Source organism: Brachyhypopomus gauderio, chromosome 3 (genome assembly GCF_052324685.1).
Source record: "Brachyhypopomus gauderio isolate BG-103 chromosome 3, BGAUD_0.2, whole genome shotgun sequence".
NCBI lineage: Eukaryota > Metazoa > Chordata > Actinopteri > Gymnotiformes > Hypopomidae > Brachyhypopomus > Brachyhypopomus gauderio.
This window is the reverse complement of record NC_135213.1, coordinates 2,108,323-2,180,411: the sequence shown is the minus strand read 5'-3', so window position 1 is coordinate 2,180,411 and position 72,089 is coordinate 2,108,323. Positions and strand designations below refer to the sequence as shown.

At 41.8% G+C, this 72,089-nt stretch overlaps 1 protein-coding gene and 1 pseudogene across 3 annotated transcripts; one reads left to right on the top strand and one right to left on the bottom strand.

Moving 5' to 3' along the window:
• Nucleotides 1-30,142: 30,142 nt before the first annotated feature.
• LOC143509951 (uncharacterized) lies at nt 30,143-33,068 on the top strand (annotated as a pseudogene).
• A 254-nt stretch (nt 33,069-33,322) lies between these two features.
• Nucleotides 33,323-69,484, bottom strand: LOC143509958 (uncharacterized). Of its 3 annotated transcripts, XM_076998884.1 has the most exons (4): nt 68,494-69,484; nt 68,155-68,455; nt 40,641-40,700; nt 33,323-39,550 (listed from the first exon to the last, which is right to left on the bottom strand). In XM_076998884.1, the coding sequence occupies exon 4, from the start codon at nt 39,448-39,450 to the stop codon at nt 37,924-37,926; it is 1,527 nt and encodes a 508-aa protein (XP_076854999.1). In that variant the 5' UTR covers nt 39,451-39,550; nt 40,641-40,700; nt 68,155-68,455; nt 68,494-69,484; the 3' UTR covers nt 33,323-37,923. The 3 variants fall into 3 exon arrangements, with proteins under 3 accessions (XP_076854999.1, XP_076854998.1, XP_076854997.1); XM_076998883.1 differs by having other exon boundaries at nt 68,155-69,484; XM_076998882.1 differs by lacking the exons at nt 68,155-68,455; nt 68,494-69,484 and adding an exon at nt 53,480-53,722.
• Between the last annotated feature and the right edge of the window lie 2,605 nt (nt 69,485-72,089).

Here is a 72,089-nt window from a genome sequence, read left to right as displayed (position 1 = left end):
ATATGTATTCAAGAACATATGTATATATGCATAAAATGTAGATATATAATTACACACCCACATATCTATACATATACACATACACATATATATACATATATATATATATATATATATATATATATATATATATATACACACACACACACACACACACATATATATATATATACACATATACATACATATACCATCACATACACATTCACTACAAACCACTCCATTTGCCGATCACACAGCACCAAATACACTGACAACCCACATCAAACACTGGTTAAACTGAGCTTCCCGCACCGTATCTGCATTGAACATACAAAACTGACCAAAGTATACAAGTAGAATCGAACCGAATGTCAACAGGACCAATAGTTAATAAAATAAAACAACCACTCGTTTGGCAGAGGCTCTAGCTTGGCTTAACATGGCCAAATAGACTCATTTTATAGAAAATATTACTAACACAATACAAAAACTCACCACAGCTTAATCTAACCTTATTTACACATTTTCTCTGTTACACATATTTAATCTAAACACATTTATTATATTCAAACGTACAACTGCCGAAACAAGAGTTTTAATACAAAATGGCGATAGCCAAGCACATGGTTACTAGTTACTAGTGCTGCTGAAAAACGCGTGCGTGTAATGGTGGCAGCCAGGCACATAGCTAGGACATATATGACTAACCAGAGACTAACCAAAGTGAACACAATAGCGATGCGCACAGTTACTGCCGGGTGACTAATACTAATGAGAGGACGGGGGATAGTGACAAGCAGGCTAAAATTGTTAGCGCTAGCTAGCCTGAACGTCTGCCAACGCATGTGGCTATAGCGACTCATTCAACACAGTTTAATCTTTACACACATACACATATACTCGTCAAATCTTACTATACTACTTTGTACACTTTTATATCTGTACACTTTCACATTTTTACCTACCTGGGAAACAGGATCAACAAACGACACATGAGACAGTGTGTTCGGTTTGAGTTCTCAGATTCATCTGAAAACCATTTCCCGCTGCCCATCTAAGCCACAGTCTAGCGCCCGCCCCCTTGAGTCTAGCTCCCCCTACAGGGCTGGAAGCATTAAATAACAATACAATAACAAATATATACACCAGGGGTCACCAACGTGGTGCCCGCGAGGACGTCACGAGTCGCCCGCGGGCTTGTTTTAAAAATAGCTCACTATAGTGCCATGCACCAAAGCGCTGCATCGTTTATGTTTTTGCTACTATTATAGATTGTCCGCGGTTGCTAGCGGTCTTCCCGCTTAGCAATTGACACTCGCACACCACCCCCCCCCTCCCCGCTCAACAACTTTTCGTTAGATTGATGCGAATTCATCTGGTAGCCCTCCGCAATAATTGATCTCCAAGAAGTAGCTCCCAGTTTGAAAAAGGTTGGTGACCCCTGATATACACAAACCAAGAGAATATACAAATAAAATAGGAAATAAATAATTACTTTAATGTGACTACACATTCAGGGTGTCACACATTTTATATGTATTTCAAACACATTTCATGCTTACTTCTTCGCACTAAAGAATAAACGTTGTATTTGTAGTAGGCATACGTGTTGTGCCCATTTTATATGTGTTTCATACGTATTTTATGCAGTGATCGGCGCTTGAAACACATAAAATGGGCTGGTCATTGGCTGGTTTGCCTTGTGAATGACTAGAACCTTAAAATCTATTCTAAAGCTGACAGGTAACCAGTGCAGTGAGTGGAGTGCCGGTGTAATATGATCTCCCTTTCTCCTGCAGGTCAGAACCCTTGCAGCCGTGTTCTGAACTCGCTGTAGGTGTGAAATAGAGCTCTTTGGAAGAGCAGATAGAACAGCGTTACAATAATCTAGCCTTGATGTGATAAATGCATAGACAAGTTTTTCACTGTCAGCAGGAGAGAGCATATCTCGGACCTAAGCGATGTTTCGAAGGTGAAAGTAAGCTGTCTTGCATGTAGTCATGATGTGTGATTTGAAGCTGAGCTCATTATCAAAGGTGACGTCCAGGTTCTTAACACATTGTCTGGCATTCAGATTCATTTGATTTAAATAAGTCTGGACATCATTCCTTTGTGAATCACTGCCAAGAACAAGAACCTCTGTCTTCTGTTTATTTAACTGCAGAAAGTTGTCAGAAATTCATGTCTGTATATCATCTATGCAGTCAAACAGTGAGCAAATTGATTTTAGGGCTTTAGGTTCTAGCGAAATATAAAGTTGAGTGTCATCTGCATATGGATGATAACTAATACCATGTTTAATAATGATGTGTGGTAACGGAAGCATATATAGGTTGAATAGTAACGGCCCAAGAATTGATCCTTGGGGGACGCCACAAGTTATTTTTTGACGTGTGGAGGAAGAGGTACCTAATGCTACATAGTAATCACACCCGGTTAGGTATGATCTAAACCAGTCTAAGACTAAGCCACTAAGGCCTACCCAGCTCTGTAGTCGATCAAGAAGTATTTCATGATCAACAGTGTCAAAAGCGGCGCTTAAATCTAGCGGAAAAAGGACTGAGAGTTTGCCTGCATCCTTATTCAATCTCAAGTCATTTACTACCTTAACTAGGGCTGTTTCAGTGCTGTGGAGAGCTCTGAAACCAGATTGAAAAGTGTCATTTATTTGATTTACTTTGACATAGTCATTCAACTGGATTGACACTACTTTTCCAATTATTTTGCTAAGAAAGGAAAGGTTAGATATAGGTCGATAATTATTAAGAATTAAAAAAAAATTTTTTTGGGAATTCACCCAATTGCAGAGACTGATTAACAATCATTAGAACTTCATTTGCTAATGAGCTCAGAACCTGCTTGAAAAAGCATGTGGGTAAAGGGTCCAGTTCACAAGTAGAGAATTTTAGTGATGAGATCACATCAACAGGGTATCTGCACATTTTTAAATCTCAAATAAATGCAGATTTAAAGGGTTGGGGGTGCACGACCTCGCGCCAGTCGCGACGCGTCAAGTATAAACCAGGCTTGAAGCGGCTCAGGGATTTCGGCACATGCAGCGCCGTGCGCAGTGCCCTAGTGCCTGTACATTTAAATTGGAATGGTCCAATGAAGGTAATTTAAAAACCAGGACATTTCCTTACTTAAAAAAAAAACCCGGGACAGGACGTGAAATACATCCCGGGAAATATGAACGTTTGGTCGCACTACACAGTAGACAAATCATTTTTGGCACTTACAGTTAACCTGCAGTTAGCAGCTAATTACTTGATATGCATATTACTTTTACGAGTGCCATCATATCGCTTGTGTTTTTCAGATTTCATATGAGAATCCAGCGCTTTACAGCCCATTGTACTAAGTTTGAATGTTTTTCTACAAGTTCACATCGCGCCTCATACGAATCACTGGAAGGTTTCAGCCAGCCACAATATTTTTCATCCTCCAGCCACTTCATTGAATGGACATTTACCCATGTCTGCATCCTTGTATTATTGTTCCCGCCGCAGCCCTCAAATAAGAAAAGCAGCGTGCTGGCAGCTAAAGCATCGTCTGCTGTTTCCCCGTTAGGTGACGTACTACTGCCATTTAGCAGGTGGAGTATACGGCCGTTGCGGAAATGATAATTATTGTGGGATATACATCGGTAAAATAAAACAGAAAAACTGAGCAACACACTTACTTAATGCCTCCACTCCTAAAATTCCAGACATTTTAAGACATTTTTAGACCTTGAATATGTAAAACTAAATATAAGACTTTTTAAGGACCCGCAGGTACCCTGATCAAGTAGTGTTACCATGTCAACTTCTTGGAAATAAGATATATTAAAGTTAGGCTGAGTAACTGATGTAAGGGTTGATGGTCTATTAGTGCTTGTTGCTATGTTCTGCCTTATACTAGTAATCTTGTCCCTAAAAAATATAGCAAACTCCTCACATTTTTCAACTGAAACAGTCTCAGGGAAGACACAGGAGGTGAAGTTTACTAGCTGATCTATACTTCTGAACAAGACAGCTGAGTTATTATTGGATGAATTGATTAAGGTAGAGAAATAGTTTTTCCTTGCTGATTTCACTTCACTGTTGTAATTCTGCAATGTTGTTTTATAAATATCAAAATGTACTTGCAATTTAGACCTTCGCCAACGTCTCTCAGCCTGCCTACAATCTTGCCTAAATTTTACAATAGATGGGAGTGTTTCTCCAGGACATCTTAATTTTACCAGAGATAATTTTAGTTACCTTTGGTGCTACAGCATCAATACAGTTCCTAACTCTATGTGTGAATGTTTTAACTAGCTCATTCCCATTTTCTGAGAGAGGAGGGAGGGACTATCATGTCTGTGAAGGCCACGGCACTGCCAGCACTGAGATAACGCTTGGTTATTGTGCGCTTTTCACTGAGTGTTCTAGTAGATAATGACATATTGAAAAATACACCAAAATGGTCAGAGATTGCAACATCAGTAATTTCAGTATTATTAACCTCTATACGTTTAGAAATGATCAAATCTAAAATGTGGCCATGCTTATGAGTTGGGCCTGATACATGTTGTATGAGATCAAAAGAGTTAAGCATCCTCATGAATTCTGAAGTGATTGGATTTGTGGATATATCCATGTGAATATTAAAATCCCCAGCAATTAAAACAATCAAAATCAATTAAAATCCTTGAAAGCATTTCTTCAAAATCTTCAAGAAAATCTGCATGTAGTCTGGGAGGATGATAGATAACAATCAAAAGAACTGAATAAGTACTGTTGAGTTGTACTGCCAAATATTCAAATGTAGGATGTTCCCCTAATGAGATCTGCTTACAGCGGAATGCTTTATGGTAAAAACATGCTACACCACCACCTCTCTTATTTACTCTGGAGACATTAAAATAATTAAAGTCGGGAGGCGATGCTTCATTTAGCACTATTGCTCCATTGCTATGAAGCCAAGTCTCTGTTAGAAAAAGAAAGTCCAGACAATAATTTTCAATTAATTTAGCTATTATAAAAGACTTGTTTGTGAGTGAGCGGACGTTTAGTAAGGCGACTTTGAAGACTTGGTGTGTTTGATCAGCATCGCCTACATCACTTGTGCATTTCACTGGGATCAAATTTTGTTTGTTACAATGTTTTGTACCCTCATGTTTTCTTCTGATTACATTTTTTTTCGATTCTGAGAGCCATGCCACCGGCCATTTAAAAGAACTGGAATGTAACACTGACTAGGAGAATGGGTTCCAGTGTGTCAGACCTGAGACTTCACTGAGTGTGCAGGAGAAGTAGGTGAGTTCCTACAAGACTGCAGACTGTAGTGTTGCAAAACCTCTTCAATCTCCTTGAGTTTACCTCTGAGACTGTGGACAGATTCTCTGACAGGAGATGGTGGGCTCCTTTGACTGACATTACTGACGTTACTGCTGGCGGTTGGGTGCAGGTTCTGCATGTGAGTGATTCCATACATTAGATTATCCACAAGCATTTGAGTCCCAGCCCTGTCTGGGTGAAGCTGATCAGGTTTAAAAAGCTCAGGACGCCTCCAAAAGATGTTGAAATTGTCAATGAAGTTTACCTTCCGATGTGCACAGGCTGTAGTGAGCCAGCTGTTTAGAGCCAGCAGTCTGGTAAAGTGACCACTGCCCCGACGTGCAGTTGGTATCGGTCCAGAAATGAACACTTCAGACTGGGAAAACTCCAGAATGTCGAGCAGATGGTTAAAATCCTGTTTCAGAATCTCAGACTGTTGTTTGTACACATCGCTAGAGCCGACATGTACAGTCTTTCCGTAGCTGGATTATCATGCAATATGTGTGGAATCATGTGTATCACTTCACAGACAGTAACACAAGGAAAGCAAAAGGCCTTAATACTGTTGCTCCATACATCTCTGATGACTGAGTCTCCAATCAGCAGCGTTTTGGACTGCCTTTCACCGTTAATGCCTCGGTGGCTAACATGGTTAGCATCCCGATGGCCAACATGGTTAGCACCCCGATGGCCAACATGGTTAGCACCCCGATGGCCAACATGGTTAGCACCCCGATGGCCAACATGGTTAGCATCCCGATGGCTAACCCTATTAGCATGCTTATTAGTTAGCTGTCGATTGGCACGGATTGCAAGCTGGTTGTTGGGACGTCTCTTAGCATGCTTGTTAGCATGCTGCTGGCCAACACAGTTGGCAGCCTGGTGGTTGGTCCGTGAATAGCCAGAGTTATTTGCATGCTGTTGCTGTTGCTTAGCAGCCAGACTGGAGTCAGATCCCTGATGGGGGGGAACAGTTCTGTTCTGTATCACAGAGGGAACAGTTCTGTTCCCTCGCATCCTCCAAATTTGGCCTTTATAGATAGCCCAGGCTCTTTCCAAATGTTGTTTATGGCCACCACTCAGAGGGTCAACAAATCATCTTCTGTGGTTTACACTGAAGTGCATATCCTGCATTTTCAAGTGCCCCCATGTAAGCTCTGCACTGATCACTTATAATTGTTGATCCTCTACGTACATGCCTTCTGATTATAGGGAGCAAGTGACGTCGTGATCTTTTTTTCACCAGCCTGAGAATGGGCCTTCTCCTATCTTCTCTCACACCAAGTATTTCAAAAACCCACTTTCTTCTTTTCCAGGTGTGCCCAAATCTACCATGGCCATACTGTCAAAAAAAAAAAAATATATATATATATATAATATATATATATTACCGTTCAAAAGTTTGGGGTCACCTAGACAATTTTGTGTTTTCCCTGAAATCTCATACTTTTATTTATCAAATGAGTTGCAAAATGAATAGAAATATAGTCCAGACATTGACAAGGTAGAAATAATGTTTTTTTTTATTTGAAATAATTTTCTACTTTAAACTTTGCTTTCGTCAAAGAATGCTCCCTTACAGCATTACAGACCTTTGGCATTCTAGCTGTTAATTTGCTGAGGTAATCTGGAGAAATTTCACCCCATGCTTCCTAAGCCGCTCCCACAAGTACATACAGTCAAGCTGCTCCCACAACAGCTCAATGGGGTTGAGATCTGGTGCGCTGGCCACTCCATTACTGATAAAACACCAGCTGCTTGCTTCTTCTCTAAATAGTTTGTGCATAATTTGGAGGTGTGCTTTGGGTCATTGTCCTGTTGCAGGATGAAATTGGCTCCAATCAAGCGTTGTCCACAGGGTATGGCATGGTGTTGCAAAATGGAGTGATAGCCTTCCTTATTCAAAATCCCTTTTACCTTGTTCAAATCTCCCACTTTACCAGCACCAAAGCAACCCCAGACCATCACATTACCTCCAACATGTTTGACAGAGGGTGTCAGGCACTCTTCCAGCATCATTTCAGTTGTTCTGCATCTCACAAATGTTCGTCTGTGTGATCCAAACACCTCAAACTTTGATTCATCTGTCCATAACACTTTTTTCCAATCTTCCTCTGTCCCATGTCTGTGTTCTTTTGCCCATATTAATCTTTTTCTTTTATTAGCCAGATATGGCTTTTTCTTTGCCACTCTGCCTTGAAGGCCAGCATCCCGGAGTCGCCTCTTCACTGTAGACGTTGACACTGGCATTTTGCGGGTACTATTTAATGAAGCTGCCAGTTGAGGACCTGTGAGGCGTTGATTTCTCAAACTGGAGACTCTAATGTACTTGTCTTCTTGCTCAGTTGTGCAGCGGGGCCTTCCACTTCTCCTTCTACTCTGGTTAGAGCCTGTCTGTGCTCTCCTCTGAAGGGAGTAGTACACACCATTGTAGGAAATCTTCAGTTTCTTGGCAATGTCTCGCATGGAATAGACTTCATTTCTCAGAACAAGAATAGACTGTCGGGTTTCAATTGAAAGTTGTTTTTTTTCTGGCCATTTTGTGAGTTTAATCGAACCAACAATTGTAATGCTCCAGATTCTCAACTAGCTCAAAGGAAGGTCAGTATTCTACTGGTGTTATGATGCGCCGTGAGCGTTTACTGTTCCGTGTGATTGACAGCTGTTTCAAGACGCCGTGAGTGTGTCCATCGTCAAGCTCAATAAACGTAGCCTTTGAACGCACCTCGTCTTTGCATCCTCGACTCCCTCGCACCCGTTACTGACATATAGTAATAGTGAAAATAGTATAACTATTAATATAAATAGTATAACTGCTATACGAACAGGCTCCTCTATACCATCAAAACCGTTCATTTTAGCGGACTTTGAGAGTGAAAAACGAGATATATTTTAACAAAGTAGGCTACAAGAAATGCCGGGCGGCTCAACAGGTCGCGTTCTATGATGTTTACATACAGTATGTGGTGGTGCGCTGTGATTGGATGAGTGGAGATGTGGCGTTCTGCAGGAAATCAGGATTGGCGTTTGTTGCCATAGACAATATACATAGACGCCTCATCGAGCGGGGCAGCCCGCTGCTGCGATACGTAACAGCGTCCGCCATATTGGTGAGGGCATATGTGCCAGTAAGGCTAATGCAAGTGAATGGAGCGAACTTCAGAAAGTGCTCTTCTACAAAGTATTTTTAGCTAATGTTCGTCATCGACCCACTCACATATAAACGTTAATATATTTGGAAATTAAACAATCACCAAAGACAACATTTATGACTTTTCATTATATTTTAATTGTAATTTCTGAATAAAAAAATGTCAACCTATGATACAATTGATTCCGTTTTTATATTTACAGTAATTAACATTTATGAACATATGTACACACACATCATCAATATATGAAATAATAAATAAAATATCTATTTATTTATTTATCTATTTATCTATATAAATATATTTTTTCTGAGAATCAAAGTTTACATGCTTCTCCGTCACTCTGTTGGCAGCATGTAACTGCTCTTTAGATTGGACATGATTCAGATTAACAATGTAACTCCAGTTGATTTGGCCATTGTTGCTGGTAATTGGGCTGTAAGCCTGAAGCATATTTCTTGCAAGCTTCAACATGTGGCATGCATCCATCATCACAAAGACCCTCTCACCAGTCACTGGATGTGGGAAGAAAGTCTTTAGAGGCTCAGCCGGGTTTCCTTTTAGAAGACATCCAAGTAGGTTGCACATGCGGACATTTGAGGCATGCCCATCCATTGTCACACATGTCACTCTGATGCCACACCTATGCAGTTCCTCCACTGCATGAAGAAGAAGAACTTCCTGGGTGTCTGGTGACAGGCATTTGGTCAGGTAATAGGCAATTGGAGCTTTCCAATGGCCTTGTAGGCCCACCACCATAAAAACAAGAGCCTCTGTAGCAACATCGGTCTCATTTAAACCATCCCCCATATCCACAAGTCCTATCATCTGCTGAGTGTGGGGATTATACTGGACATGTTTTCTAATGGCCATGGCATCCAACATAAGACACACATGACCATATTTGGTTGGGTCTTGGTCCCGTTTTTGCTTCAACATGTTCAGCATGACCATGTTTAGCCCAGGCCTGCAATCCACAGAGCTCATCCACCTTGGCAAAAAAGAAAAGCCTTTACTGCAGGTGCCATGGACAAGATTTTCTTTTGGCTTTTCACTAGTCAGAGTTAGCAACTACTATTAATAATAAATGTGGAAATGTCCACCTTTAAATTTTTTCAGTAAAAACAAGATACAATAAAATGCACAGCTAAAATGGAAAAGATTTAAAATAAAAAAATACCTCTGCAATGTATGAGGATGTGGAAGGTTGAGGTTTAAAGTCTGTCTTAGATAGGTGTACGCCTTCGGACCATGCAAGTGCAGAGTGATGGCAAACTCTCTTTGGGTTTTTGTGTACTCATGGCCCTGTTTAGTTAGAAGTTGTATTGGAAGATCTGAAAGTCAATTAGCACAGGCAAATTAGTAAGTCACTGTTGGAGCGATTTGTGCTTTATTGCTTTATCAACTAGGATTTTGATAGTTTATTCTTAGTTTCCTTTATATTTTTTGCATCACTTAGAGTTTATTGGTAAATTAATATTTGTTGATTTTATTTATTCGTTTTTTTACTTATTCTTAAACACAACTACAAAATCAATCAATATCTAAAACAGTTAAAAATCCAGAAAAAATGTTTTGTTTATACCTGAGTATATATCGAGCTGCTCTTTCAAATCTTCATTAATCAGTTTCTTCATCCTGAGATCCTCCAAAAGACCACTCACAGTGTTCTTTGCCCTCTTCTCTCTGTCCTTTGCATTCCTCCTCTCCCTTTCCAGACTCTCCACCCTAGCCAAGGCTTCCCTGAGTCTGGCCCTCAGATCCTCATTGGATGAAGGCAGAGCATAGGAGTGATCCTATAACAGAGATGTGAATATTGTTAATATCTGTGTGTGTTTGAAGAATGCTCCATAACGACATGCTAAAACAACGAACGTAAAATGTTACCGGAGCGGAACTCGGAGCGGTCGTTTTCTGCATGGTCCTAGCGCTAGATTCGTCGCTATTTAAATATTTCTTTTTAACCGTTAAAACTACAGAGGACCAAAACTGACTTTTGAAAATTACGTCCGTGAGGTTAAATGTACTAAATGTTGGCTTACATTTCAAATATCATGTTTAGCTGAATAAACATATTATTAATGTACAGTATGTAGGCTTACAAATTCATGTTTAACTGAATAAACCGTTGAACACGAGTAGCCAACATTTTATTGAGCATGTTTTTTTTTCTTCAAGTATCAAAGTAGAACAGCTTCCTCAAGCAGTCATTGATGCATTTTGGAAACAGGAGATGAGCCCCTGGTCTAATGCACCCTCTGTATTAAGAAACCCTATCTCAAAAACTGACTTTTAGTCATTACTTGGTACTTGGGTAGCACGCATATGAGCCATTTTAATATAGATTATTCTAGATTAATTTTAAGATTTCAGTGAGATTAATCTAGATTTAAAAAATTAATCTATGCCCACCCCACCCCTAATATATATATAATATATATATATATAATATATAATATATATATATATATATATATATATATATATATATATATATATATATCATGCATCATGCTCAGTGTTGCTGGCTCGAGACCTCCTCCCCTATATACTGATTTCCACCATTTTCCCATTAGCAGGTACTATGTAGCTCAGTCACGCATTGTAAAGTATTGGTAAGAAAATTTTTTTAAGCATACCGAGTGTTCTTTTCTGTGCATTCTTTGTATGGTTTTATCTGGTTGGTCTCGTTTTTCTGTCTATTGGATTTTCCCTTTTGTATATATGCCTGGTTTTGTCTGATTTCTGGATATTACAGCTTGGACTGCCTGTGGTGACTCGTTTGAACCTCCCGTTTCTGTACTGCTGCTGATCTCCTGATTTTCATCCCTGCACTGTTTTACAGAATCACTCTAATTATTTAACTACTCTCATTTAGGTCTGCATGAATCTGTGTTCTGGTATGTTTCCAGCATTACAATTTCTGGTTATTAATTAGAACATCAACTATGATTCACATTATTAACACCAGAAACAACTGCAAGCTTACCCCTTAAACAGCACACTCACCTGAACACGTTACACACATTCCTGCTACATTTATTGAGTGCTCCTGTGACCTGGTCAGTTATGGTTTCCATCTTTTTTCCCTCCTCTGTGTTCAGTTTCTGTACATATAAGACATCACACATTACTTTCTAGCAAAATGGATGTTTTATTAAACCTAGTATAAATACATTTTTAATACCTTCCATGTAAATAGTAGGTTTCTAACAAGAACGGTGAGAAGTCTTTTTTCCATGTCCGACTCATCCTGTAGGAGGTGATCCACGAGAAGATAGAAAATCCATGTGCTTCTCCAGGAGAGTCTGAAAATACATTAATTTTGAGTTAACATCAGTTGCTTTTCCTTCATTAAACCGTTATCCATTCTGGCAGTGACATTTCACTATTGTAAAATATCTAAATGGATTATTGGAGTTTGGATAGGTGTTGAAGAAATATGAGTGTCTGAACCATAGAGCCTACCTGAGATCTGCACTTAGATTTGCTGCATTTTTACCATGTCCCGTCACCAAAGAATCTTCAGAAAGGATCAGGTCAGCAGTCATGGATAGAGACTTCACTCTCCTCAGCCATTCATGGCAGCTATCAAAGTCTTTTAACAAACTTTATTTTGTCGTCTGATTACTGAATTTGAAATGTTTTGCATTAAAGCAGTCACAGGTCAGGTTTTGTTTGGCTGTGCACATGCAGCTGACATCCCTGTATGTCAGTTCTCCTCGGGTTATGGTCACTGCCTGATGCATCCTCATGGTGGATGGTGTGATAGAGCTGCCCTCCACCACGATGTACACAATACAAATATGGACATTGGTTTCATGATATTCTAAGTTAATAACCAAATGAAGACACATATGATTTATTGGTTGGATTTCCCGCCAAAAATACAGGAAGTGACATCACACCACTCTGGGGTAGGACTATAAAAGGCCTGATGTGAATTGTTTGGGAAGAGAGGTTTTTTTTTTCTGGTGGCAGAGCAGGTAGGCCTAATGCTAAAAGTAGCAAGTATCTTGATGATTGAACTGACAATTGATTTGAGTCTTTTGTGAACTATCACATTTTGTTTTTTTTGTATGTCTTAGTTTGTTCCTGTAAATTCCTCTATATGGGGATTAAATAAACACCACTGCTTCTTTGCAAGCTACTTGAACCAGACCCTGGTTCAGACCAGCCTTGTCTGCCAGTCACTCACAGATGGAATTGGTGGAACATCATTGGGCATCTCCAAAACATTCTAAAATGTGGTTGTTGCTAGCTAACACCATTTTATTGACAATTGAAGTCTAGTTCTGCTTGACATTTCTGCCTTCAATGTTTGCAACACTATGCACAACATTTTCACATTCCAACAAATATACACACTTGCCCTATAGCCTCCCTTACACATTTTCTTGGACAGTTGATGTGTAACAGGGTTAAAAAATATATATATGTATATATATATATATATATATATATATATATATATATAGTGAGTTTCACCAAAATGGCTTCATTATTATAAAATGTTCATAATGGTTCTGGGAAGCTTTTCTCTTCTCGCTCTGACGTCACTGCAGACTGTGTCCCTTTGCTGTTACCGTACCTCCATCAGACGAGTGAGAGCTCTGGGATGGATGGTGTGTAGCTGCTGCAGTTTCTCATTAATATATTATAAAATTTAGTTAATACCTAGCTAAAAGCTCTAAAACACTTTTCGAATACATTTTATAAACATATTGTCCCTTTTTAGTGAGTAAATTTGATTAACAAAACTAAAAGTTGAGAAAGTTAACTTTGCTATATTGTCGACGCACGTGCTCCAGTTACCTGAGCCGTGTTTGATGGCTTCGTTGGCGAAAGTTGATTAAACGTATAATTTCTGATATTTTTATTACCCAGTTTGTGAAGTCTGCAGCCGTCTTATGCAGGAGAAGATAAACGCATGATAAAATGTGTTTCAGGTGTGTTAGTTTGTCAATTTTCCCTCCACAATTGTGTAGGTGTATTGTGTGTGTTACAACATGTTCATTTTGTGTGCATTAAGAAAATGCTTTTCATCTGTAATTTCGGTGTTTTTAGTAAGAACAATCTATACGATCACGTGCGTTTTGTACAGTTATACGGCATAAATTATCAGACGAGTGAGAGCTCTGGGATGGACGCTTGTGAAGTCTGCAGCCGTCTTATGCAAGAGAAGATAAACGCATAATAAAATCTGTTTCAGAATAAACAGTGGAAAGCAAGCCCCTGTGTCCGACTGCTTCAGTGACCGAACAGTGGTCGTTACAGATGCATTGTATAAACTGCACCTGGAAGTGGTTGGTTGTGGATGTCCAGCTTGTGCTGGTGATATCTGGGGACTGTGTGGAGGGGTGATGAGATGTTGTAGAGCATCTTTCATGTCCTTGATTCTATGATATGTTTCCCTCCACTTTTTGCGTTGTCTGCGCTTTCCTCTATCACTTAGGTTACTGATTATTTTCTTCCTGCCTGATTCTAGGTCTTCCCTGTATTTTTCTTGTTCCTTCTCTAAATATCTTTCTCTCCTCTCTGGGTCAACATCACGTTGAGCACGATAGCGTCGCTGCTTTTCTGCAGCACTTAGTGGTGGATTGGCACCCTGTAAGTATGGTATCCATATTGTGAAACTGAATCTTAACTAATTTCATGTAAAACCTTTAAAAAGGCTAAATAGTATTACATAATGTATGTAATATTCACAATAATAAATCAATAAACCAGAGGCCTCTACTCACTCCTGTTACAGGCACTCAGTCCTGTTACTCTTTATATGAGTAACAGGACTGAAAGTAACAGGACAGAGTTTTTAGCATAGAATTAGCAAAAACATGAAATATAGCTACATTGTGGCTATAGTAATAGCATGAGGACAGTGAGCACATCCTAGTGATTTTCCCAAAATGTGTATTTTAAAAATAAACAAATTACATCTAAGAATTAATTTAGGTAACAGGACATCACATTAAGATTGATCTCCTCAGTCATAGTTACAATATGATCAAATATACAGAAAAAGACAAGGAGAAAACTTACTTTTGGTCTTCCCATGACCTTCAAAAGATCCAACTGATGCAATTTCCTGTTGAACATGTGATGTGTGGAACTTTTCAAATTTTTCAGATGGGGTAATGTGATATGGTAACAGGACTGAGTGAAAACCTAGGGACACAACTAAAATGTGTATTTTAACTTAAATATTCTGTCCACAGCGGCTGTTGTTGTCGTTGTTTGGTGACGTCATGTGCGTCCCTCAGGTGGGCGGAGCCCGTGATCCGTCTCACCTGAGGGTCGTTTGTTTGTCTATATATGTCTTGTCTTTGTACCAGTTGACCGCTGGTCATTATATCCTTAATTTGGATCTATTGCACGGGTTTTAGGTTTGCACGCTTTCTAATAAACCATCCTTTTTCCCTGAGACTTGGCGTGATCGCTTCCTTTTGGTTCGCACACCCTGCCCGTCACAGAATGACCAGCCACCCTTCGGAAGCCGCCGAGTCTCTTTTACTTTCTCCTTCGTTCGTGGTCATGTCTCGTGGTAAGTGTTTGTCTGCGTGGTGTTTTGTGAAGAGTTCCGCCGTGCTTTTGTGTTGTGTTTGTGGCACGGCGAGGACCAGGGCTGTCTGCCCTGGGAAAACTCTTTGTGTCTGTTGTTTGTTAGTTTGTCTGAAGAGCTCCGCCGTGTCTGTGTTTGTGGCACGGCGAGGACCAGGGCGTCTTCCCTGGAAAGGCTCTTCGTGTTTTGTGTTGGTTGAAACGTGTGTTCATGTCGACGGATGTGTGGATCAGTGTGCGTGCTCGTTGTTTAATGTTACGTGTTTTGTGTGTGACGCGGTCGCCGCTCGTCACTGTCGCCTCGCTCCCCGTGTGTCTTGTGTTAAATGTGGGGAGTGACTGCGACTCTGAGCGGCGCGCGTCATTGTGTATGTCGAGCACGCATGTGTTGGTCCCGTCTGTCTGTTTGTGCACCGTTTTTGTTTGTTTAGTAATAGCGTGTGCGTTTTGTCCTAGCGTGTTGTCAATTGTTTGCGTGTAATTCCACGCATGCTCCTCCCCTTGAATGTGTGTTTGGGGGGGGACCGGCTGTGGTCCCGTGCCATGGGGTGTGGCACGGAGGGCGTCGCTCCCGAGGGAGGCTCTGAATAGGGTAGGGCGCTTTGGTGTGTGTGTGTGTTTTCTGTGCAGGTGCTTCTCCTTGGCAGTGTTCCTGGACCTTGTGGGGGTCTCCACCTGGCAGGAGCCCCCTTGTGTTGTGGGGTGACCGGAGCCCGGTCGTGAAGAGCCCCTCCCTAGAGGGCTGGGGCCCCCGGATGTTTGGGGACCATGGGGCTCCGGTCTGAAAAGCTCCTGTTGGGGATGGGAGATCCTCCCTCCTGCCCGGGGTGACCAGGAGGCCCTTGGGGCTGCTCCCTAGCCCGCGTCGGGGGTGCTCTGGGCCTCGGTCTCTGGCGCTCCTGGGTTGGGTGGAGGAGTCCACCTTGAGATGAGAGGCCCCGGGAGGGGTTGGCTCCCCAGGAGGCTGGGGTGACCCCTAGCAGAAGGCAGGGGTCAGCTCTGGGAGGAGGTAGGTCCAGGAGGTGAAGTAGCCACGCCTTGGAGAGGTAGCCTGCACACACACACATACACGAGGGACGAGAGGAGCCGTAGCCCCTCGTCCTCACACTTGTGGGGCTCACCGGCTGAAGGCCGATTAGGGCGTGAGGGCCCTGTGACCGACTGGGGCGTGGTTTTGTGGTGTTAACGGCCCGGTCGGTCCAGGGTCCCGCCCGGGGAGGTGAGCTGTTTAATGTTGTGTGTTTTTATGTTCCAGCTCCCGGACGGCAGGAGGTGTGTTCCTGCCTGTCTCTGCCTTCCTGCCCCTTCGTGTTTTGTGTGCAGCCGCTGTGTGCCACACACCCAGTGGAGGGGAGTGCGGCTTGGTGGGGGGGTCTGTCACGGTGAGGCAGCCCCCTACCGGCCGCCTCTGTCCACAGCGGCTGTTGTTTTCGTTGTTTGGTGACGTCATGTGCGTCCCTCAGGTGGGCGGAGCCCGTGATCCGTCTCACCTGAGGGTCGTTTGTTTGTCTATATATGTCTTGTCTTTGTATCAGTTGACCGCTGGTCATTATATCCTTAATTTGGATCTATTGCACGGGTTTTAGGTTTGCACACTTTCTATTAAACCATCCTTTTTCCCTGAGACTTGGCGTGATCGCTTCCTTTTGGTTCGCACACCCTGCCCGTCACAATTCAAGATTTCTTATGAAAAAAGTATTTTTAAAATATAGATGGGATATGGAGTCATACAACAATGCAAAAAAAAAAAAATCTCTGTAGAATTTTAATAATGATATTTCATGGTAAAGTGTAAAGTTAGAGAGTGGGGACATCTAACAAATGGTCTTTTTTCAGGTTCTATTTTGTTTTTATTAATGTTTTTAATTATATACCTTAAATTTGCCATTATGCCAATGTACAAGTCATTATGAATTATAATAAAATGTATTTTACAGTTATTGTTTGTGCCCATTTATACATGTAATAGCCTGGGGACAGAAATGGCACCGATTCGGCGGAATATACCTGTCACGTATGGCTACGCCCCCCTCTCCCCGCTGTCACTCCAATGTCTCTGTTATCGTGGTTCTGTCATTCCTTGCCCGTTTATCCCGCCCCGCTCGTTTGTCTTCGTGATTCCTTGTTTGTTACCACGCCCCGTGTTATCACAGTCACCTGTCCCTCGTTAAATGTCATTGTATTTAAGTCCCAGTATTCCCCTAGTCTAGTTATCCGTGGTTTTGTTTGTGCTTTGTGCTTTGGCTTCGTGCGTTGTATTCCCGTTGTGAGTATTTCTCGTCTGCTGCCCTGTATTACCTGTTTGTTCCGCCGTTCTGAGTTTACCCGTGTTTCGTTTCCCGGTGTTCAGTATGTCGCTCTATGTTTCATGTTCGGACTCCCTAGACGATCTGACCCATGCATTCCTCCTCGACCCTGAATTTGGTATTCCCTTTATTAAATCTCGCTCTCCTCAGCGTTTGTGTCCGTCTCCTCTCTCCGTTGCTTATGCAACGTTACAATACCACATACTAGTTTAATTAAAGATTTATTTGAAGGTGGTAAGACGCATGCAGAGATTTCGTGCACGTTGCAGCAAATGGGTATCCAGTGATGATAGTGGTCTGGTGTTAATATTTGTCGTTGTTTTATAGTGCTCGTTTACTTTAGTCTCTGCTGTGTTTTCTGTGCCTTGTATTATTTCAGCATTCATACTTATATAAACGTGTTTTCCTTTCATAATCGCTGTGGTCCTTTATATTCCTTTGTGAGTGTTTCTGTGAAGTGTGTTCTCAGTATGCCTCATAAGTCGCACACTCTCCGTGTGGGCGCGGTTCTTAGAGCTAGGGTGACCAGACGTCCTCTTTTTCCCGGACATGTCCTACTTTTGAGACCTAAAAAATGTCCGGGGGAATTTCAAAATCGTCTGGGATTTTGTTTGACTGCCTCAAACAGAATACATGTACAGTGCATAAGTGTTTACAAGCGAAAGCACGTGTGTCTGCCGGTTCTACGGCAAAGCCGAAACGAAAGTGTACGTTTACGGGGGAGTTTTTAAAGAGAAAAAAACGTTCGACACACACCATCCACCTAAATCATTTACCGATACACCGATGACCCCCACCCAGCACAAAAGGTGCCCTCCTTTTCAGAAACACAAATCTGGTCACCCTACTTAGAGGAGACTAGCTCCGTTAAAGTATGTGCCAGCTCTTTATTGCGATTGTGTCCAACCCTGACTCCCACCACGTTATACAGATATTGGTATATTATTTATTTCAGTAATTCCATTCAAAAGGTGAAACTTGTATATTATACTCATTCGTTGCACGCAGACTGATATATTTAAGAAAATTTGAATATTGTGAAAAGGTTCAATATTGAAGACAATATTAAATAGCTAATGAACTAAAACTGGTCTCTCAATCTAGTTCTGTATGCTACACAGTCATGGGGAAGAAAAACAAGTAGTTATATATTAAGTGCATCCTAAACAGCAACTCTTACATGGGTATTTGTACCTTGCACCAATTTGTAGTACTCAGTTGTATTGCAAGTTGTATTACACAAAGTGCATCCTAAATAACAACTATATAAAAGTTGTAGATTGTTATTTAGGATGGACTTTGTGTAATACAACTTCTTCGGTGGTCTTAGGATGGACCATTGAAAAGCTATTAAAATTATTGGAAAAAAAAAGTGTGCAGTGCTCTGGGGCCTTTACTACCGCCACTTGCGTCCGTGTTAACCGTGTTAATGTAAATTGTAGACAGTGCCTTAGATGTTGTAGCGGTCACAATAGTACATTTTAAATAAAATGTTGTCTACAACTTAAAATATGTATATTCCTGGCGTAAACAAAGTTGTAGGTATTTTGTTTCCCAGAAATGAGAATTTGCACATTTTGGCACTTATTATTGAAAAAAGAATTCTGAATTTGCGAACGTGAAACTAACTTTACCGCAGTCAAACAAAGACCACGAAGAATAAACAAATAAGTAACTTCCGGGGCACACAAATGGGTCGAGTTAAAAAATCAAAATCAAGTTCGGCTTCGAATCCGATTTTTTATTTAGCTATTTTTGTTTGGATCATCAAATAAAAAACTGAAAAATACAAGCCTGATTTGTTTTTTTGTTTTTATATTCAAAATGAAAAACAAAATAATGAATTGTTTTTTTTATTTTCCGATTTTGATTTTCAGTTGAATATCAAATGAACGAATGATACACGGATTTACACGGATTACTGAGCACACATGCTGGCTAAATGTTTGTGCTAAAATTCTAAGTAAACAATTTTGGTCCAAAGCTACATTTAAAAAATTTTTTTAGTAAGGTAGTCTCATTATGTGTGATGGTGGCATAAAACTGGGTATGATTTAAAACTCCTGGATTCTGGCATAGTTGGCCACATTCCTCTGCTAAATCTCCCCTTTCAACTCCGCAGTAATTCTTAGAGTTAGGTGTCTGGTCGGAGCAGAGAAATCTACAAACTGCGCTGGACTCTAGCCCTTAGTTCTCCAAACCAATTCAGTGTAACAACACTTCGTTACTATGGTGGCATTTTCTTCTGTCAGGGTAAACACAGTGTTATTGGTTGTTTTTCTGCTTTGATAACTTTGTTGACACCTACTGTTTTATTTGAACGTTGTCCTAATTGAACAGTTAACAGTAATGCATGTATGACATCCCACCTATTTTATTAAACAAAAAATGCAAATAAAGCTTTGCCTGTAGAAAGGTTAATTTTATCTTTGGCTCAAATCTGACCAAATCCAGAGTAAGCGGATGAGATGCTTGCCATCAGATCTCGGTGGAAATCTTCATAATTTGCAGTATTTTTAAAAATCTTTAGAGTTAAAAAGCATGTTGTGAATTGGGGAAGGTCACACATCCAGTGATGGGGGAAGGACATCCCAGCCAGTCCAGAATGACAGCAAACTCTTCAAAACCTCAGAGGACCCTGAAAAAGACCCCCACAAAAAGTATGAGCAACTATTGTCATGTTCTAGCATATCATATATAAATCTTAAAAAATAAGGTATAACATCAAATATGGCAAAATACCAGTTTCTATAAACTTCCGGTGAAAGCCTAGAACCCTGCACTGATCCTCCAGTGTAAGGATGTCTGTCAACATTATCACCTCGTAGCCAGATAATCTTGTCCAGAATCATTTAAGAATAAGCATTCTTAGACTTAGAGGCAGGATCTTAACTGCTTTTTAAAGGAAGAACACAGATGGGCAACTCTGCTGTTAATTGCTTGACTTACTTGAGGTGTTCTCTGTCTCAGTGGCCCTTGGGAATAAGATTGGCACAGTGTCTGGTCTAGAACTAAAAAGCTCTAAAACACCAGTGTCTTTAAGGCCTCTCTTAATTTGCTTTACTTGCTTGGTAGTCCTTCCAAGAACCTGTAAATGTATTACAAAATGTGAGACATGTTTCTGAAACTTAAAGTAATATGCATACATTAAACAAAACATAATAGCCATTTCTTCAGGGTTGTTTGAAAAAGGTACTATAAGTGTAAAATGACATCATTATTTGTTTTGTATCTACAGAAAGAAAATAAGCTTTGAGTAAGTTATTAATGTTTAGATTTCTTTTCCAGTTAGGAGCTGCATCATGTCACATCTTTACAGCATAAACACACATCTAAGTTATAGACAATATCTTATTTTCATTTAATGTCCTTTCACTGTATCAAGAACATAATTAAATATGTTAACATTCATTGTTGCATATTTTATTTTATGCAAACTAATATACACCCAAATTTAATTTTCTATCAAATCTAGAGGCAGAGTGAGATATGAGAATAAAAGAAAATCTTATGGCATAGAGAAGAATTTTCTCCCTAAGCCACCACCTGTTTTCTGAAGTAACACCAGGCAAGTCCCAGGGCAGGCTCACGGAGAGAACCATAGATTTCTGGTCCTCCTTCCAACTAATTAAAGACATCAGAAAGTTCAATGAAAACTCGAAACAGACTTTACAAATAATATATCTTTTGAAGAAAGTAGACATATATTAAAAATGGCTTTGGTAAATAAATTAATATAAAAATAAAAATTCCCAAACCAGGCCGATGACATCCCGAACATCCTGGTCCATGCAGTCATACGCTAATTGTTGCCGTCTCATGCTCCCCTCCAAAGAGTACATGCACTATGGCAGGGCTCAACCCAGCAAGATGTGGGCCATCATTAAATAAAACTGTCCCATTATGCATCCAGCTATCACGAAAATATCACTTTCCAAAAGTAGCTGAGATGTGGAAGGAACAAGATGGTCTTGCTCGCCTTCAAAGAGCAAAGTCCTACTCCTACTCCTTCTTTTTGAAACTGGGAGCTACTTCTTGGATACCAATTATTGCGGAGGGCTACCAGATTAATACGCATCAATCTCGAACAAAAAGTAGTTGGGGGGACGAAAGTTGTTGAGCCGGGGGGGGGGGGCTAGCAACCGCCGACAATCTATAATAGTAGCAAAAACATGCAAACGATGCACTGCTTTGGTGCATGGCACTATAGTGAGCTATTTTTAAAACAAGCCCGCGGGCGACATGGTTGGTGACCACGTTGGTGACCCCTCTTTTAACCTCTTTGACAATTTGCGCCCCCTAGCGATCCCCGCCAGACAAAATCTGTTTATCCACACAAAATAATATCACCGAAAATTCTTAAAACGCAAACACAACACACTGATTGTATTTTTTTTTTAACTAGTATAACATCCTGCATACCGATTTTCAGCCATCTACAAGCAACTGTTTTCAAGAAATCCCCTTCTGGACACACCGTGTTTACATGTGGTTTACACGTGCAACTTGACTCACCATTTAAATTGTCCTTTTAAAAAGTATAAGAAGTAAGATGACCATGTTTTGTCACCTAAAAATCGTGTACTAATAAGGCTTTAATTTAAGACCTTAACATCGTATATCCGTTGTGGATAAATACCTTAAAAAGCTTGCTCACTTCACTGCAAAATTTTGCGTAATCCACTTCCTGAATGAGATGCTCCGACAAATCTGCCCCCTAAGCGTCACCGAAGCATTTTGAAAGCTGATTTGTCCTCTTATTACAAAGCTGAAGGGGTTCTGCTTTGATTTGAGTGGTTTTTATTGGTCAGGAGGGGTGGTAGTGACTTTGAATGATAGATTTTACAACCTCTCCCCTGGCGAGTTGCGAAGGGGCGGGGGGGAGGGTGAACCTATAAGCCCACAGAGACAAGCTGGAGCCTTAGAAGTGATTGAAAGCTGTTCTAACCAATAGTTTACTTCCTTCTGAAGCTAACCAGCCCTCATTTGCCATGATTGGTCAATTATATTTTTACTAACCCTAACCCTAGCCCTCGGAAAGTCGCCGTTCATTTCCAATGTCGGTCCGCTAGCATAGCAACATAAGCTAACCTTTGCTAACCTAAGCTAAGCTCCCCAGAACACACTGTTTGGCGAAACTGAAGCAGCCGTGGATTATTTTGTTTGTTTTTATTCCGATTGCGGATACTTTCGAACATAAAAGGATTACTTTGTATGGAATATATGAGCAATTTTCGCCAACCCGGAAGTGAGACGGTACACCCGCATGTTAGCATGTTAGCTTGGTTGGCTAAGGGTGTGGCATATTTGGACAGGGTGTGGTGAACTTGACATTCCTTGGAACAAAGTGGAATAACTTTGCAATGCTTGCATAAATTTGCTTCATTTTTTCTGTGTTATTAGAAAAGACCATAGCGGAATATATTGCAAATTTATAGACCGTATTGAATAACTATGTGAATATACATGCTTGTGATGCTCAAGTTCAAGTGTGCATTTCTGACATTCCTGGCATATTTGCATGTGCGATAGAGGCTCAAAAATAAAACAAACCAGGGAATATGATATTGAAGTGTATCAATATGTTCCCCCAACTGTCTACTTCAGTTTGAGCCATGAATGATCATTTTCATATATGTACAACTTGAGATATCTAGTTTTATAGTGGACTATGTCGGGCATCTGAGGAATTTTAAAAATGGCCGCTGGAATGTAGCTGCACAAAGGGGTTAATAAATATTTAAAAATGATGTTTGCGCATTAACAATAGGCATCTTCCTTACTACACATTAATAAATCACACCCTGCAGTTGCACAATCCAAACAAGCGGAGCTGAACACGCCACAGAATACGCAGCATCTACCGAGATTAATGGCTACTAAAAAACTTCAAAAGTTTGAAAAAGATAAAGATGAATCAAACAAAGTAAAGTGCAAGTTATGTCATCAACGTCTTTCATTTCGCACGACAACAACTAACATGGCATACCATTTAAAACGTTTTAGAACCATTTTAGAACCTTTCCTTATATTTTTTGCTGTTGTGTGTCAATGTTTTTATATTTTCAGGCAGGCATATTTTATTTTAAATATTTTTGACATTTTAGTGTCTGACAGTTCGATATGTGCAATGCGCACTGACAGTTAATGTTCTCTAACGTTTCATTAAAAATAAATAAGTGAATAAATAAAAGCCGAATAAAGCCAACCTACCATATGTATTCATTTATCTGAGTGTTTTAGGTTTTTACTTTGAAGAGGAAAAAAGTCCTGAATGAGAACGGGATCCCGTTTAAGATGCTCTAAATAAAAAATAAAAATAAACCTGATTCGACTATTAGTCCACTAAAGGGAAAAGCTGACGAATCAGATTCGACTATGAAAATCCTTAGTTGAATACACCCCTACATGAAATGTCTTTGTTTTTGTTATATATGGACTTTTGTCAAATAAAAGCATCCTAATTTATGTTAATAAATATTTTAAATGACATGTGAGCATTAGCAATAGGCTTCTTCCTTACTACACATTAATAAATCACACCCTGCAGTTGCACAATCCAAATGAGCGGAGCTGAACACGCTACAGGATCTTCAGCATCTGCCGAGATTATAAGGCTACTAAAAAACTTGTGGGAGTGTTTTGAAGAAGATAAAGATGAATAAAACAAAGTAAAGTGCAAGTTATGTCATCAACGTCTTTCATTTCACACGACAACAACCAACATGGCATACCATTTAAAACAGGTAATGTAAAAAAAAAAAAAAAACAGTTCAGCCATTTGTCGTTTCGGTCGTGTCGTCGCGTCTCGGCAAGTAGGCATATATAAAAAAAATTTGTTGTTGTTTGCTTTTTAGACCCTGTTACTTGAACCTTTACTTATATATTTTTTGCTGTTGTGTGGCAAATTGTTTTTATATTTTCAGGTAGGCATATTTTATTTTAAATATTTTTTGACATTTTGCACAGTGCCTGTTCGATATGCGCACTGGCGGTGAATTTTCTTGTTAATGTTTTCTAACGTTTCATTAAAAAATAAATAAGTAAATAAATAAAAGCTGAATAAAGCTGTTCTGGAATAGTAAGGTGCATTGAAAAGACATTCATAGTACAGTTTTGTTAAATGACTGAAAATATAGTAAAAAAAAAAAAAACCTTGTTAGTTCTACATGTTTTTGTGTTTCTACTGTATAGTTGTATGTAAACGGATTGCTTATTGTTTAACATTGTGTAATGCTTTCAGATTGTAGCAATAAAGCATGTTGTACCTTAATAATTCTATCCAGTGCATTCAATAAAAAGCATTTAGTAATGTTTAATACATTAAAACGTTTGGAAGAGACAGAGAGGGATCCTCCTGCAAAAGCACAGTGCTCTTTATTTGGCAGATAGATACAACCAGAGAATGCGAGATGTTAATGCATAAACGGAGTTGATCTAATGCCGTTTGTTGGGAGTGGTCTATCCGGTCTGGGGTCGTAACGGGAAGGCACAGTCCGTACGGTACCTGAGGGCTGGGCAGGAGATGAGGTCGAGGGAACAGGCAGAGGTCGGTACACAGGAGAAACAGCAGAGTATGATAACGCTCGGTACGCAACATAGTTGGCAATACTTCGCGACGAGGTGTTGTGATGACGGTGTATATGAATGCCTGGAATGTGGGCGTGGTGATGAGGAACAGCTATCAGGTGACATTCCTAACAGTAGCGCCCTAGCCGAATACTATTGAACAGTATGTGGCGTTTACTACAATAAACGCGGACAGGGCCCCGGGTTCACTGTTATCAATACTTAGGTGGAGAGGTTTACACTAGTCACTTAAGTCAAACACCGTATATGACATCTATTAACACAGGAACAGTTGCTTATAACACAATAGACCCAATATAATAAATGTACACTATTTAATAATACAGTAACAAACACAAAATCACTGAGTATTTAGGGATTCTTCAGTATAAACTCAAGAGGTACAATTCTTAATGACACGAAATAAAAAAGGGCCCGCACACATACACACACTCACACCCCGTTGCAGGCCTGAAGCGTTGCTGGAGAGCGGAGTGGCCAATGGATGGTAAATCGGCCTCTTCACTCCGAAGAGCAATGGATGAAGTGAAAGTTAACTTTAAATAGCGTTTTGTCCCTTTCTGTCATTCTCTTTTCCCCGAAGCAATAGTTTCCACACACTCCTCTTCAACTCGCAGTCTCGCAGTGGAAATGGTGTAGACGGAGAGTCACCAGAGCCAGTGGAAACTGGGGCTTTTCCGGTCACCCCAGTCGCTAACTGGTCTGTCCCTGCAGCTGGATAGCGTGAACACACTATCGAAGTCCTCCCACAGTCTCAGTGACATAGGCTAACCGAGCTGGTCAACCTACACGGAGTACGTGGTCTGAATTATAGCATTAGTCTTAAGCTAACCAGATTAGCTAACAATACACGGACGTAACGGCAGCCCGAACTAGCCTGCCCAACTACGCGGTGAAATTCGTGAGGCACGGGAATATCCTCCCCTACCTCGGTTCTCGATCTGAAAACCCCCTTGCGAAATCCCACTCGGTAGGCTATTTCATCCACACGCCTCACTACTGCATTCACTATGCTTAATTCGGGTGAAAACCAAATCAGTCTATCTTTCTCTTCTTTCCGTATCCCCTTTCTCTATCGTCTCTCTTTGCGCTCGCCTCTCTGCCCCTCCCCCACTCTACCTTCATTTGCTCACAACCATTTCCCTCCCCACTCATAGTTTAAATCTAGAAAATTAACACTTCTTTTGAAGATATGGCATCACAGAAATGACAGAACACACTAACTCAATGAACAGTTAGAAACCCATGCCACTGGCATTTTCTACCCAGGCTACACATGGTTTAGTAATGTTTATTACATGTTAGTAATGCATTACTAAAACATTATGGGTTTTCACTTTACATCAAGTATATTTAATTCACTGAATAAGACCTAATAAATGTTTAGTAGCCTAATGTTTAATACATGTTAGTAATGCATTACTAAAACATTGGTTTTCACTTTACATCAGGTATATTTAATTCACTGAACAAGACCTAATAAATGTTTAGTAATGATTTATAGATGTTAGTAATGCATTACTAAAACATTACTAAAACAATTTAAGAACAAAGACAACAAGTGCTTTCTGTTGAGTTCATGCTCAACACACAGGTAAGTCTTCGGTCTACGTTTGAAGATGGCAAGAGACATGCCTGGAGCATGGAGTATCATAAAGCATACATAAAGCATAATGCATTACTTAGTCAACACCACTTACTCTGCACTTCATATAAACACAGCATTAACTAATGCAACTCTTACATGTTTAATTAACGTTACTTAATTTTTGTTAATGTGTTACTTCATGTGTTGTTCACGTTAACTAATGCATTAGTTAATGTTAGTAAGTAAAGGTTTAATGTAAATGTGACGCCGGAGGCGTCGGGACAGAAGCAGCCGGAGACGGGGGTTGAACAGAAGGATGTTTATTGTCCATGGCAACCAAACCAGTAAAGCTCTTAGCGCACACACTGCAAGTGATGCAAGGTAAAGCTCATAGCACACACCAGTAAAGCTCTTAGCACACACTATAAGTGATGCAAGGTAAAGCTCGTAGCGCACACTAGTAAGGCTCCTAAAGCACGCACTGCAAGTGATGCAAGGTAAAGCTCGTAGTGCGTGCAAGTAGGGAACGCAGTAATGGACATGCAGAGACCAGAGACACTCATGTAGCGGCAATGTGCAGCACTGGACCAGACGACCTGCGGGCTTAAGAAGAGCAAAGTAAACAAGAAACAGGTGCTCAGTATGATGGTGATTGCGACTGTGGGAGTGGTTGCGTGCGTGGGGTGTGTGCTGGGATCGGCTGCTGGCCGGGATGCGCGCCCTCTGGTGGCGACCCGGCCCCCTCACCGTGGAACTCGCACCGTGGAACTCGCACTTCTCGAGCTTGCAATACAAACGATTGCGCAAGAGTGTGCCCAGAACTGCCCGTACATCACGCACATGTTGGTCGTAGGAGGGAGAATAGATCAGGATGTCATCGATGTAAGCGACAACGCATCTATTCAGATACTCCCTTAAGACCTCGTTAATGAACGCCTGGAAAAACGACGGAGCAGAGGCCAAGCCATAAGGCAAGACGCGATACTCGTAGTGCCCCGTAGAGGTACTAAACGCCGTCTTCCATTCATCACCCTTGCGTACGCGAATAAGGTTGTAGACCCACTCCTCTTCCTGAGAAAGTGGATAGACTCGACCGCGCGGTGGCATAGTACCTGCCTTGAGGGTGATGTGACAGTCCCAGGGTCGGTGGGGTGGTAACTGGTTGGCCTTGGCAGCGCTGAACACCTCCGCTAGATCACGGTACGGAGCAGGAATGACTGGGGTGGAGCTGATGTTAGGGCTCTCAACGCTGTTGGATTGCGCGAACACACGGGAGGGAGACCGGGTGCCCTGTAGGGGCGCTACCCACTTTAGCAGCTTACTCGTGGACCAGTCGATGACAGGGTTGTGAAGCTTAAACCAAGGGAGACCTAACGTGATGGAATAACGTGTGGAAGGGATTACATAAAAACTGATCTGTTCCCTTCGGCCCTGAACGTGTATGGTGACTGGTGCAGTGCGGTGAGAAATAAAACCCCCGCCCACAGGTCGCCCGTCCAGTGCGTGCACGCGTCTCCGTCTCTCCAGCTGGATCAGGGGCACCCTCAGCTGCTCGGCAACGCTCCTCCGGATCAGGTTCCCAGAGGCTCCCGAGTCCACTAGGGCAAACACAGGTAGAGACACCGCCCCGTAAGACACCGACGCTTCACACGTTAACAGCCCACCCATCAAAGAGATACTTACCCTAGCCCGCCCTCTCCTTGGACCAGCGGTCCGAGTGAGAGGGGGGGCGGTAGTACCCAAATCCATGGGCTCGACTGTCGTGGTCTCACGGGCGGCGTGTGCACGGGAGCCTGCGGGGTGAGAAGAAGCGCCGCTCCTCTTTTTCGCACCTGCAGCAACCTGTCGATGGTTATTGCTCGGTGCACCACCTGGGTCAGGTCTTCTTCCTCGGGCCGACAGCTCAGTTCCGCCCTTAGGTCGGGTTTCAGCCCCACTATGAAGACGTCTGTCTGGGTGGCTTCATCCCAACCGGTCCTGGCGGCCAGGGTCCGGAACTCCAGGGCATAGTCAGCAGCGCTACGGTGACCCTGACGTAGCTGCAACAGGCTCTGACCACAAACCCTCCCGCGGCTAGGGTGGTTGAACACCGCGCGCAGTTCGTGAACGAACTGGTCGTAGCTGCGGGTACAGGGTTTCTCTGCGCTGACCTGGGCTGCTCCCCAGTCCAGTGCCTTACCCTGCAGTCGGTTCACCATAAAGGCGACTTTCTCCGCATCCACGAGGTGGGGCATGCTGGTGAAATATAGTTTGCACTGGACCAGGAAGCCCTCGCAGCGCTCCGGATCCTCGTTGTAAGGCTCGGGAGGAGGAATCGGTGTCCGCAGTCTCGGAGAGGGTGTGGACGTCTGCGCTGACAACGCCTGGATGCAGCTCATCAGAGCGGTTACCATAGCGCGGAGTTCCTGGAGCTCCTGCTGTTGTCTGCTCAGGGCGATGCCTTGGTGGGCCAGCACCTCTATAGCGGAGGTGTCCTCGCCTCCGGCTGCTCCAGGCTGCACATTCTGTGACGCCGGAGGCGTCGGGACAGAGGCAGCCGGAGACGGGGGTTGAACAGAAAGATGTTTATTGTCCATGGCAGCCAAACCAGTAAAGCTCTTAGCGCACACACTGCAAGTAATGCAAGGTAAAGCTCGTAGCGCACACCAGTAAAGCTCTTAGCGCACACACTATAAGTGATGCAAGGTAAAGCTCGTAGCGCACACTAGTAAGGCTCCTAAAGCACGCACTGCAAGTGATGCAAGGTAAAGCTCGTAGCGCGCACGCAGGTAGGGAACGCAGTGACGGACACGCAGAGACCAGAGACGCTCATGTAGCGGCAATGTGCAGCACTGGACCAGACGACCTGTGGGCTTAAGAAGAGCAAAGTAAACAAGAAACAGGTGCTCAGTATGATGGTGATTGCGACTGTGGGAGTGGTTGCGTGCGCGGGGGTGTGTGCTGGGATCGGCTGCCGGCCGGGATGCGCGCCCTCTGGTGGCGACCCGGCCCCCTCACCGTGACAGTAAAGTGTTACCCTATTGTATTTTAATGTTAGGAAATACAGAAATAAATACGGACAAGGAAATACATCAATAAATAAATAAAGAAATACATACAGACAAGGAAATACATCAATAAATAGATAAATTAATACGAATGGCAAAATAAATATTACATAAGGTTTTATTCATTGATATTTTAATTTCGAGGTGTAATTATAGGAGGACCCTAGAAGCTACGGAACAAAGAAAGGAATTATACCCCCAGGGGAACCCGAGAGGGGGGGAGGATGAGATCCCCAGCCGGACAGAATCAAGGTTAACGGACTACAGTATTGGACAAACATTGACGAGCAGAGAGTGCTTGTGCGGGAAGATTTGCAAGAATGAGAAGGGTCTACGGATCCATCAAAAGATGAAATGCAAGGAGCGTCTGCAAACACTACAATGCACAGATCAAGTATCTGGTGAGACAGAGGAGGAGCTGGGCCAGGAAGCACCCCACAGTACCCAGAGCCTCCGAGTGGTGCAAGCAGTCCCTCGGAGCAGGCAGTCTGAGATGAGACGGGTCAGATGGCCCCAAGCCTCTAAAACTGCAGAGTGGCAGAAATTCGATGAGGACGTCGACAAGATACTGGAAGTAACAGCTAAAGGGGATAGAGAGAGAAGGCTTCAAACTATGACAACCATCACAGTGAGCATGGCGGCTGAAAGGTTTGGTGTCGAGCAGGAGAAAGCAGCCAAGCAACCATACACTAAAAACCAGAGAGCAACCAAGATCCACAACATCAGGAAAGAGCTCAAGGCCTTGAAAAAGCAGCACAAGGCAGCTGACCAAGAAGAGCGTGTACCATTGGCACAGCTCCGTCTCATCCTCAGGAGAAAGCTCCTAGTGCTACGTAGAGCAGAACAGCACAGAAGGCGGCGAAGGGAGAGGACCAGGAAGCGGGCTGCCTTCATCAACAACCCATTCCACTTCATGAAGGGACTCCTTGGACAGAAGCGTAGTGGACGCCTGGCCTGCACTAAGGAGGAAGTCAACAAGCACCTCCACGACACTTTCAGCGACCCCATCCGAGACCAGGAGCTTGGGCAGTGTAAGGCCCTAATAACACCACCAGAGCCAGCAGAGGCCTTTGATCTGAGGGAGCCACTCCTGAAAGAAGTACAGGAAGTGGTACGGAAAGCTAGGGCCAGTTCAGCACCTGGACCGAGCGGAACATCTTACAAGGTCTACAAGCACTGTCCAAGGTTGCTGCATCGCCTCTGGAAAATCTTGAGGGTCATCTGGAGGAAGGGCAAAACAGCTCACCAGTGGCACTTTGCAGAAGGTGTATGGATACCAAAAGAGGAAGACTCCAAGAACATCAGCCAGTTCAGGATAATCTCGCTCCTTAGCGTTGAAGGAAAGATTTTCTTCAGTGTTGTTGCTAGGAGACTGGCTGCCTTCCTCTTGAAGAACAGGTACATCGACACCTCTGTGCAGAAAGGGGGCATACCTGGAGTACCAGGGTGCTTAGAACACACGGGAGTGGTCACTCAGTTCCTGAGGGAGGCCAGGGAGAACAAGGGCGATTTGGTGGTGTTATGGCTGGATCTGTCCAACGCATATGGCTCAATGCCACACAAGCTGGTTTTTGAGACTCTGGAGAGGCACCATGTTCCGGCCAGAGTGAGAGATATTATCCTGGAGTACTATGGAGACTTCAGCCTGAGGGTCTCCTCAGGGCCAGTTACATCAGAGTGGCACAGGCTGGAGAAAGGCATCATCACAGGCTGCACCATATCAGTGATCCTGTTTGCCCTGGCTATGAATATGCTTGTGAAAGCTGCAAAGCCAGAGTGCAGAGGTCCCAAGTCCAAGTCTGGAGTCCGCCAGCCACCAATTCGTGCCTTCATGGATGACCTGACAGTGACCACGGAGTCAGTGCCTGGAGGCAGGTGGCTCTTAGCAGGACTGGAGAGTTTGATGACATGGGCCAGGATGTCATTCAAACCGTCCAAATCAAGATCTGTGGTCTTGAAGAGTGGCAGAGAAGTTTCGCTTCTCTATCGCAGGAACCCCAATCCCGACCATCACTGAGAAGCCAATCAAGAGCTTGGGGAAGTTTTTTGACAGCAGCCTCAGAGATAGGGCCTCTATCAAGACCACCTGTGAAGAGCTAGATGGATGGTTGCTGAGTGTGGATAAGACGGGCCTTCCAGGGAAATTTAAGTCGTGGATTTATCAGCACGGGATTCTGCCAAGGATACTGTGGCCTCTGCTACCTATGAGTTTCCGATCACCACCATCTCAGAGCTGGAAAGGAGTATCAGTCGCTACCTGAGGAGATGGTTAGGATTGCCAAGGAGCCTGAACAGCATCACCCTCTATTGAAACACCTGCAAACTGACACTCCCCCTGAAATCCATCGAGGAGGAGTTTAAGGTTTTGCGTGCGAGGGAGGTTCTGCAACTTCGAGAGTCAGTAGATCCAAAGGTAGCTGGAGCAGGAGTATCAGTAAAGACTGGCAGGAAGTGGAGAGCAGTGACTGCAGTGGAGCAGGCTGAGTCTCGTCTGCGCCACAAAGTCCTGGTGGGAACAGTATCCAGAGGCAGGGCTGGACTAGGAACCACCCCTTTGGTCCGGTTTGACAAGGCTCAGGGGCCAGAGCAGAGGCAATTAGTCCAGGAGGAGGTGAGAGCAGCGGTGGAGGAGGAAAGATCCAGCAGGGCAGTGGGGATGAGAAAGCAAGGTGCTTGGACTAGATGGGAGCAAGTAGCGGAGAGGAAGATCTCGTGGGCAGAGCTATGGCAGGCAGAGCCACACCGTATCAAGTTCCTGGTTCAAGCGGTCTATGATGTACTCCCCAGTCCATCCAACCTGCACTGCTGGGGCCTGGTGGATTCTCCAGCTTGCCCCCTATGCCAAAGGAGAGGGACCCTCGAGCACATACTCAGTTGCTGCCCAAAAGCTCTAGGGGAAGGCAGATACCGATGGCGGCATGACCAGGTGCTCAAGACAATCGCAGAGAGCATCTGTAGTGCTATTACCATCTGCCGGAGGTCAAAGCCTGTGAAGGAAATCATCAACTTCATCAAAGCTGGAGAGAAGCCAGCAACAGCCAAGGAAACACCAGGGCTTCTCAACACCGCACAGGATTGGCAGCTATCAGTGGACTTGGGCAGCCAACTGAAGTTTCCCCAACATATTGCTCAGACCACCCTCAGACCTGACATTGTGCTGGTGTCAGAAGCAACGAAGGCCACCATTATGTTAGAGCTCACTGTGCCATGGGTAGAGCGCATGGAGGAGGCCTTTGAGCGGAAGAGGGGGAAGTACGACAGCCTGGTTAGTGACTGCCACAAAAAAGGCTGGAAGGCTAGATGCTTGCCTGTGGAGGTAGGGTGCAGGAGCTTTGCAGGGCAGTCTCTGTACAGAGCCTATACTGTACTCGGCATCACAGGAGGGAGAAGGAAGAGAGCCATCTTTAACAGCACAGAGGCAGCAGAAAAATCCTCTAGGTGGCTCTGGATAAGAAGAGGGGAGCCGTGGTCGAGTGCTGCTAGGGCAAAAGCCGAGACCTGATCAACCTCGGCTGGGTCGCCTGAGTGAGGGTGTATGATGTTTGAAAGACCCGAAACACCCGATTACCTCAGGTAACATCACTGATGATGTGCCCTAGCTATGCATCAGAAGATGTATCAGTACAAAAAATACATTTTTATATTTATATTCATTATTCTTTGCTAATTCGAATTCATTTATTTATTTCCTGACATATTTATTTATTTATTTTTCAATTTAGCAGACTCGGTCCCCCATAGCAGAGCAGCTAAGTGTGCCACGAACTATGGCGGTCGGGTGGTATACATTCGTTCAATGCATATTACTATATATTATTTAAAATAAAGAAAAACTAGACTAATTAAAAAATAAGTATAATATGACCTCAGTACATTCAACACTCCCACCTCAGTTCGTACACTGCCCAGAGCGCTGGAATCCACTGTAAACCCAGATTTTGACTCGACTCAAAGAGATTGAGTTCATATTACTTAAATCTGTGTAATTTATTGACATTACTAGCGAATTCTGATTAAGGTGAACTTTTTCAAGTCTATTCTTATAGTAATTGTGTTTTTTTAAGTCCAATCAATGTTTTTACTCAAACTGAGTTTGTTGTACTTAAACCTGTGTTATTTCTTTACATTAATTATGAATTCTGAGTAAACTGTACTTTAAAAAGCCTATTTTATTGCAATCATTGGTTTGAGCTCAGACAACTCAATATCATCAAGTTTTGCCTGTTACTAATAGTAATGCAATGATGTCACGATCCGCCAAAAATCCAGTTAACGCCAGTTTTGTCCAACGAACGTCCCGCAAAGTGTGCACAGTTTAGTGTGTTGTTGTATGAATATAGAGCCCGGAGTCAGAACAATTGAACTTCATCAGAACAATTTGAAGCGTCTGCTTTGGGCACACTCCTGCTGCTTCCAGACAGTGAACTTAACGTTCAGTTGAGACAGTCACACAGCTAGACACTGTTTAACAAACATCGTGGTAAGTTGACTAGCAGACTAGCTCACATAATTATTTAGGTTTATTTTCTTGATTTAGCTTGGTTAATTTGCAGTTAGTCCCACTCTTGGCTGTTATGCCTCTTTTTTTAACTGTTTTCATTTAGTTAATGCCATGTAGCTATTGTGTTTATTTGGTGAGTTAGGCTATTAGTTATAGTTATCTTCAGAAGCTTTACACTGTAAGCTAACTGTCGTTTTCCTTAGCTCATCTAACTCTAGCTAGCTGAAGATGGAGTGGAAGTTTAAATATTGTGCTTTTGTTAGCGAGAAAAGGGCGCAGCTATTCAAACACTACCGTTTTACCCCAAATGGAGCTCTCATCAAGCAGAAGATGGATTTGACATTCAATCTTAGACGGAATGAAGTTGTGAAGGACAAGCCTGCCATCAACCAGATATGTCAACGTTGGCCGGCTCTCTTTACTGAACAACAGGTAGGCCTATAGATTTGTCTCATATGCTGTATTCTATGGAACTCCTGTGGTGACATTAGATTTTTAAAAATTAAGGTGTGGCCACAAATCCATTATTGGTGTAATTTAGTTTATTGTTGAACTCATCAAAATGCACTCTGGGTTGTTACATAAAAAGCTCATATCAACTCATTTGAACATGTACATGTTGTATTTTTACATGTTTCAGGTGTGTCTGGAGTTCAGCAGGGTGGCTGGTAATAGCCTGAGACTGGAGTTCTATGAGGCCCTTGACCATCACAGTCCTAGGCTCATGGAAATCTTCAAGGCAAAGGGGGGGCTTACAGGGCAGATTTTGGCTGACCTGATGCAACAAAGGTTAGTAGAACATGTGTAAATAAATGTACTGACAATGTGAGCTATCCTGTTTGCAGATGCTTTCTTTTCCTTGATATTTAGTAGCCTATATGTAATGGAGTTGCCTAAACTAACTCCTCAGTCCTGTCAGAGTAATTAATTACCATCTATCACATTAGTTTGCCAGGTTTTGCTAGTTGATCTGTAGATGAGGTAGGCAAATAACTACCTGTATGCGTAATGTCAAGAACACTGTGAGTTACCAGGTGGGGTCCAGTATGTGCTTGTAACACAGGGTAACACATGGACCCTGTGTTAAGTGTGTGATGTCCTCTCTGCTCTCTCTCAATCCACCAGGCTTCGGATGTGACACAAGCCAGATGCCTTGTTCTGAGGGGTCTTCCTATCATTCTCGGTGATGATCCATGTGCCTTCAAGGCCTGCTTTGTTAGCAACTTTGATTCTTCTCTACCTCCTCTCCTCTATCCCCCCCTCCTTGCTTCCCCATCCTCTACCTCCACTGTTCTCTCCCTACTATCAGTTGTGGAGGACTCTCGCACCTGTCCTGAGTGATTTTCTATAGCAGTTGCTGCAGTGGGCAGACACTGGACACGGCTGACATGAGCTTTGTACCTATTGAGGCTATTTGTAGCACAATGTTGTCATGGTGATGTGATATTGTGCACTATTCTTTCTTGCAGGATGGTGAGGGGGGTTTGTACAGTGATGTTCCAGTGGGGATCCTCTGCCATGAACGGGAAAACATCACACACGCAGTCCCTTCACCACAATGCAACCTCAGTGGGAATCATCTTGGAGAGAAACATTGTGATGGCTGTTGAGAGCCTGCCCCAAGCCATGTACATTGTCTTCGGACTTACCTACGCACTTCATCTCAATTACCCAAAGTACATGAAGAACACTTGATTTTTTTCAGCAGATACTTCTGAACTTAGGTAAGACGGATCTGAAACTTCAAACACTCAAGAATCAGCTTGCAATGTAAGATCCAGCTTTTTCTGTTTGTTTTTTTTTTTCTTTTGTTTTTGAAAAAATGATATGTTCAATAAAATAAAAATTTGGATCAATGTAATGCTGCAGTTGTATGTATTTTACATGGCTCTGTTGATTGAAATACATATTTTGAGTTTCAGAAGCTAAAAAAGTTAAGTTTGTTCTGTTAGAGTACACCATTTAGTTGAATTAGTGATGTAGTAATACTAAACATGCTGAGTTAAATAAATGGGTGGGGAATGGTTGTATAAACTAAGTATCTTTAGTTACTGTAACTTGGTTATTAGTACATTCAACTTAAATGTTCTATTCCATTCCATTAGGAGCTTCAAGTACATTGAACATAGTCCAATTCACTTACTTAACTAATGCTTCATTACTTAAAAAATTTGAGGCAACGAGTTACCTCAGTTTTTTTAAGTAGAGTCTACTTATCTGGGTTTACAGTGCAAGTTCTCCTTATATAAAAATATAAAGATAACAGCAAGCCTGTTCCAAAAAGGCACACACCATATGCATGTCTGGACACTTTTTAAGGGTTGCTCAAGCACCCCTAAAATGAGATTGAAGTCCTTTTTTAACAGACGTTTGTCTCTAATAAGCTGAATAAATGAAAACATATGATTAAATATAGAGTTTAACAAAACAACCCCCCACTCCTTACAAAGAAACATGCAGTATGTTTTAGAAATAGTGATGTTCGGCATGTTACTCCAACTTCACCATATACAATTCTGATGCCTTCTGCACTATAGGAACAAATATTCCCAACTTTTCCACTGAGAAAGTAATTATATGTATCCAATTTGCAGTAAGCTTTCACTGCCTCTCTGGTGTAAACACACTGTTTCAGTAACATAGTGATACACATCTGGGTTTGTCACTTCAGATAAACATTTTAAACTGTGAAAATGCCTTAAATTCTTCATATCTGAGACTCAGTTTTGTTTTCTTTCATCTCTGTGATCTCCCATCACATTGTCTTCATATGGGACACTCAGCAAGACCCTGGAAGAGAGTGGACATACCTGTTCCTCTTTCCCCAACTGATATTTGTGTGATATAAGTGTGAGTGTGTCAGATTTGTTTGGGTATCTCAGCATTTTTTCCATCAGGTTTGCAGCATTATTTCCACTCAGAAAAGCAATAAAGTACATCATCCTGGTGTGCTGATAAGTACTCATCCAACATTTAAATAGATCAGTCAATGTAGGCTATTGGAGACATAGCCAGGGGAAGTATCATAATGCAATCACAATACAGTGTAATTCATACTGTATAAATGCAAAGTGGTATTTATTTTCAGTGTAGTAGTTGCTACCAAGTTACGTTTTGATTGTTATATGTTCAAGACATTCGAGTGTGATGCGAGTGTAACAAACTAAAGAAAAAACAAAACACTAAAATCACTAAAAACATGCTTTTAATCTGTCTCTAGAGCGTTTACTCAAAAAACACCACCATGGTTTCCATGGAGTCCCTGTTAAAACATTTATGCACATTTCACATTAGCTTTCATCACATATATATATAAAAAATTAAAATGATTGAAACACGTTGAAATTTCAGACCTAATATTTTTACAGGAATCCAAAACACATGGCATCTTGTATGTTCACTTTACAAGCAAGTGTAGTCCATGTTGTCTGTAGGTCAATGAATAGAGGTGATGCTGAGATTTTAAGGAGGGCGTCATGTCTAGCCCCGCCTCCCTGTCAATCATGTATCATTTTTTAGTCTGTTCAGTCACGCCCCATGTTACTTCCTCTTCAGCTGTGTCTCATTTTGTAATTTAGTTCTGGTATTTAATCCTTGGTGTTCAGTCTTTGTCGGTTAACAAAGCAGGGGCAGAGATGCATGTGAATACTCCAGTTACCGTGCTGGCCATGGAGAGTGAAAACATGAGTAAACTAAAATCATTCATGACTGATGAGGAAACGATCAAACGTCTGTGCTCAGTCTCTCCCACTACTGTTTACTGCAGATCACATGTAGTCTGTCCAGCCTGCTTCATTCTGTATAAATACTGTGCAGTATTAGTGCAATACAGAAAATGTACAGTTAGCTAGACCTATAGGTAGAAGCATCGGACTTCCCCACACTGAGCAGTGTTATGGCTTCTCTCCTGTGTGAATGCGCTGGTGCTGTTGAAGATGACTCAGTCTAGTAAAACTCTTCTCACACTCTGAACAGTGATATGGCTTCTCTCCTGTGTGAATGCGCTGGTGCACTTGAAGATGACCCTGTTGAGTAAAACTCTTCCCACACTCTGAGCAGTGATATGGCTTCACTCCTGTGTGAATGCGCTGGTGCACTTGAAGACTTCTCTGTGTAGTAAAACTCTTCCCACATTCTGAGCAGTGATATGGCTTCTCTCCTGTGTGAATGCGATGGTGCTGTTGAAGATGACTCGGTGTAGTAAAACTCTTCCCACACTCTGAGCAGTGATATGGCTTCTCTCCTGTGTGAAAGCGCTGGTGCACTTGAAGATGACCCTGTTGAGTAAAACTCTTCCCACACTCTGAGCAGTGATATGGCTTCTCTCCTGTGTGAATGCGCTGGTGCAGTTGAAGACTTCTCTGTGTAGTAAAACTCTTCCCACACTCTGAGCAGTGATATGGCTTCTCTTCTGTGTGAATGTGCTGGTGCTGTTGAAGATGAATCAGTCTAGTAAAACTCTTCCCACACTCCGAGCAGTGATATAGCTTCTCTCCTGTGTGAATGCGCTGATGTTCGCTGAGATAACTCTGTGTAGTAAAACTCTTCCCACACTCTGTGCAGTGATATGGCTTCTCTCCTGTGTGAATGTGCTGGTGCCGTTGAAGATGCTTCAGTGTAGTAAAACTCTTCCCACACTCCGAGCAGTGATATGGCTTCTCTCCTGTGTGAATGCGCTGATGTTCGTTGAGATAACACTGTGTATTAAAACTCTTCCCACACTCTGTGCAGTGATATGGCTTCTCTCCTGTGTGAATACGCTGGTGCCGATGAAGATGACTCTGTTGAGTAAAACTCTTCCCACACTCTAAGCAGTGATATGGCTTCTCTCCTGTGTGAATGCGCTGATGTTCATTGAGATAACACTGTGTATTAAAACTCTTCCCACACTCTAAGCAGTGATACGGCTTCTCTCCTGTGTGAATGCGCTGGTGTTTTTTGAGACTACTCTCTTCAGTAAAACTCTTTCCACACTCTAAGCAGTGATATGGCTTCTCTCCTGTGTGAATGCGCTGGTGTTTTTTGAGACGACTCTCTTCAGTAAAACTCTTTCCACACTCTAAGCAGTGATATGGCTTCTCTCCTGTGTGAATATGCTGGTGCAGTTGAAGATGACCCTGTTGAGTAAAACACTTCCCACACTCTGAGCAGTGATATGGCTTCTCTCCTGTGTGAATGCGCTGGTGCGCTTGAAGATGACTCTGTTCGGTAAAACTCTTCCCACACTCTGAGCAGTGATATGGCTTCACTCCTGTGTGAATGCGCTGGTGCCGTTGAAGACTTCTCTGTGTAGTAAAACTCTTCCCACACTCTGAGCAGTGATATGGCTTCACTCCTGTGTGAATGCACTGGTGCAGTTGAGGATTTCTCTGTTCAGTAAATCTCTTCCCATACTCCCCACAGCTTTTCTCCTTTTCCATGTTTACTGATTTCAGCAGTCTGACATACTCCTCATAGATAAATGTGTTTATGTAGGTAAAGTCTTAGGAAAAGTATTAAGAAATTGGACAGCACTAATTCCTAGAGGAAAAAGACATTGCAAATTCATTGTGAGATGAAGATGAAACAATCATCACAAAGAATTGTTTGGGCTCTGCATAATGCTAAAGACATTAATTATAAAGACATTCATGCTAAAGACCATCAGGAGACAGTGCTAGGCTTCATTACTTCACTAAAATGAAAACATTGGTCTATGTTGTTATATGTGTCTCTCTCTGTTTGGTTCAGTGCCACTGGGACTTTTATTTTGCAAGTTATTTTCTTTCCTTTCTCTCTCATGGTGATGCAGAGCTGCTTTGGTCTGTTGAAGCTCCTTATGAGTTCCAGCAGTGTGATTTGATCTTTTAAATTATTGTGCATCAGAGAATTAATCTATGGGCAGCACCAACATATAACAGAAAATTCACCTGTGCACAAGATTACTCAATGTGCCATGTTTCCAGGTAGATTGAAGGTAAAAGTGATGTTGGCCTCTTTAGAAAGTGCTCCTGCTAAAAGTGTGCAAAAACTCACATGATCCCCAAAGGAATTTTTTTGTATGTACATATTTGTACATACATAGTGTGATGCATTAGAAAGTTGCTATGCATTTGCTTGAAAGTGACATATGAATTTACAACTATTGCATTTTGTATTTTTGTGTCACGATTTTCATTTGATAATCACGCTGTGTTTGTATGCAACTAAAGTGTTTTGAATTTGTAAGTTGCGTTTTTCATTTGAAAATCACATTATGTTTGCTTGCAAATAGTATATTTGCGGAATATGTTCTGTTTGTTTACTATGTTTTGACAGCATTATAACTCCATAGTGGAGTTACTGACCTGTTCAGAAGGGTCTATAACCCAGCCGGTGTGTGTATAATGAGATTGGGAGATACTGTGTTAATACTGTGTAAAAGGATGTATAACCCAGCCTGTGTGTGTAGTGAGATTGGGAGCCTGTTCAAAGACCCAAAAACAAACAAGGCTGCATTATGTATCCAAATCCAAAAGGTACAATTGGGCCTACAGGCTACCTGTAGGCTGTGAGTGTGCTTTAAACTGTTGATTATTTATCTGGATTATACTGAGAAATGCATCAGTCACAGGTTTAAAATATAACTCACCTCTTCAGACGATCTCAAATGTCTCACCGTTAAGACAACTTCTTCAACATTTATGTTGGACTGAAAATGATCAGAATAAAATAATTTTACATTTCCTTTCCTTTTTTCCCCCTTTTTTTAATGACCCACCTCCACCCCCCATCTTTGGAGGACAACTTTGTTTTTATGTACAGATCATAAAAACATGTTTATGTTTTTTCTCCCTGCCCTTCTGTCTTTTCCCTTTTTATTCTTTCTCTCCACCTCTTTTCTTGGTCCACCTAATCCCAATAATTATCACTTTGCATATTGTTATCACTATATTATACAGATTTGTTATAATTGTCATTTGATCTGTACATAATTCTACATTTCCACACTTCACATTTCTTAAAAATGACATAAAAAGTAAAACATGCACATGTGATGTAGATCCAACACATCTACTTCATTCGAACTGTTCTTCAACATAGATCTCCATGCCACTTCTTATTAAATGCCTTGTCATTTGTACAGCATATCTGTAAAAGCTGTAAAAAGTGCTTGAGATCTACAATATAGGCGAGATCTACTGCCATCTTCTGGTGAAATATAAAATAGCTTTTTAGCACAAGAGCATTTTATACTGTGCTGGCAGGCCACATAAAGTCCCCCGGTTCGGATTTTGGACATGCATAAAGCATAGCTTCCTATAAACACCAACATAACGTTTTAGTAAAATGTCTATTTGATCTAATATTGGCGGTCACTGATAAATAACAATGTATAAACAACTGGACAAGATGACAGATGGGTTGAAAACTCAAATGCCTTATTCGCAGTTTCAGATTTGTTTGGTTACTTATTCACAGCTCCTTATTCGGTGGCTGAAGTTGGTTCCTTATTCAAAAAGGATTTGTTCACAATTCGTGTTTGCTGCGCATTTTGTTTAAAAGAGATAGATTAAACTAGGGGTGACCTGCAATAGTCGCTGATTTGACTATAGTCGACTATACCCCCAGTCGACTATGAAGTCATAGTCAAATGTACCATTCTAACTGCATGGGGGTGCCCAAGGATGCTGCTAAGAATTAGTTGTTACATGAAATGTCTTTGTTTTAGTTATATATAGCCTTTTGTCAAATAAAATCTGTCAAATCTAATTTCTATTAATAAATATTTTTAAATGATGTGTGCACATTAACAATAGGCATCTTCCTTACTACAAATCAATAAATCACACCCTGCAGTTGCACAATCCAAATGAGCGGACCTGAACATGCTAGGATCAGCATCTGCCGAGATTATAATGGCTACTAAAAAAACTTTAAAAGTATTTTGAAAAAGACCAAGATTAATCAAACAAAGTAAAGTGCAAGTTATGTCATCAACGTCTTTTATTTCGCACGACCAACATGGGGAAAAAAAAACAGTTCAGCAGTTTGTCGTTTCGGTCATGTCGTCTCGTCGCGATGCGTCTCGGCAAGTAGGCCTATAAACATTTTTTGTTGTTGTTTGCTTTTTAAACCCCGTTACTTGAACCTTTACTTATAATTTTTTTGCAGTTGTGTGGCAATTTTTTTTTATATTTTCAGGCAGGCATATTTTTTTTATATATTTTTGACATTTTGGACAGTGCCTGTCTGACGATATGCGCACTGACGGTTAATGTTCTCTAACCTTTCATTAAAAACAGATAAGTAAATAAATAAAAGCTGAATAAAGCCAACCTACCATGTTTATTCATTTATCTGAGTGTTTTAGGTTTTTACTTTGAAGTGGAAAAAATGTCCTCCATGAGAACGGGATCCTGTTTAAGGCACTCTAGATTAAAAAAAAACCCGATTCGACTATTAGTCGACTAAAGAGAAAATCTGACCAATCAGATTCGACTATGAAAATCCTTAGTTGAATACACCTCTAGATTAAACAAACGAGCATAGGAGCATACATATAAGAGGTTATTGTTTCCCATACTGATTTTGTGAATGTAGAAAAAAAATTATATTTAATGAAAGCATTCCTTTTGAAAAATGATTTCTATTTGAAGTCGTTCCAATTGTACGCGATTTGTACATGATGATTGAATTCGTCAGCATTTCTAACGTAAGTAAACATTCTTAGATTTGAAAACTAAAACACAGAAATGCTGTTCTAGAACACAAATGAATTGGAAGAAGAAGAAATACCAGCACACAACATGGTATATAGAGCAGTGGGCATATAGGTGAACGAATTTAAAGGGGCAGTTTCAGAGGCTTATTGAAGGCCTTGATGGTGGGCCAGAGAAATAACAAATGCATCATGAAGAATAGGTCGCTCCCTAAGAGAAGAACCTGATTTTAGCCTGTCCCAACATCATTTAATAACTCAAATCTAACTGGAAACACGGCATATTGAGTAGTTAAGCACAGAAAGTGCACTGAAATGATTCAGAGGGGCAAGTTCAGAGGCCTGCTGTATGCCGATAAGGCGTCAGGCCAGACAAGCAACACATGCATCATACGTAAACCGTTACTATCTGTAAGAGAAACTTCATTTTGGCCTGGCCCGACATCATTTTATGCCTCAAATCTAACTGGAAACATGCATATTGAGTAAAGCGCACAGGTTAAATGGTTCAGAGGGGCAATTTCAGAGGCCTGCTGTATGCCTGTAAGGTCTTGGGCCAATCAAAACTCAAATGCATCATACATAACTAGTTCCTATATGTAAGAGAAACCTGATTTTGGCCTGGCCCAGCATCATTTTATGCCTCGAATCTAACTGGAAACACGGCATATTGAGTTGTTAAGCGCACAGGTGAAATGGTTCAGAGGGGCAAGTTCAGATGCTTGCTGCATGCCTATGAGGTGTCGGCCAGACAAATAACACATGCATCATACATAACAAGTTACTTTCTGTAGGAAAAACCTGATTTTAGCCTGGCCCAACATCATTTTAAGCCTCAAATCTAACTGGAAACAAGGCATATTGAGCACAGGTAAAATGGTTCAGAGGGGCAATTTCAGAGGCTTGCTATATGCCTGTAGGGTCTTGGTCCAAGCAAAACTCAAATGCATCATACATAACTGGTTCGTTTATGTAGGAGAAACCTGATTTTGGCCTGACCTGACATCACTTTAGCCCTCAGATCTAACTGGCAATGTGGCATATTGTGTAATTTTGCACAAGTGAAACGATAGTTCAATTGCAGATGCTTGCTGCTATATGCCTCTAATGTCTCAGGCCAGGCAAAAGTCATATGCATCATACTTGACATGTGCCTATCTATTTGATAAACTAGACTTCAGTTTGTATAATAGTATTACTAATGCAATTAAAATATTATATAATGTTAATAGTGCAATCTATTAATATTGTATTTAGAGAAATGTCAACTACATACTTGTAGGCCTTATTCATTTAGTCACACAAATGAATACTCGGACATAGAGACCAGGTTTTTCCTTAAAAGAAAATCATTATAACTCCACCAAATTCAATTTCCATTGATATATGCAATGCCGTTTTCAGCTCTGGCCAGGAATAGCCCTCTCTTCTCAAGAATCAGATCTGTTTTAATTATCTTTGTAGGTCAAAGCACATTGTAATATTTTAAAATCTAAAAGACTGTTTAGGTATTCTCTTTAATAATAATAATAATAATAATAATAATAATAATAATAATAATAATAATAATAATAAAAGTTGTTTTAGACAGACAGGTGTATGTCAACCTATTCTTATGCAGCATTGGAAAATAACTGCCTGGTGGTTATGCATCTCTTTTTTTCTGGCCCTGTAAAATAAATACAGCTAGTGAACCACTCCCATTCACGGTGCCATGCATTTGCCCGTCAGCATGTCACCATGTGCTTTGTGTTTATGTTCCCCTTGTCGGCACGGCCCATTGGTAACATTCTTCGCTTCTCCGTTATCACTCTCTGTACATTTAGGTGTACTCCATTATCCCGTCTCTCCATTGGTTATTGCTGCTCTATGCTTGTGCCTGTTTTCGTGGCATTCAGTGTTCACCAAGTTTTCAAGTTTGCTCGTCAAAAGAGCTTAACGTACTTGTGACTCACGATTTTGTGTACTTCACTACAATCCTGAATATCTATATACAGTCATAAGTATAACTCGTTAACTTGGGGGAGTAGCCAACGTAAATTGTCACTGGGCGAGGAGCCAGAGCGAACTAGTAACTCATTGAATTATAGATATGGATCAGAGGTAAGTAAACTAAATTTTTTTTCCGGCGTGAGAAATCGGAAGTGTGGCGTGAGAGCGTGTGAAGACAGTCAAATGTGTGTGTTTCACGCTCAATGCGTGAGAGTTGGCAACCCTGGGAATGACAGCAGGCAGGTGTGAGTGCATCTGCATGCACTGTGAGGTGGAGACTCTTGGAGCAAGGCCTGGTCTCAAGGAGGGCAGCAAAGAAGCCACTTCTCTTCAGAAAAAACATCAGGGACAGACTGATATTCTGCTAAAGGTACAGGGAGTGGACTGGTGAGGACTGGGGTAAAGTCATTTTCTCTGATGAATCCCCTTTCCGATTGTTCCAAAAACACAGCCATGAATAAAGAATGGTACCAGAATGTCCTCAGAGAGCAACTTCTCCCAACCATCCAAGAGCAGTTTGGTGATCAACAATGCCTTTTCCAGCATGATGGAGCACCTTGCCATAAAGCAAAGTTGATAACTAAATGGCTCAGGGAACAAAACATAGAGATTTTGGGTCCATGGCCTGGAAACTCCCCAGATCTAAATCCCATTGAGAACTTGTGGTCAATCATCAAGAGACGGGTGGACAAACAAAAACCTACACAATCTGACAAAATGCAAGCATTGATTGTGCAAGAATGGACTGCTATCAATCAGGATTTGGTCCAGAAGTTGATTGAGAGCATGCCACGGAGAATTGCAGAGGTCCTGAAGAAGAAGGGTGAACACTGCAAATATTGATTGCAATTATATTTCTGTATGTGATAAAAACATCTGACAAACAGCAGGGCAGCAGATCATGTGAAAATATTATATTTATGTCATTCTCAAAACTTTTGGCCATGACTGGGTGCACGATATGACGATAGAAAATCGTGAATGGCGATAACGAGTGGAGAATCGCAGACAATCTAGCAAATTAGAGAAATCGTATAGATCGCCTTTGCCAATCAGCGCAATTACTTTTTTTTATGCTGGTTCCCGCCGATGCGGCCGAGTATGGCGTAGGACTGACCAATCACAGCGAACTGTGCGTCTTCCACGTCTCCATGTTGTGTTTGTAAAAACTAAAAGTGGACAACCATGGCTGAAAGCCAAACCGAAGAGCTGTTAACGAAGAGGAAATCCACCTCTGTAATATGGAATTTTCTTCCACTGACCAAGTCCAAATTTCAGCGACATGTAAGGTGTGCAAAGAACATGTGAAAATGTCCGATGCCAGTACAACAAATTTATTCAATCACTTGAGACGTAGGCATCCCAAGGAATATGCCGAAAGTGAAACAATAAGGGCAGCGGGGGCAGCCGCCTCACACGCTGCAGCCTCGGTGGTTTATACTTTCACGAGTGACTGTAGCGCGTGACTCCGCACACCTCACGCGAACCTGTGCGAACGGCGGAAGCGTTTATACAGGTACTTAAACTTCCTGCGTCGCTCCGTGTTCTTTGCAGTGTTCTCCGAAACGATATGTTGTAGTGTAAAGAAACACCCATCAAAAACAGGAAGGAACATTTACTTGACCATTTTTAATGTTGCTTTGTGTTTCAGGTTTGAAAAGTGCTGGAATTTAGGCTAAAGTACTTGAAAATGCTTGAAATTGTAATTACTTCGTTTCACAACAAATAGTTGTCTGACTGAACAGTTCTCTTGTATTACGTTAACAAATATGAGCCTCTTGTAATTCCAGGACGAAACATGAGAGAACGTGAAGACGTTCAGATTGGGTGTTTTTAAAATAAACAACCATTAAATAATGTGATGAAAAAGTGAATTATTTCGAATCATTTCAACTATATGTATAAATATTTAACTTAATTAAGTTTAACGTGCTGGGAAATATTGTATATTTAGTGCAATAGTTCACTTTATCAGTGTCACTCGTTAAAATCTGCTTAGAAAGAAAGCGTTGTAGCCCCCCCCCCCCCCCCCCCCCCCCTTTTTTTGGATAGAATATTGTGATAAAAAATCGAAATCGTGATTTTATGCAAAAAAATCGTGCTAACATTTTTTTCCCATATCGCCCACCCCTAATATATAATAAAATATTAAACTTTTGATACAAAAATCACTGGAACTTTCATGCAAAGTGCACAAAACAGGTTTATCTGACGTGCCATGAATCTTATGGAGAGGATTCAGTGCCAAATTGAAAAGTAAACCCTACTAGGCAAAAATGGAAATGCAATCCACAAAATGCATTGCTCTTCCATACAAACATGCAGAATACGTGCCAAAATGAAATGCAAAGCACTATTACATTACATTTCAATGCACTTTATTCCTTTATTGAAAAACAATACACAAGAATTTGCATTCAAAACCAAAATGCTGAATTTGTGCCAGAATTGAATATAATACAGCTCGAAATGTAATCATGGCACAGAGGTATTGCTTTTCACCGTACGGTATTTCAGACATAAATGTCTCCTTTAAATGTAATGATCACGAAATTGATTTAAACACTGATGTGATGAAAACATGCCGCAATGAAAAGTAAAAGCTCCAGTGTGTGTGGATTTGTATTTAAAGAAAGAAACGCTAAATTCGTGCCAGAAGCCACCTTGAAATGCAATCGACTGAACGTCACTGCATTCCACTGTGTGTGTCTGCGAATGTGCAAAAGCAAATCACAATGTGTAGGATTACATTCCATCTAGTGGCAGCGTCTCCATCTTCGTGCCAGAATGAAATCTAATCACTGTCCAATAGGAACGCTTGCCTGAATTTGGGGTGGGGCTTAGACTCCAGTCAGAACCAATTGCTCGTAGTTGGACTTGAAAGCAGCAGAAATGTCTTTTCACGCCAGAATAAAAGAGGAAATAAACACTAATTGGACAAATTGAGGCTGGTGCAGTTACAGACGACTATGAGCTTAACTTAAATCTGACAGTTTCTGTTTGCATGAACACTTAAGTTTATCTAATCTAGGTGTCTAAGTAAGTGACAGTAAAAACTGATGTTAGAAGACGAGCGGTTAGCTAAACAGAATACAGATGTATTAAATACTTATGTATGTTGTGTTCTTCATATTGGACATAAACTGTTAAATTAATGAGTGTTTGCTGTAGTTACTTATAATGTGTAATGGTTGTGCTGTTCGTTACCGCATGGACACGTCGAGGGGGACTGTTATTCAGTAGTGCGTGCATGTAACGGCCATGATCCTCATTAACCAGTTCACTGAAAAACTTCTCAACTAATATAATGCTATTTATATTTTTCCATCCATCTATAGATGCATTCAGTTGTGCAGTGCACTACATGTAGTAAATACCACTGTCTATTCTGCACACCTGAAGTGTACTGTCCTAACGAAAAAAGTATTTTTTATTAAAGGTAAAAAAAATGAAATAGTACATATTTAAGAAATGTACTGTACTTTATTATGTTGGCAATCACAGATCATTATTCCTGTCCACTCTTACGTTTTCTTGTAAACTTGGTCGGAAAACGTAAGTGGCACGTAAGAGGAGTTGGATTAGATGCAGCTCTGCCCGCCCCCTGGACCGACCAAAATAAACTATGGATGGTGGGAGGAGTTGGATCTAGATCCAGCTCCACCCCCTGGACTTTTGATTCTGCAGGGAGGGGTACTTGAAAACTGTCGCACATGAAATACTACAGGCACCAAGGGCGTATGGAGCAGGTTTGACATTGGGGGACACACATTTGCTATCAAATCAAAGCCCACCCTATCCTCTAAAATATTACTATACACTGATTCCACTGTAGGTAAGGTAGTTAATCACTGTATGTATGGTGACGTAGAACATTTGAGGAATTACAGTAAATTGCAAATAAATAAAATACAACATTTCTGTACTTATGTTTATTATTAGATAAATCCAAATTAAAGGACACCTTATAAACTAAACAAGACACTCAATAATACATGATACTGTTGTCCACAAACTTTAAATAAATTATGCATGCAATGTATGGATTATATTCAGATATAACCAAAAAAAGATTGTATGCTCTCTGTAGGTGCTGAGCTTTAAGCATTTAGACTCATGGTCTATGCTAGAAAACCAAATATTTTCTTCTCTTATCATTCACAGCTACAAATTACTTGCAGATTGTCTTTTTATCCAAGAAATCAAGCTTATTCTGATGGACATGACAGATAGCGACATGGTTATGTCTGTTTTGAGTCATTGTAGAGTGGAGCCACGTCTTGAGCCTGCGGAGGCTACTAAAACTTCCCTCTGCCTCAGAGAATGAAACGGACTACTAAAAGCAACCTGACCAGAGCTTCCACTTGACCAAATAATTTACGTACCTTTGAAGGCAAAGCATGGATGATCTCTGCAGCTTCTGCACTGTTACTCTACACTCTTTGTACCAGTACTCTACTAATAAGTGTCACGGTACGGCGGCCCCCTACTAGTCCCCCCCGTCTACAGCAGCAGCTTGTCCTGTGGGTGTGGTGTTGTGTTCGTCCCTCAGGTGGGCGGAGCCCGCGATCCGTCTCACCTGAGGGTCGTTTGTTCGTCTATATACGTCTTGTCTTTGTATCAGTTGACCGCTGGTTATTATATCCTTAATTCGGATCAGTTCACGGGTTTTGGTTTGCGCACTTTACATATTAAACCATCATTTTTCCCTGAGACTTGGCATGATCGCTTCCATTTATTTTCGCTCACCCTACCCGTCACAGAATAACCAGCCACCCTTCGGAAGCCACCAGTCTCCTTTGCTTTCTCCTTTGTTCGTGGTCATGTCTTGTGGTAAGTGTTTGTCTGCGTGGTGTTTTGTTTGAAGAGCTCCGCCGTGCTTATGTGTTGTGTGTGTGTGTGTGTGTAGCACGGCGAGGACCAGGGCAGTCTGCCCTGGGAAAGCTCTTCATGTCCGTTGTTTGTTTGTCTGAACAGGAGCCTCTATCAAGCCCGGTGTTCCCGGCCCTCACTTAAGCAAACACATGACCCGCTCATTCTTGAGGCACCTGAAATATGCATATAACGCCGAATTTTTTTCAAGAAACACTTGAGCATTCCAGTAATCGGTGATCGATTATGTTTGTATGGTCCAATATGCCACGCCCCAAATTCAGGCAAGCGTTCATATTGGACAGTGATTAGATTTCATTCTGGCATGAATACAGCGCTGCCTCTAGATGCAATGTAATCCTACACATTGTGATTTGCTTTAGCAAATTCGCAGACACACAGTGGAATACAATGACTTTTAGTCTATTGCATTTCAAGGTGGCTTGAAATTCAATCTGTTTCTTTCTTTAAATTAGCGGTGGGCATAGATTAATTTTTTTAATCTAGATTAATCTCACTGAAATCTTGAAATTAATCTAGATAAATCTAGAGTAATCTATATTAAAATGGCTCATATACGTGCTACCCAAGTAATGACAAAGTTTTTGAGATAGGGTTTCTTAATACAGAGGGTGCGTTAGACCAGGGGCTCATCTCCTGTTTCTAAAATGCATCAATGACTGCTTGAGAAAGCTGTTCTACTTTGATACTTGAAGAAAAAAAAAACATGCTCAATAAAATGTAGGCTACTCGTGTTCAACGGTTTATTCAGTTAAACATGAATTTGTAAGCCTACATACTGTACATTAAAAAGAGTTGATAATATGTTTATTCAGCTAAACATGATATTTGAAATGTAAGCCAACATTTAGTACATTAAACTTCACGGACGTAATTTGGGGGGGACTTTTTCAAAAGCCGGTTTTGGTCCTCTGCAGTTTTAACGGTTAAAAGGAAATATGTAAATAGCGACGAATCTAGCGCTAGGACCATGCAGAAAACGACCGCTCCGAGCTCCGCTCCGGTAACTTTTTACATTCCTAAAAATTAATTTTCCATGAAGCAAACCTGGCGACTTCGTGTCTGCATCCATGTAAACACACGTACGATTTGTAATTCACAGGTTTGAAAACTCGTTCTCGCCCCTACTGTGCAATTTGGTTAGGAATACAGTCGAGCTAAACTATCAAGTTGAAAGTCATTATGGTTTGCTTACCCATTTTGACTCAGTTCCCAACCCAACTTTAAGAATAGATTAACGGCGATAGTTTTTATATCGCCCGATAAGAGTATCAAATTAACGAACGCTGTTAACGCCTTTAACGTCCCACCACTACTTTAAATACAAATCCACACACACTGGAGCTTTTACTTTTCATTGTGGCAGTGTTAAAATAAATCTCGTGATCATTACATTTAAAGGAGACATTTATGTCTGAAATACCGTACGGTGAAAAGCAATACCTCTGTGCCGTGATTACATTTCGAGCTGTATTATATTCAATTCTGGCACAAATTCAGCATTTTGGTTTTGACTACAAATTCTTGTGTATTGTTTTTCAATAAAGGGATAAAGTGCATTGAAATGTAATGTAATAGTGCTTTTGCATTTCATTTTGGCACGTATTCTGCATGTTTGTATGGAAAAGCAATGCATTTTGTGGATTGAATTTCCATTTTTGCCTAGTAGGGTTTACTTTTCAATTTGGCACTGAATCCTCTCCATAGAATCTGGCCCACCATCAGTGTGCACTTACATATTGCCAGTTAAATATGTTGGGCCAGGCTAAAATCAGGTTTGTTGTACAGACAGGCACCTGTTTTGCATGATTCATATGAGATTTGTCTGGAGCAACACCTTAGAGACATACAGCAAGCCTCTGAATTTGACCTCCTGAATCATGTGACCTGGGCGCAACAATGTACAATATTCCATATTGCCAGTTAGATCTGAGGGCTAAAGTGATGTCAGGTCAGGCTCAAACCAGGGTTCTCTTACACACAGGAACCTGTTATGTATGATGCATACGTTATTTGCCAGGCCCGGCACCTTAAAGGTATACAGGAAGCCTCTGAAATCGACCTGAACAATGTGCGCACCTGCATGTGTCATGTTTCCAGTTATCTTTGAGGGCTAAAATGTTATTGGGCCAGGCCAAAATCAGGTTTCTCATACATAGAGTAACCTGTTATGTATGAAGCATTTGAGTTTGGCCTGGCCCACGACCCTACAGGCATATAGCAGGCTTCTGAAATTGCCCTTCTGAACCATTTCACCTGTGCTCAATATGCCTTGTTTCCAGTTAGATTTGAGGCTTAAAATGATGTCGGGCCAGGCTAAAATCAGGTTTTTCCTACAGAAAGTAACGTGTTCTTCATGATGCATTTCTTATTTCTCTGGCCCACCATCAATAAGGCCCATCGGCGCAGATGGAAATTCTGAAGTGAGGGGGACCAAGCTGTACAATATATACGTTTATGCTTGTAGATGCTAGATTTCGGATGGGGTCAATATAAATCTGGAGGGGACATGTCCCCCCCGTCCCCAGTGCCATCTGCGCCCCTGATAAGGCCTTCAATAAGCCTCTGAAACTGCCCCTTTAAATTCGTTCACCTATATGACCACTGCTCAATATACCATGTTGTGTGCTGGTATGTCTTCTTCCAATTCATTTGTATTCTAGAACAGCATTTCTGTGTTTTAGTTTTCAAATCTAAGAATATGTTTCCTTACGTTAGAAATGCCGACGAATTCAATCATCATGTACAAATCGCGTACAATTGGAACGACTTGAAATAGAAACCATTTTACAAAAGAAATGCTTTATATTTATATATTGTTCTCTACATTCACAAAATCAGTATGATAAACAATAACCTCTTATTTGAATAAGGAACCAATTTCAGCCGCCGAATAAGGAGATGAGAATAAGTAACCAAACGAATCTCAAACTGCGAATAAGTAATCAACTTCAGCGTCGTTACCAAGACTACATGCACTTAGGCTGACAACATTAACATGTAAGCTTTAAAAATGTAATTCCCGTAATTTATTTTGTTTGTTCTGAAACATAGATAAATTGTAAGAATTCTGGGGTGAGTTTCCCGAATCGTTCTTAGCGCTAAGTACTTCTTAACCTCATACGTTTCATACGAGGTTACGAAGTACTTAGCGCTACGAACGTTTCGGGAAACCCACCCCTGATTTGAAAAAGACAAGGGATCTTGCTGGGTGACTATTTACAAGACTCCTTCAGAGATCATTTTCTATCGTGCGATGGATATTTACAAAAAGAGAAACCGATTAACAATGGGAAAATAATTAGAAATCAAGGGCGTAAATCACATTTCAATGCAGGGGTGGGGAGACAATACACAGTAAACATTTTCAAAAGGAGTTCCTGAGGGGGCGTCAAAGCTTCTACAAAAATTTCACCCGTATATATCTATCTATAGATTATATAGATCTATCTATAGATTATATAGATTTATTTCACCTAAACGTAAACATACTTCAATGAATAACCAAACTAAATCAAATGTATGTAACATTACAATACATCCACTATAACAGCATGAAATCAATTAAATGGTACATTAAAGCTACTGTAATAAATTCGTACAATATAACTAGCATAAGCTTTTATCTTGGTAATAGGAACCACTGAGCTACTAAACAAAATAACCAAACAGAATTATATTAGTAGCAAATAAGTAGCTACGTTATCTGGCTGGGTTAGTTAGCGCTAGAACATCCATTATAAAAACAGTTTAACACGTTGAATTTTCCACCAACTTAGTCAAGACACGAGATTCAACCGTGAGGTAACGGAACGAACAAAATAGTCTGGTTAAGATTTGGTTAAAAGGTGTTAGTGTTTCGTATTACTAAGTTAAGTACTTACAGGTCAACCAGTAGTCCAACACTTCCAAACAGGAGACAATAGGCGCAACTCCACTAAACGCTCGATGCTGATATTGAGAATAAGGAAACCTGTGGTCTGTAATGTCCGATGGTGATGGTAGGTGTGCTGATAGATCCAAATATCGATACCAACGCTGGTATTGATTTTGAGCAATACTCGTGTAAAAAGATTAATACTCAGTCTTTTTAACTGTCCCGCACGCACCGACTGCTGCGTACGAGGATTCTTCAAAGTCTCTTTTCTGTCTGTAAGAGCAGCGCTGCCCACTCCTCAGTAAGGAAAGTCGCTATTGGCTGTCCTAAAAGTCAGAAAATTGCGTCATCGCCTAATTTGCATAATATAAGCTGTAAAAGAATAACGTTGTGGGAGAGAAAGAAATGAGTAAAGTTTTTTGAGCAATTATATTTTGTCAATTCTATAAGACCCCACTGCGTTAGTATCTCTCCCAGTGTTTTCTCTACGATAAACAGATTTTATAGAAGTTATCAAGTGTTATTTAAAGGGGTGTGTCGATAAGGTGATTGTTAATAGCTGCGTTGGTTGACATCTATTACCAGACGCTCAAATGTGAACGCGCTCAACAGCAAAACTCTATCAAAACTCTCTACAGCAAAACTCTCGACAGTAGTATTAAAACTGCATTCTCAGCAGTATTAAAACTGCATTGTCAGACTGCATTGTGTGGGACGGGGCTCACGGCAGCACCCGCTGCTCGCTGAGGACAGTAATTGAAGACCATGTTTGTTCATCTCAAAGTCTACAAAAAAAAGATTCGTTTTTAAAAAAGATTCGCTTAAAAAAAAGTGGGCCTGGCCCGCCCACTCAGCGCTGGAGAGAGACACCACTGGAGTATTAAAAAGTCTGAGAGGAAGAGATGCACCATTTGGCTTTATTTTATTGCAGAAAATGAAAATACAGCAAGCTGTATAGTTTGCAACAGGGCTGTTAAATACAGTGGAAACACAACAACTGTGTTAGTTGTAATCAATAGGGAGCAAACACAACAACTGTTTTAGTTGTAATTATTAGGGAGACTCGATAAGAGTTAATATGGAGATGGTTTCACCAGACCCTCTACCTGAAACTTTGATTTCTTGAAAAAAAGTTTGTGACATCCAAAAAATTCAGGTTGAAATTCAGTTAGGGAAAATATCCGGGGTACATAGAAAGAGCAAACAAACGTAGGACTAATCGAACTCGCATCTTGTCAATCATAAAACATCTCTGATGTCACTGGGAAGTGCGTCTTTCTGCCAAGTGCCAGCATAAAGTGGCCTCTGTGTCACCTATAAATGGCACCTTGTGACAGGTGACACATAATTGTGGCACTTAGCGTGTCCAGTGCTACTGACAACTGTGGCATCTGCTGTCCAGAAACGCCGCAGGCCTCCAATGACGGACATAAAGACTCTTTTGGGTGGAAAAGTTAGCCCTGTCTTGTCAAAGCACCAGTGATATCTCAGACATAGTCAGAATTCTGGATGTCAAAACATGCCTGTTTATAGTTTGAATTTAATGCGATAATGGTAAGGTGAAGTCAACTCTAGCTTTCTTATTCACAGCTTCAGGAATATGGTGTGACCATTTAAGGTGGAATTTTAGAGAATAAATTTGTGATTTTAGTCAAAATGGTTTTCTTATTGCTGTGAATTACTGTCTAACATCCTTTCCATTACATATGTTTGCAATAATAACATGAGATGTGGTAAATATACATGTACGTGTCCGTGTCTTCAATGTGATGCTTTATGAAACATCTTTCTGCTAAGATGCGTTTGTAAAACAGCCCTTGTTATTGAGCTGGTCATCAGGTGCAGAATTTAGGCACATGTTCAAGTTCTAATGCTGTTTTAAGCAGCAGAAACAATGTGGTTTACTGACAAGAGTTGACCAAAAAGCTTCACCTTATCGGCTGAAGTCTGAAAACTCCTGCAAGAACTGGTATGAACCAGGGGGGTGGTAAATAGTAATTAACATAAACGACTGCAACGCTTTGTTGGTTGTTAAATTTGATGTATTTGATACAGTGAGGATGAGATGTTCAAAAGAATTAAACTTGAAGCCGAATTTTTGAGAAATGCCTATATCAGAGTCCAGTGGGGAACCGTCAGGGCCCTCTACGCCCTCTCAGAGGGCCTAAAATATTCTTAAAACATTATATATATAATTATCCAATTTTATTTGATCTACTTACAGTTTTACAATCGACATCTAAACAATTACAAAAATATAAGCAAATAAATTATTCACCCGTGTCTATTCATTCTGTGTTGGAAGGTGAGGGGTTAAGTGGAAGCCTGTGAGCCTGTGTCTCCCCCTATCAGGACTGTGATGCCCGCTGTTCGTTTACAAAATGCCTGGCAGTTATAATTCAACGCAATACCAGTTTCAAATGACAGTAAAATTGACCAATCATATCTTCCCTCTTAGTGGGCGGGCTTAACTGTATGATAATTTCCGCCCGCTGTGGCGACGCTAGCTGTCGTTAGCCTACCGCCGCTAGCTAGTTTCGATTTGGCCCTTTGATGTCCTCATTTACATATTCCGCTTCCGAGAACCACGGAGCTGTGAAACCTTATTTTGTTTGGAAACTTATTTTGCTTAACAAGTTATCTAGTATAAATGTTATTTGAACGCCCTACATGCATTTCTAAAGCTATACTGTCGTCTCGGTTTTTTCTTTATTCTTTATTGCAGTTTATTAGGAGAGGAAAAAAATTATATCAGAGTCATATATAATGGCGACACCACCTCCTCGACCATTTGGACGGGGGTTATGGACATATCTATAGCCAGAGGGAGAAACTTTGTTTAGGGCCATATAGTTGCCTGGTCGAGTCCAGGTTTCCGTCAAGCAAGGCATGCATAGATTATGATCAGTAATCATTTCATTAACAAGCAATGCTTTAGGTGACAGGGATCTAATATTTAGCAGTCCTAGTTTCAGGATTAAACTACTCTCTGAGGGAGTGTAGTTGAATTTAACCTTGATTAAATTTTGTCTACTAACTTTGCAAAAATTATTTTAGAATTATAAAATTGCTCTGTTGTTTGCTATATCCTGACACTCTCCCCTTTCCAGATCTACAATACATGCAGAATTCAGATACAAGGGTTTTAATGGACACTGAACACTGAGATTGCCTGGGACTCACAGCTGTTTTATGGATTATTCATATATGTTATGGTTCCCTCTCTGGTATTACTGATGGATTATGGGTCATTCATACGTTGCATTCCCCTCTCTGAAATCACAGCTGGATTATAAATTATTAATATGTTATAGTTCCCTCTCTTGAGCCTAAATGGCCTTTGTTTTGTTCCAGTCTTTTCTCCAGTTTCACCAGTCAGACCGGTAAAGGTGAATCTTCATGATGCTGCTACTGTCCCCTGCAGTCAGACGTGTTCTGGTCTGGTCACATGGACTGTGCTCCATAAACCACATGACATTCTGGCTCAGTGTGACCAGACATCCTGTCAGTCAAAAGAGGGATTTCACATGTCCCATGATCAGTACCTGAAGGGAGATCTCTCCCTCACCATCACTGATATTGATTACACTAAGAGGGCCTGGTATACCTGCACTTGTAATAATAAAATGTTGTGTGATCAGACTCTTCAAGTCAATGGTAAGTAATTGTTGCTAAATGCTTATACACTAATGAAAGCAATATCAGAATATCACAGATGTCTACACTTCAGTAGTATGGAGACCTGTGGTGTGAGTATTCTGATCTAGTGTGTTGATACTGGATTAGACATGTTCTAATCTGTTTACACATGAACTCAGTCCATTTAGGCACATCAATTGTAATATTTGTTGTGTTTTTCTTGCTGCTTCTGCCCAGCTATAAATGTCCATATCTATCCTGGAAAATCTCTCAGCATGGATGTGGCTGTCTCAGAGCCAGTGGAGGTGACTCTGAACAGGACTGGAGACACCAAACCAATCACTGTCAGACTGTGTGAGATTAGAGGACGTGAAATCCAGTGTGTGTCTGAATATGATAAGAGAGTGATGTTCAGTTCCAGTCTGCAGCTGAAGGAGATGAAGGAGTCTGATAGTGGTGTTTACACCATACGGGACAACAGGAATGATGAAGTCATTGGCACATATAGAGTCAAAGTTGGTGGTAAGGTTCAATTTTACTGGGTCTTCAGCAAAAATATTGCTGCTAAATTCCTATTTATGAAATATACTAAATTTTGTATCACTAAAGAAAACGTAACCAGGTTAAAATTGCATAAAGCATATGTGCTCTGAGTATTATGGACTGGCCAAGAACACCAACATCACTGTACTCACATGGTAATTACAAAATTGCTTGGGTATTTGTGTTACAGAACAGAGAGGAGTCTTTGTGTAAAAGTGTAATTTGTATGATTGTAAATACTGTATATTACAAATATGATTGAAAACAGAACCCAAATGTAGTCAGTGTTCTGTTTCTGTGTGACGTGTTTGTATACAGTTCTGCCTCAAGGGTCACTGAATCCTACTTTAAGAGTGAATCTTCATGATGCTGATACCCTCTCCTGCAGTAACACGTGTTCTGGTCTGGTCACGTGGACTGTGTTCCATAAACCACGTGACATTCTAGCTCAGTGTAATCAGACATCCTGTCAGTCAAAGGAGGGATTTCACATGTCCCATGATCAGTACCTGAAGGGAGATCTCTCCCTCACCATCACTGATGTTGATCACACAAACAGGGCCTGGTACACCTGCAACTGTAATAATAAAACATTATGTGATTGGACTCTTCAAATCCATGGTAATACTTTACTGTGTGGCTGTGTTCATATTTCAGTTGGATCAGTAAGTTAGAACAGTCTGATTCTTTTATAAATTAAATACAGTGAATACTGTGAGGAGTGTTTCTGCATTATTGTGTAATAGTCAACCTCGGTTGACTTGGGATCCTTGGAGGCTTATTTTAAACCGATTATCACTGATCTTGGGTTTAAACTCGACAGTGATTTTAAATTGGACAGCCAAGTCAAAGCTGTGGTTAAGTCCAGTTTTTATTATTTGAGGCGATTGGCTCCAGTGAAAACTTTTCTCCCTAGGCACCACCTTGAAACAGTGATCCATGCTTTTACTTCAACCCGTCTGGATTACTGTAATTCTCTGTATTTGGGAGTTAACCAATCACTTCTCTCACGTCTGCAGCTGGTCCAAAATGCTGCTGCCCGATTTTTGACAGGAACAAAATAGAGAGAGAACATCACTCTCATCCTGGCATCACTTCACTGGCTGCCTGTATATTTTAGGGTTCATTTTAAAATTCTTATGTTCGTTTTTAAATCATTACATAACCTTGCACCGCCTTACCTCTCTGAGCTTTGTCACCCCTACATACCTTGCCGGTCTCTCAGATCAGCAGACCAGCTGCTACTGATAGTACCGAGATCTAAAAGGAAGCTCAGAGGGGACAGGGCCTTTTCTGTGGCTGCACCTAGATTATGGAATGATTTACCTTTGCAGGTTAGAGAGGCCCCTTCACTTTCCATTTTTAAAGTTCGGCTTAAAACCCACCTGTTTTCCCTGGCTTTCAAACCTAGCGAAACTTAGTGGTGAATCGTTAACGTTTGTCTATTTTTAGTTATTGTTATTGTGTTGCTTTCTTAATCGTTTTTAAATTGTCTTTTACTTATCTGTTTACTATTTCTATTTCTATAGCACTTTGTGTCAGCTGTTGTTGTTTAAAAGTGGTTTATAAATAAAGATGGTATTGTATGGTATGGTATGGTAATATTTACACACTATAAACAGAAATTCCAAAATGTTCTTCATATTTGTTTTTCTACATCCAGCTTTCAGTTCTAAAGTTCATATCCTTCCTGGAGAATCTCTCACCCTAGATGTGCCTGTCTCAGAACCAGGGGAGGTGGTTTTAATAAGACTGATAATGACCATCCAATCACTGTTAGTCTCTGTGAGGTTGACAGGCGTGAATTCAACTTTGAGTATGAGAAGAGTGTCATTCCGTTCCAGTCTGCAGCTGAAAGAGATGGAGTCTGATAGTGGTGTTTACACCATACGGGACACCAGGAATTAAGAAATTATTGCTACATATGCAGTCACTGTTGAGGGTAAGACTTGACTTCAATGTTCTGTCTCTTGTAAACATACTGTAACGGTTACAGCTACGCTGTACCTTTAAGGGAGAGATAACTCTTGTTCATAGGGGGTGTGTCTTTGGGGAGGATCCTGAAGAGAGAGAGTGAGATATAGTAGAAGTCCCGGGGAAGAAGACGGTATGCTTGTACAACGGCTTTAGTCCGTACCTTCCTATTCTGTATTAGTGGACTCTCTATTACTACAGTAACACTGTTGTGAGGCTCAACGCTGTTTCATCCTTTTATGTGTAATTGGGTAACAGCCGTGTGACCTGGCTTCGTATGGTCCGTGTAGCCAATAAACCCTCATGCTGCCCACCTCCGAGTGTATGGTGTCCTGAATGCTGACGGCTAATGCTACACCACACGACTTCCAGGCCTGGAGTTTCATGTTTTCCCCGCACTGAGGGTGAGAGTGTTACAATACCCAGGATAATATTTAAGAATATCCTATACTAGCAGATTTCCATTAAAATAGAAGGCCTGCTTGCATCTTCATTCCAACCAGCACAATGTGAGCTTTTCTCAGGGTCATCAGGTAGATTTCTCCCCTTGTTGGTGTGTCATAGAGTTAAGCCCAAAAAACTCCAGGAGGCTTAACAGTGAGGTCTGGTGTCCCAGCCTGGTGACAAAAACACACTTAACACACTACATAACACCATTGTGTTGAAGGCCAATGATGAAGGCCTTTTGCACAATGCATTTCTTGAATCTTTTTAAACCCTCATAACATTTTGTGTTCTATGTTTAGGCATGCAAGAGGAACCAGAGAAGCATGGTGTACTGGCCAGTTTGCTGATTTTGGCCTTACTGGTGTCTGTGATATTGATGCTGCTCCAAACGATCTTACAGAAAATTTGTTTATGGATAAACATGCAACCAAATGAACCTGATCACCATCCAGAGATGAGTGAGGTAGACCATCCAGAGATGTGTGAGGTAGACCACCCAGTGGGGGAGCAGATGGCATGAGGTCCATTTGTATGGTAGATAAGAAGAAATGTAGCTTTTAGAAAATGCTGGCGACCCGGATCTCATTTGTTCTACACAGCTCCAGAATGACGTAACCCACTGTCATGCTGTTAATGCAGTAGGCTTTTATTTCATATTAGGTTACATGACTTCAAGCTGCCTGTCTGTTTCACACCACGTTTTAGCTGCTATGCTTTTTGTGACTGCAATATGCAAAAGAAGTATTGTGATGGAAATTACTTAGAGATCATAGGTCAGAGACTTGTGTGTTCCCACCATGCAAATTTCCACTTTTTGAATTTGTGTTTTACTGCAGACAGGGAAATGGTGATTTGTGAAAATAGACATTTCCATTTTGCCTGATTTACTGCATCCAGGGCCTCAGAGCTGCTCTGTTCAGTTATCAATAACATCTGCTCTGTTCAGAGAACAATAACATCTGCTCTCTTCAGAGAACACAAACATCTGTTCAGAGAATCATAACATCTGCTCTGTTCAGAGAACACAAACATCTGTTCTGTTCAGAGAACCATAACATCTGCTCTGTTCAGAGATCACTAACATCTCCTCAGTACAGAGATCACTAACATCTGATGCTCTATTCAGAGAACACTAATATCTGCTCTGTTCTGAGAACACTAACATCTGCTGCTATATTCAGAAAACACTAACATCTGCTGCTCTGTTCAGAGACCACTAACATCTGTTCTGTTCAGAGAACCATAACATGGGCTCTGTTCAGAGAACACTAACATCTCCTGCTCTGTTCAGAGATCACTAATATCTCTGTTCAGATATCACTAACATCTGCTGCTCTGTTCAAAGATCACTAACATCTGCTCAGTTCAGAAAACACTAGCATCTGCTGCTCTATTCAGAGACCACTAACATCTACTCTGTTCAGAAAACACTAACATCTACTCTGTTCAGAGACCACCAACATTTGCTGCACTGTTCAGATATCACTAACATGTCGGTTCAGAGAATACTAAAATTCAAGGATTCAAGGAGACTTTATTGCCATTCACATCATATGTGGTACATGAGGTGGAACGAAATTTAGAACCCAGGGTCTCAGTTTTTACCCCAATAGCAGCAATATAATAAAAAAATAGAATAGAATAGAAAGAAAGAAATAAAATAAAAATAAAATAGAATAAGTAGAGTAAAAATAAATAAATCTGTAACAAATAAATTAATCTGAGTACTTTCAAGTTTTTTGTTTTTTAAAAGTGACTGTGGGTAAAGTGTCCTTGTGTAAAGTGCTGATTGTCAGAGAGACCAACTGAGTGCTGGTTCTCATTTAGAGTTTGTGAGTCTGACAGCTTCTGGAATTAAGCTGTTCCTCAGACGAGAAGTTCTGCACTTAATGCTCCGCAGCCTCCTGCCTGAGGGGAGCGGGACAAAAAGTGAGTGTGCTGGGTGGGTGGGGTCCTTCATGATGCAGGCGGCCCTCCTCCTGCATCTGGAGGTGTAGATGTCTGTGGTGGTGGGGAGGCTGACTTCAACAGTCCTCTGTGCAGCCTTCACCACCCTCTGCAGAGCTTCCGTGCCACACGTTGATATTAGAGCACAGTACGCTCTCCACCACACATCTATAGAATGAGAGGAGAACTGAGCTCCCGAGTCCAGCTCGTCTCAGCCGCCTGAGGGAATAAAGCCGCTGATGAGCTTTCCTGACCAGACTGGAGGTGTTGTTGCTCCAGGTGAGGTTGTCACCCAGGTGCACACCTAAGTACCTGTAGCTGGAAACCACTTCCACAGCACATTCTCCGTTGATGCAGAGGTTGTTCTTTCTGCACCAGCCCTCCAGGTGTTCCACCTCCTGCCTGTAGCCGGACTCATCATTGTTTGTGATGCGTCCGACCACTGCCGTGTCATCTGCAAACTTCACAATATGACAGCCAGGATGAATGGCTGAGCAGTCATTTGTGAGCAGTGTGAACAGGAGGGGGCTCAGCACACAGCCCTGAGGGGAGCCTGTGCTGAGGGTGATGGTGGAGGAGGAGATGTTGTGGATCCTCACAGACTGTGGCCTGTTGGTCAGGAAGTCCAGGACCCAGTTGCATAGTGAAGGGCTCAGTCCAAGTGTGAAGAGCTTGTTGACCAGGGTCTGGGGAATCATGGTGTTGAAGGCGGATGTGAAGTCCACAAAGAGCAAACGGACATAGAAATCCCTCTGCTCCAGGTGGGTGAGGGTGGTGTGGACCACAGAGGAGATGGCATCCTCTGTGGATCGGTTTGTCCTGTAGGCGTACTGGTGTGGGTCAGCAGTGATGTCAATGGTGGCTTTGATGTGGGTCATAACCAGTCTCTCAAAGCATTTGGATGACTATCGGCGTGAGGGCTACAGGCTAGTAGTTATTCAGACCTGTTGCTGGGGACCGGGATGATGGTGGCAGTCTTCAGACAGGTGGGGACCGAGTCTTGGATGAGGGAGGAGTTGAAGATGTCTGCCAGGACCGTTGATAGTTCACAGCCCTTCAGCACACGTCCGGGGATGTTGTCCAGGCCAGCAGCTTTCCGGGGGTTGATCCTTTTAAGGGTCCTCTTTACTTCTGCCAGGGTCACGCTGAAGTGCTCTTCTCCGGGTGATGTGGTGAGTCTGGTGCTGGGGGGTGTGTTGGGGTCCTCAAAGCGGGCATAGAATTTGTTTAGAGCCTCAGGCAGAGAGGGGTCTCTGGGGCCTTGTGCATCTCTTGTTTTGTAATCCGTGATGCACTTTATGCCCCTCCACATGTGCTGTGGATCTTGGGAGGAGAAATGTCCCTGGATCCTCTAAGCATATGTAGTTTTTGCCCTCCTAACACCTATGGTCAGCTCTCTTCTTGTCCTCCTGAGGACAAGAAGATCTGCTCTGTTCAGATATCACTAACATCTGCTGCTCTGTTCAGAGATCACTGACATTTGCTGCTCTATTCAGACCACTAACATCTGCTCTGTTCAGAGAACACCAAAAACTCCTGCTCAGAGAACACTAACATCTGCTCATTTCAGAAAACACTGACATCTGTTGCTCTATTCAGAGACCACTAACAACTGCTATGTTCAGAAAACACTAACATCTGCTCTGTTCAGAGAACACTAAAATCTGCTCTGTTCAGAAAACACTAAAATCTGCTCTGTTCAGAAAACACTAACATCTCCTGCTCAGTTCAGAGAACACCTACATCTACTGCTCTTTTCAGAGATCACTAACATCTGCTATGTTCAGAGATCACCAACGTGTCTGTTCAGAGAACACTAAAATCTGCTCTTTACAGAGAACACCAACATCTGCTCAGTTCAGAGAGTACTAACATCTGCTCTGTTCAGAGATCACTAACATTTGCTGCTCAGTTCAGAGATCACTGACATCTTGTCACGGTACAGCTCCCGACCCCTCTCCTTTGGGTGTGTGTTTATGTCGTCTACGTCTAGTCGTCTGCGTCTGTGTATCTTCGTGGGTGTGGTTGTATCCGAGTGTGATCATCAGTCTCACCTGTGGCTCGTCTCTCGTCATCACTCGGGGTTTATGTGGTTTGTCTCTTTATTGTGCGTTCTCGCAGTGTCCCGTGCTCGTCTTTGTCTGAGTGTCACACGTCAGTGTGTGTTGTGTTATATGTGTGCTATTCTGCGCCTTAATTGTTCTCAATAAAAGTGACGTTACTGTCTGCGAGCTTGATTTTGTGCCTCGTCCTTCCGCCCGCACACAGCGTAACACATCTGCTCTGTTCAGAGTTTACTAACATTTGCTGCTCTATTCAGAGAGCACTAACATCTGCTGCTCTGTTCAGAGATCACTAACATCTGCTGCTCTATTCAGAGATCACTAACATCTGCTGCTCTATTCAGGGATCACTAACATCTGCTCTCTTCAGAGAACAATAATGTCTGCTGGTCTATTCAGAGAACACATACATCTGCTGCTATTCAGAGATCACTAAAATCTATTTTCAGAGAACACTTAATATCTGTTCTGTTCAGAGAACACTGATATCTACTGCTCTATTTAGAGAACACATACATTTGCTGCTCTATTCAGAGATCACCAACATCTCTATTTGGAGAACACTAAATTCTGCTCTGTTCAGAGAACACTAACATCTGCTGCTATGTTCAGAGATCACTGACATCTGTTCTGCGAACAGTGACATCTTGGATCTTTTTCTTGTTTCAGGTGTTCTCACATTCTGAGTCTTGGATTTTATCGTATTTGTGAACGTATCAGTGAACTCAGATCTCTAAACAGATCCCTAAATAAACTAAACCTAGGCCACATCCCAAGGTGATTTCATTTCATTTTGTTTCTGGCTTGTTTGTGGCTTGCTTGTGGTTTGTATTGTCATACACTTGACACATGCACTGTAAAATCAACTGAACTGAACAGCTTCTTGTGAGCCAGCTCTAAGATTCTGTGTTTGCTCTGCATGATCGATACATTTCTGTTGCTACTCATTTCCTGTCTGACCTGGGGAGTATTCCACGAAGTGAGCTAACTCAGTAAGCCGGGCTTTTTAAGACAAGCCTGGCTCATTTTGCTCAAATTCGGTTCCACGAAAGAGGCTAGACTTAAACCTCGCTCAGTTACTACAGCAACATATATACTTTTGTACAAACCGGCTCGGTACCAGGCTAGAGTTGAGGCTTAGCTTAGCTGGAACGCTTCTATTGGCTGAACAGTCTCGCCATCCAGGAAACAAAGTTGAGGAACAAGGTTCTGCTGCAGTTCTATCCATTAAATTACTGTGGATGTAGCATATCACATCTTTATACTTTTAATTAAGTACTGTAATTAGTTTGGAATGCTTGCAGGTTATTATTAAAATAATTATATTTCCAAATGCAATTTATATTTCAATCTTCAGAGTACATATTCATTGTTAATCATTGAGGTTTCTGCACATTTCAATGTATTGGTTTAATCTTAAATTCAGGTCAGTGTAAAATGGAATACAGTGTCTAATAGCAGTTATGGTCCACAAACATACATTAGCATAAACTCTATATCACAAAAAATACAATTATTTGTACCTGAGTATTAATAATAACTGAGTAATTTAGGTGAAGATACCTTTAGATATATATTTATCCCCATACTTCTTCTTTTGTGTTCAAATTACAAGCAAATCATATGACTCCGCAATTCACATATGTTCAGTATAAATAATGTAAATGTGTGGATAACTTAATGGTGCAAAAAGGAAATGGACACAGACAACTACCTTACCAAGATTTTCATACAGGTGATACAAATAATCCAAAATGTAGGCTATAAAAGAGCAGCTAACAGTGAAGGCTGAAGGCTGATTGACCATGGCATGCCCATTTGTAGAAAATCCAGTAGATGAGGGAGCGTGTGTAGTGCGCAGAGCATTCATGCTACCAGCTCCAAGGTCATTCCAAGACAGGACAGATCCACTGGGCTTTCCAGATGACTACTTATTTGAGCACTACAGGTTCAGAAGACACAGTATTATATATCTCTGTAAATTATTGGGGCCATATATTAAGACCACTAGACATAGTAATGCTCTTACCAAACCCCAAACGGTCTGTATCGCTTTGCACTTCTTTGCCAATGGCGCATTTCTGTACAGTGTTGGGGATGCAGAACATCTTGGTAAGGCAACAGTCTGCCGCGAAATTCGAAAGGTTTGCCTTGTGCTTGAGCGCTTCCTCAATATATTAATCAAATTCAAGTTCAAGTAGTTTTACTGTCAATTCTGCATATGCACAGGGCATACGGATAATCGAAATTACGTTACTCTCCTTCCCAAGTTTCAGCACAAAACAACACGAAAGTACACTGAAGTAAAAATAAAATTATAAAATAGCTTTACAGAGTAGACAGTAGTGCAATACAAGTGTAGTGAAGTGGTAAAAACATGTAGCAACATGTATGAACTCCACAATGATGGGGCATCTGCTGTTTTGCTCTAAAGCAAGGTCTTCTGCAGGAGTGAGGGCTGCTACAGGAGGCCCACTACCAGTAGCAGTTTTCTTTCTGGTTGCTAAAATATTTTATGCAGTTATTTAATGTGGTGTTTTACCTTTTCCTGCACATTAGACTAATCAACTGTACTTACCATTCTGGTGTATAATTTTATATTTCACCTTGACCTGCTGCCACATTCTCTTCACCCTGCTCATGATTAATTAACATTATTAATTTACTATAACACTTTTAAAATGCCAATGAGTGGATTAAATTATATGCTCACGCATTTAATCTGTCTGCAATATTCTGCCAGACAGCTTCTCTGACTATAAATACAGGACATGTTGCCTTTCTTCGTAATAATGTATTTATATTCCTCATACAGACGTACAAGTAGCTCCTGTTCAGCAGAATAAGAAAAAAAGCTGCTAATTTCTTCAGCTCTTTCGACATTTTCTTGCCTTTTCAAATATCGATTAGTCAGGCTGTGTAAATACTGTGTGCACGCGCATGATCGCCGATTACAAAAGCCTGGCTTGAATTAGCGGGAACAGGTTGCGTCTGGATTTCGTTAGTGGAACAGAACAGAAATGTTTGGCTAACTCAAGCGAGGCTCACTCTAATAAGCGCCGCTTTCATAAGCTCGCTTCGTGGAATAGCCCCCTGGTATATTGTTTGCTCACCTGACTTTCTGCTTGGCCCTTATAATAAACAATAAACACTGTTGACAATTCAGTCCACGTTCACAGTGTTCATTACTGTAGTGCTTGCACAGTGATTTGAATGCGAAATTCAAAATGTAGTCTAACAAATTTCCCCGTTGCGGGACTAATAAAGCATTATCTTATCTTAATTGAACACATCTATCTGATCTCCTCCTCATTTCTTTGGCTATTGACTATTAGGTATTGTTGGGCTGAACACTTCTTTGAACCACTTTAGCTTTAGCCCAGCACATTCATTGATGCAGAGGGAGATACCAGGAACAACAGACCAAATTTATAGCAATATCAAAAGTCCTTTATTAAAACTAAGATATATCTCAGGAGATCTCACACACACAAAACATGTACACCAGAGAGATCTGAAAGTTACTAGTAACAAGTAGGTTTTATATGCTACTGCTCCACCCCTTCAGTCTTTTTCCATGGTCCAAGTGTGCCTGATAAGGTGTCCGTACAGGCAATTGTTGCAAGTCACCTTCTGTGGAGCTTATCAGTGTAGATCAGGGGTGCCCACAGTTTTCAGCTTGCGAGCTACTTATAAGATGACCAAGTCAGAAAGATCTACCGGGGTGGCGGCGAACGTAATTTGTTGACCGGCGGTGGGGGGGGGGGGGGGGGGGGGGTGGCGAACCTGACCCCCCTCCGGTCACAAGACCAGTTCCCTAACCACCAGGCCATGAATGCCCTTCACCCGCCATGGTCACCCATACTTTTAATGTTGCATAACAGTTCTCTTTAAAACATTTTCCACTTCATAGGATTCTCTTCCATTGTGTGAATTACTTTACAAGTCATAGTCATTTGTTCCTCTAAAGTTTTCCACTCCCATAAACCAACACCCCAGTTTAGATCAAACTGCTTATGTACATTTTGCATTTCTCACCAGCCATGTTGATAAAAAACTTGATACTCACCCGAAGGAGACTTCAACCTTAGTTTTTAGATTGAGAGGTGTTCTGTTGGCACCGAAGGGTTTCCCACCCTCAATCAATTCTGGTTCTTTGTCCGAATATTGGGGATTCGGGGATTCCTCAGGGCTCCGGGCCTTCCACCCAGCTGTTGACACGGGACGGCACCGGTCATCCGTCACCTCGTCAGATGAACGGAAGGATTTGCCACATCCAGGAGAACAAAAAAAATCACTTGTCAGTACAAATATACTTTACGCGATTTACCTTATTTTATTCCTTATTCCTTTGAAACCATATATTTTACCTTCATTTCCTTGTTTACCTTTAAACCATATATTTTACCTTTATTTCCTTGTTTACCTTTATCCCATATATTTTACCTTTATTTCCTTGTTTACCTTTATACCAAATATTTTACCTTTTAAACCAAACAAAAAAAAAGAAAAATTTAAAGTTGCTGTTTAATTTAGCATCGACCAAACACCATTAGTTCATCACAATTTAGTTTTTTTTTTATTTTTTTTTTATGGCAACCTAAAAGTGCAACATAGGATAGATGTATGGAATGTACTTACCAGCAAGGGTGGATAGCTGCGACAACACTCCCCCAGAGGCCAGAGGTGAGCAGAGAAAGACCCGGGAATCCCACCCGCCCACGGCCCCCCAAGGAGCGGTGGAGTACCAGAGCCGCACTTCCCAGAAACCCTCACATGCCCGCCCCCGCAGGTGGGAGAGAGAGACCCCGGACAGCGCCCCACCAGTCAAGGAGCGCAGGTCCAGGGGAACCGGAGGGAACAGATGTGGGCAAAGCACCGGGCCACTGGGCAGTGTATGTCCACACCGTCCCCTCAAAGGCCCTCAATGTCTAAAGTGCCGTAAAAAAACTGAGGTACAGACAGTGGTGAGAAGACGGGTGAACCATGGCAGCAGGCCCACCTCGTCAACCTCTGAGTACATGCCTGCCCCCAGAATCCTAAATGTACAAGGACTGTGTGTGTGTGTGTGTGTGTGTGTGGGGGGGGGGGGGGAGCAGCCGGTCCGGACATCCACATACACCTAGACACGCATTTCCTTCACACACGTATGCACTCACACACATTTAACCCATAAATATATACATATATACGCACATACATACATACATACATACATACATACATACATACATATATATATGTATACACACACACATACATATACACCCACACACACTAGTCCCATATACACAACACCCCTGTGTATGCAGCCACAACCATACCAATCGCACAGTGATCAAACGATGACAGACATCAACAGTATTGAGGACATGCTGGTCGGAATCTGGAACCCTACATCCCGGCCCACCCCAGACATCCCCATCATCCACCACCCCACTCCCACCACCCAGGCACCTCGGAGCCCCAAGGCCCAGACCCAACGGCCCGACACAAGGCCGACCGACCCACCCCACCCAGCGGTGCGGCCGCCGCGGCGCAGGTCCCCCCGCGCGGGCAGGGCCCCAGCTCGACCCCGCAGGAGAGGTCAGCCACCCCGCTGAGGGCCAGCGTCTGCCCCCCCCCGCACCCCGGCCCCACACCCCAGAGCCCAGAGGGAGCGCCACCCAAGCCCCCCCCCACCACCACCCGCTAGGGCAAACACATGGTATCCCAGGGCGGCAGCCCCGGTCCTCCAGCCCAGAAATTGGCCGGCACGAGCAGTCTCCCCGGGGTCGACCCCCAGCCACCAACCGGCCCTCCGGGAGCTGAAGTCCCCGCCAACCACCCCGACTAGCTAATGGAACTGATCAGTGGGAACCAAAGAGAATTAAATTCCTCCAACTTAGTATTAACTATTATTAAATTTAGTATTAACAATTTGCAGATATTTGTTGTAACAGGCTTCTGCTTACCGTAAATCCCTCTTGGCATCACGTCAGGGGGTCACCAAATTGTTGGGCTGGACACTTCTTTGAACCACTTTAGCCCAGTGCATTCATTGATGCAGAGGGAGATGCCAGGAACAACAGACCAAATTTATAGCAATATCAAAAGGCCTTTATTAAAACTAAGATATATCTCAGGAAATCTCACACACACAAAACATGTACACCAGAGAGATCTGAAACTAGTAACAAGTAAGTTTTATATGCTACTGCTCCACCCATTCAGTCCTCTTCCATGGTCCCAGTGTCTCGGCCTGATAAGGTGTCATTACAGGCAATTGTTGCAAGTCACCTTCTGTGGAGCTTATCAGTGTAGATCATATTTTACAGACACTTCACAGGAGTCTAACACTTGTCTTAGACCAAAGTATTTTCTGATGCAACAATAAGCTGAATTGCCCTTCTCAAAATATATAGCTTAAAACATATAAGGCAGCAATCTATTTAATTTTAATATCACACATACTGATGAGCAAAATATACTATTGCTAATATTATTGCTAAGCAAAAAACTTATTTTCTTTATGAACAGTATGTTCATAAATGAGCCAAATAGCCTGGCCTGTCGCTGGATCACTGGCTGGGCCATCTGCAGCCACCAGAGGGAGGTATAGAACAACAGACAACCTTGATTGTTCATTCCCGAGTACACATAGTATATACCAAAATGCAGATTCTGGTCAAAGCAATAGGCCCAGCAATCTGAGCAGACAAAGAACAGAAAACATGCAATGATTCCTCAGAGTCAAAGTGTAAACAATCACAGATGAACCAGGAGAGACATCTGAAAACCACAGATATGAGCAACCAACCAGGAAAACACAATCAAAGCTTGGGTCATGTAGGCCAGGATTGGGTGAGTTAGACCAGCCCAGGGTGAGTTAGACCAGTCCAGGGTCAGTTAGACCAGTCCAGGTTCAGTTAGGCCAGTGCTGGGTGAGTTAGATTGTGGTCAGTCAGACCAGAACAGGGTCGGTTAGACCAGTGCTGAGTCGGTCAGACCAGGCCATGGGTAGTTAGGCCAGTCCAGGGGCAGTAAGACCAGCCTCGACAGTGCTGAGTCAGTTAGATCAGGGTCAAATAGACAAATCCTGGATCAGTCAGGTTGGATTTTGTCTTCAAGCTCAGCTAATTGCAGTGTTGCATGATTTAAAAGGTTTAAACAGTTTCAGCACTCAAGGGCTTTGCCGAAACCACTCCTGTCTGCAAGCATGTCTGCAATCACCCGTACTGATATGTGCAAGTGTAAAGCTCACTCTTCATGCACCCTGTGTCTGAGGGCCATCACAGAACTGCACACCCACCTAGAGGGGCATTCTGCCCTCTGCACATCTCCTGTCTCTGTTGTTGTAATGTGTGCATCTCCTGTGTCCATTTGCTTTCTCTTGAACTGATGTGCTTGATGTACGTTGCCACGTTCCAGTTTCAAAACGATGTCATGGGTAAACTAACTGTTCTATAAGATTATACAATGACCTGTCACTAAAGATGTAGCCCAATGGAAAATCTGCTTTCCTGGTTGATTTCACACATGAAGACCGTGTCCAAGAGGGCGTGTCATGATAAATACATCTGGGCAGGAATCTTGTCAGGAAGTGTGATGACATAGTAGTGGTGGAGGTGACACCACCATGGCAACACACTGAGCTTCCAGACTGTAGATGAGGGTGTGTGTATGTGTGTGTGTGTGTGTGTGTGTGTGTTTGAATCTGTGTGTGTGTGCGCCCGCACATGTGCAGATGAAAATTAAAAGTTTTTAATTGCCTATTTATTTGCAAGAAATTAAGAAATAAAGCAAATTTGACTATTGCTGTTAGTGTTTGTGCTGTGGATCTTGTTTGAGGTTATCACTGTGGAGGAGAGTTTCTTCTTCTGGATCATTGTGTGGTGTGGCAGGATTTCAGCAGTACCACACGGGCCCTAGTAAAGTCTCCTGACCTGAGTCCACTGGAAGCTGGTTCTGTGGACTGCTGTGTTCATTTGGACCCTGGCTCTAGTTTGGCAGTGGGCCAGACTG

Coding starts and splice junctions, on each gene's coding strand:
- LOC143509958 (XM_076998883.1), bottom strand. CDS start 39,450: ATGGAAAAGGAGAAAAGCTGTGGGGAGTATGGGAAGAGATTTACTGAA.